Source organism: Protopterus annectens, chromosome 17.part0, assembly GCF_019279795.1.
Source record: "Protopterus annectens isolate FY-2018-M chromosome 17.part0, PAN1.0, whole genome shotgun sequence".
In the NCBI taxonomy this organism is placed as follows: Eukaryota; Metazoa; Chordata; order Ceratodontiformes; family Protopteridae; genus Protopterus; species Protopterus annectens.
The window spans coordinates 616,048,295-616,120,383 of record NC_056751.1 but is presented as its reverse complement, the minus strand read 5'-3'; positions in this window follow the sequence as shown (position 1 = coordinate 616,120,383).

Here is a 72,089-nt window from a genome sequence, read left to right as displayed (position 1 = left end):
CCAAAATGTGAAGGCATCACTGATGAGTATTAGAAGACAACTACAGACACTCATAAGATTGTCTAAGGCCATCTTTGAGAGAAGATTCCACAAGACACTGAGGATAATCACAAAGCTTTCTGTAGTTATGTTAGGAACCTGGGTGGTAATACCCAGATATGCTCAGAGGTAGTCCAAGATGTCACACGAAATACCAAACACACAGACATTGCCATCATTCTAGTGGACAGGTTCACTGTTACCTTCTCCCCCCACCACACCAAAAGGGAAAATATGTCTCCCAGCAGAGTGCTGCCCCCCCTGACATCCCAGATGCTCAGGTAAGAGCTGCCCTTTCCAAAGCAATAAACACTGCATCAGTGGGACCAGACAGTGTCCCAGGCTGTGTCCTACATGAACCCCAAGAAGAGCTACACCCAGACATAACACTACTGTTCAATCCCAGCCTCACTACACGATATGTGGCCAAACAGTGGCATACAGCAACAGTGGTCCCTCTACATTCAGGTGGTGCCTTAATGGATCCTGGACACTATTCGCCCCATACGTCTGAATAGCTTGGTCTGCAAAGCTATGGCAAGGATCATCATGAACCTCATATATATAGATATTGGGGACCTACAGACATGTCACCATACACAGTTTGGCCTTGTTAATGGCAGATCCTGCCTCTCAAACCTGTTTGATTTCTTTGAAACAGTCACCAAGGCCACTGTCAAGGGGAAGGTGGTCTACACAGCCTACCTGGACCTTGCATAAGCCTTTGATGCAATACTCCACTTGTGCATTCTAGGGAAGCTCACAAGTGTACATATTAACCCCTATGTCACTACAGATATTGCACAGTGGCTCAAGGGCAGAACACACATGGTTAGAATCGCTGTAGCCATGTCAGCCTCCAAACCAGTTACAAGTGGTGTCCCACAAGGCTCAGCCCTGAGATCTGTCATGTTCATTATATATTTATCAGAGGTACAGGCCAACATGGAAGTACTGTGGCTGAGCAAGTTGCATATGACTGCAAACCGGATGCCATAATCAACTCTCCAGCTAACACAAGCATCCTCCAAAAGGGCCTCTTGCAAACACACGACTTGTGCCACAGCCATGGGTGGCCTCAAGCTGAATGCCAAAAAGCGTATAGTCATCCCCTTTGTCAAACACAAAGTGACCACAAAGTACCACATATGTGTTAATCCATTAAGTGCAGATGAAGGAATTATGGACCTTGGGGTACACAGGCTGATACCATTCTACCATTTGACAACAACATGGACAAAGTGGTTAGGAAAACATTTTATATGGGCCACATCATCTTGATGGGATTCACATGTAGATCAGGGGAGGACATTGTGCCTCTTTACTCATCCCTCATCATGCCCATAATTGACTACAATGACCCTGTCGGCATGCACCTTACCAGACACCTGCAGCAACTGGAAAGACCACATACGTACCTCAACAAGAGGATCAAAGGGCTCAAACAGATGCCACATACTGACTGGTTAAATAAACAGCAGCTCTACTCAGTGGCATACTGCCTCTTCATAGGCAATCTGTGCCTGATATATAAAGCCATGTCAAACCCTGACTTAATGGCCATGCTGCACCTCAGAATATCCAGATCCCATCAGGATACACGCTGGAAAGACTTGAACCTCAGGAGTGATATACATAGCACATGCTGGAGGGACACATTCATAACTCAGAGGCTCCCTTCATTCTGGAATATTATTAGGCAGAGTCACTCAGTGACTATCTTCAAGAGTGATATTAATGACTGGATGTGACATTGTAGGTTTACCCTGGGTATCACTTATGTGTCACTGTTAGTCAGAGGCACAGTATACTAACCTTGGAAAAGGGCATAGCAAGATAGATTTACAATGCATGGTGAAAGCCACACACATTCTGGCTAGGTGTATAAATGCCCTAGGGCAGATATCCTTGTATGAACCTATGGGCCTATGTATCTTGTTCACCATTGGCCCTATGTGCTGTTAATCATCAATGCAATCTAAATACTATGGTAGCATGTGCAAAGGTCAGTTGTCAGCCACCTCTATGGTACAGTTGTGGAATATGTGAGTCATGTAGTAATGTCACAGCTGCCACATGTACACAGTCAACCCTATCCCCTACCCATGGATGTACAACACATGTATGAGATGGAAACACATGGCCAAACTGTGGACTAGGCACTCTGAACCCAGTACAGGCATAACCTGTCAGGTGGCATGAAATACTACAGTGACTGCAATACCAGTCTGATGTGGACCTACACTGACAGCAATACAAGCAGAGAAACACACCGGGCCATTCGTGGAGCCTAAGGATAGCATCCTGCATGACTGGCAGACACCTCTGTAGCTGGCACACAGGCATACGTTAGGCCTGCACACAGCACGCATAACACATAGCACACAAATCCTGTGTGCCAAACAAGCACAGACTGTACAGCTATACAACACTACTGCTGCGGTTGTGTTAGGTACTTTAATTGTCCAGTACAGTGAGGACATGCTCACCAGGCTGGAGAAGGTGAAGGTCACAGTGATATGCTCATGGGGCACTATGGTCCACCACATAACACAAGCATACAGGTCAGTCAGATGCATGGACACATATGACTCAGTCATTCTCCATGCCACTACAGCTGATGTGTGATGTCCCTCACTGTGATACATGATAGGGAACATGGAAGGGATCACTGAGCAAGTGACACAGGCTGGTAGAACCCTGACCTTGGTTGGCATCAGACCCTCACCAGGGATGCTGACATATTACTGAATGCTAATGAATTACTTTAGCTACAACACCCTAGCTGAACGGTTCTTAGCATGCGGTCACTGCATTGCTATGGAACAACATCTTACCACTCCCACAACAGGTGAAAACATGCAGCACCTGTTCATCAACAACATGTAGACTATATGCCCCAGACCAGGTGTGTATCTCTTACTACTAGGCTGATAGCATCTACATCTCACACTGTATATACACATCCCACATGCGGCACCTGCACAGAAGATCACAGTCATAATGTTACCCTGTGCAAATACCATGTATTTACATGTGGCAGGCATCACACATGGTAACTATTGAAGGTCACAGGTACATATGTGTATTTGGCACACACATACATCATGTGTGCATTGCCATAACTGGTTTAATCAATGTCATGCATTATTGTGAGAGACAACCCGCACACATGGGCATTCTGTGTGGGCAAAACACACGTGACAAGTCTGTAATCAAAAGCCATAAATAATTGTGATATCATTTAGAAAGGAGTATGTGCATCCTGTAGTGTGTTTTCCCAGTTGCCAAAAGGGATATTTTTTTCATACACACTTACCCCCCCCTTCACACACACTTGCCACCTGCTGGATTCAAACCCCTACCTAACTATGTTATGACACTAGAGACGGACGTATTAGCAGAGCTCGCTATTCACATTACTGGGAGATTTCCTTTCCCCTGATATACTTATAGGGTGCTGACATCATCAGAGTTTAGAAAGGGGAATGAGCATCCTGTGGTGTGTTTTCACAGTTGCCAAAAGGGATGTTCCTTTCATACACACTTACACACACACTTACCCCCCTTCACACACACTTGCTGGATTCAAACCCCTACCTAACTATGTTATGACACTAGAGACGGATGCATTAGCAAAACGCACTATTCGCATTACTGGGAGATTTCCTTTCCCCTGATATACTTATAGGGTGCTGACATCATCAGAGTTTAGAAAGTGGAATGAACATCCTGTGGTGTGTTTACACAGTTGCCAAAAGGGATGCTCCTTTCATACACACTTACACGCCTTCACACACACTTGCAGGATTCAAACCCCTACCTAACTATGTTATGACACTAGAGACGGACGCATTAGCAGAGCGCGCTATTCAGATTACTGGAAGATTCCTTTTCTCCTGATATACTTATAGGGTGCTGACATGATCAGTGTCTATAAAGGGGAATGAGCATCCTCTGGTGTGTTTTCACAGTTGCTAAGAGTAACATTTGGACTAAGTGTGTGAGCATGCCCAGTTCAGCCTTCCCATGGCATGTTGTGTGAAAGAAGTGTGTGAGCATGCCCAGTGTGAGCTTTCCATATGTTGAACTCTGTAGCCCATCACATTTGTGGATGAGTGTGACCTTCAACAAATATCTCCAGTTTATGGTTGTGTGTTCTGTGCCATGTTGTGTAGTTACTGTCCAAATGCTTTTTGTGTGAACACAACAGGGATTATACTGTGCCTGCAGGTTTTGCATGGGATACTTTGCATACAATTGTCAACATCCGTTCATACTGACCTAACACTGTAGTACTGTATAGTGTAGTGGTTCAGTACTTTCACTGTGGTGGACAGTATCCTGGGCTTTAGTCCTATCACTGCTTTACATTTCCATAGTGTGCACAACAGCCTGGTTACGGTCCAGTTGTGCACATCTGCACAAAGGTGGTGCCTCTACGGACCCTGGTAATTACCGCCCCATAAGCTTAACAAGTCTAGTCTGCAAAGCTATGGAGAGGATCATAATGGAGCTCATAAACAAAGATATAGGGGACATGCAGACATTGGACCCGTCCCAGTTTGGCTTGGTCAAGGGCAGATCATGCTTTTTGAACTTGGTTGACTTCTTCAAAACAGTCACTAAGGCCATTGCTGAGGGAAGGGCAGTCCATACAGCCTACCTTGACCTTGCAAAGGCTTTCGACACAATACCCCACTCGGGTATTATAGAAAAACCTACCAACCTAAATGTAAACCCATATGTCACAAGATGGGTTAAGGACAGGACCCACAGGGTTAGAGTTGCTGGCGCTATGTCAGACTCCAAGCTGGTCACAAGTGGTGTCCCACAGGGCTCAGTCCTTGGCCCCCTATTGTTCGTCATCTACTTCTCAGAGGTACAGGCCAACATGGGAGGACTTTGGCTGACAAGGTTTGCAGATGACTGCAAACTGGGCACCATACTGGACAGTGCATCAGACACGGATATCCTTCAGAAGGGACTCACGGACATTGATAGCTGGTGCCAGAGCCATGGCCTGACGGTAAATGCCAAAACATGTATAGTCATACCCTTCGGGAAAAGCAAGGTAACCCCAAGCTACCATATAGGTGGCAATCCTGTAAGCTCAGAGGAGGTTATCATGGACCTGGGGACCCAGGTTGGCAGTGGCCTTTCTCCTGACACTCACGTTGCTAACTTGGCTAGAAAGACCTTCTACAATGCCCACCTGATCAGGAAGGGATTCACATCCAGATCTAGTGAGGTCATTGTTCCCCTGTACTCTTCACTTATCAGACCAATAATCCAGTACAATGCCCCATTCTGGATGTATCTCACCCAACAACTGCAGCAATTGGAGAGACCCCAAAAGTCCCACACCAAAAGGATGAAGGGTCTCCAACATCTGTCATATGCTGCCAGATTGAAGACACTCCAGCTCTATTCAGTCACATACCGTCTGCTCAGAGGTGACATGTGCCTGACATGCAAGGCCATGTCCAACCAGGAAGTAATGGACATGCTCCACCTCAAATTCGCCAAATCCACCAGAACCACTAGGGCAAGTGACTTAAACCTTAGCAGGGATATAAGTAGGACATGTTGGAGGGATAAATGTACCACTCAGAGACTCCCTATGCTGTGGAATACAATCCCGGTCCATGTGAGGCAGAGCACCTCACTGGCTCTGTTCAAGGGGAATCTTTACCTGTGGATGGGAGATCATAGGTTTATCCCGGGGATCGTCTCTGTGTCACTGCTGGACAGAGGCATGACAAACTAATGGGCACAGTATTGTTTCCATATAAGGGGTGGAGTATGCCACAAAACTCTGGGCTGGGCTTATAACTGCCTTAGGGCAGATAGCCTAGTATAAACCTACGAACCTATGAACCTATCTGACCATGTTGCATTATGTTCGGATATGAACTACTTACAACAGCCTCATCCAACATCAGTAGTGTATTCCACAACATAGGTGTACATTGGCAAACACTACTGATGTGCCCTAGGCCATTTATAATGCTAGTCAGAGAGTGTGTTTGTCCTTCGACACATTGTAAGTGTAGTTTGCCATGACATATGTCTTGTTTAGTATACTGTGCCTCTGTCTACCTGTGACATAACATTGATACCCAGGGTAAACCTACCATCTCCCATCCACTCATTAAGATTCCTGTTGAGGAGAATCAATGAGTGACTCTATGGATAACCTGTACTGGTAGTTTACTCATGCGTGGGGTGGCTTCTGTGTTATGGATAATGCAGTACAGCTTGTCCTATGTATGTCAGTGCTGGGGTTCAGGTCCCTCATGTGCATAGCTCACTGCCATTCAGATTGTACAAGGTGCAGCATGTTCATTGATTCCAGCTTGGACATGGCTTTCTACATCAGGCACAGCTTGCGTCTGGGTGGCCAGCATGGAAGTGTGTGGAGTTGCACTCTGTTTAATCAGGCGACACATTACATGTGTTCCAGCTCTTTGATACTCCTGGTGAGGTACTGTTGTGGACTTTACAGTTGATGGAGGTGTCTGCTGAGGTACACCCCACAGGGGCTGTTGTGGTCATTTGTAACGCTGATGAAGGATAACTGCAGAACCACAGTGACCTCCCCTTATCTAGATGTCATAACCTTCATGATTAGGTTGGTATATGGATTGTTTCTGTTAACACTACAGCCACATGTTTGTCCTATGCAGGATATCTATCACCTTGTGTACCCAGGTCTATCATTACATGTGAAGTATGTAATGGGTTAACACCTATGTGGTAATTGGTGGTCACTTACTGTATATCCACAGAGGTTGACTATACAGTTTTCTCCATTTCACATGCTGACATGGCTATGGCACCGGTTGTCTGTTTCTATGTGGCCCTTTTGTGGGATGCTTGTGTCAGCTGGAGTGTCAGATATGTTAGGCGGTTTGTAGTCCTCTGCAAACATGTTCAGGCACAGTCCTTACATGTTGGCCTGTACCTATGGGGCATATATACCAGACAGGGAAGGTCCCAGGACCAAGCTTTGTGGGATACCTGTTATATGTGGTTTGTAGTCTGACATGGCTGCAGCATGTCTGGCCATGTCAGTTCTGTCATTGGTCTGGTTTGCAACCCCTCTAGTGACATTGGGGTGTATATATAAGCTGGTGAGCATATCTATATTGAACACGTAGGGTATTGTATGGAAGGCTTTGCAAGGTCCAGATACACTGTGTGGACCACATTGCTCTCATCAGTGACCTCAATCACTGTTTCAACTGAGTCACACATGTTTAGGGGCGGGGTCTGCATGTCATAAACCCACACTGGGTAGGGTCGGGTGTCAATAGATCCCCAATATCGTTATGTCTGCAGTACATGCTGTTCATTCCCATAGCTGTGCAGACCAAGCTTCTCATTCTGTGGTGGTTGTTTTTAGTATCCATTCAGGTGACACCTTTCTTGAGAACACCCACTGTTGTTGTACACTGCTCTTTGGGTACATATCCTGTGGTAAGGCTGACATAATGTCAGGGAGGCAGCAGTCTTTTGGGAAAGATATTTGGCATTATGGGGGGGGGGTTTGCACTGCACCTGTCAGGATGTATGTTGCAATACGTGTGTGTGTTTGGTATGTTTGTAATATTTGTGTGATCCAGAGCATATCCAGGAATTCACAACACGCTTACTACCATCAGTTGCAGCAGCCTTGGGGTTATCCTTAGTGTCCTGTACAATTTGTATCATAATAGGTTCATAGGTTCATACTAGGCTATCCACCCTAGGGCATTTGTAAGCCTAGAAACAGTGCATGTGGCTTTTGCCACCCCTTGCTATGTGACTATTAGGGCCACTTATGATTTACTTAGCTGTGCCTCTGTCTGGACATGACACAGTAAAGACCCCCAGTGTACACCTACAATTATCCATCCATTTTGCTAACTTCCTGTTGAAGAGTGTCAGTGAGGGTCTCTGCCTAACATGTAGTGGTATTCTGTTCCAGGGTGTGGAGAGACTCAGGGTTAGGTATCTGTCCCTCCAGCACATCCTATTTGATTATGTGTTAAGGTTGACATCTCTGACTCACACCCCTCTGAAGGCTTTGATTTTTCTGGGGTGGAGCATGTCCATTACTTCTGTGTTGGACATGGACTTGTACAACAGACATACAATGCCTCTGTGTTGGCAGTATGTGACTGCATTCGGCTGTGGTGTCTACAGCCAGGCAGCATATGAGATATAGTTGAGACCCTTTCTGACTCTTGCTGAGGTACCTTTGAGGTCTTTCTAACTGCTGCAGGTGCCAGGTAATGTACATCCCACATGAGGCATTGTATTACAATATGGTCTGATAGGGGAACAGTATAGGGGCACAATGACCTTTGTTGACGTAGATGTGAATCCTTTCATGATACAGTGTCCAATATAGACAGTCTTCCTAGACAAATTGGTGATGTGGTTGTCACATAACAGGTGACTGTCCACTTGTGTCACTAGGTCCCTGATTACTCCTTCCACACATAATGGTTTACCACCTATGTGGTAATTTGTGTGTACCTTGTTTTGTATTTGGTGGTACATTCATACTGTCCACTGTCTTCAGGACAGTGGGGTGGGGTTCCTGTGTGTGAGAGTGTGGTCTGTAGCATGCTACAGACTGTACAGCAGTCTTGCCTACAGTTAGTTGCACATTGGTGCACTGCAATGACATAAGCATTGTCAGTTAACTGGACGTATGGCTGTCTGTGCTGAATATGGATACTCACCCTCCTTTTATGTTTTGTTACAGGTTTTATGGCCATAACACATGATATGTGGTATTACCTGGTAGTGCTGGTGTGCTGTCACGAGGCTTGCAGCAGGTTTGTATCACTGGACAGACATCAATGTTCTCCATACTGGGGAGGGCCTCAGGAGCATGCATATTGAGGTTTACACATCTGGCATTGATCAGCATTACCCTTCTGTTTCTTTCCAGTTTTGTGTTCTATGGTGGTGAGTTGCTCTTTTCGGCCTTGACTACGGGAGAATCTCTATAGTTTGCAAAAGCCTTAGGCAATATCCAGACACTCATGGGTAACAGGTGCAAGCCATCCCTGGGACAGCAGCATGTCTCACTATGGAGTCACCTATTACAACTGTACCAGGGATGTTGTTTCTCCTTCTGTCCTGTGACTGTTTGGCACACCAGCTTTGTGTACTATGTGTTACATGTGCTATGTCTGGGGTTTGTTTTATTGGGTGTCTGCTTTGGAGGCTTGTGTTGGTGTTGTGTGTTTGTAATTAGGGCCTCTGGGAATGTTTTTGTGTTTATGTGTTTGGTTTATAGACGTTGTAGGTCTATGTGGGACTGGGTTTGTGGTGTATGTGGTTACCTTGTCCTCCTGACTACTTTTGACAGAACTGATTTGGGGGTGCTCAGGCCCCAGTTTGGCTACCTGGTTGTGTCTATCACATACATTTGTATTTATTGGGGTGAGTTGTTGTTGTGTGTGTACTTGGGACAGGTGTCACATTGCCACTGGATTCACAGATTATACTTGTTTTGCCTGGCCTTAGTGGATTGTATGTGTGGACACATTTTATTGCCATACTAGTGATCACTGATTACTTCACTTTTCATGTTTGATCTATCTTATGGTAGCTTCCTCATTCTCTTCAATGGTTTAGTAATTTATGGTGTCCAGCATGCCAGATGCCTGGGTGTATGGCATTGTGTCTTGTTGTTTGTGATTGCAGACTCAAAGCATTCTTAGCTGTGTTCATGGTATGCCTGTATAACATGTTCTGCAGTGTGTCCCATATTCTGGACCTGCACAGGGCTTTTCATGGATTCCACATTGGTTTGTAGGGGTGCAAGCTATGCTTTATACATGTGTTTCACTGTGTTAGTCTGGCCAGGGACTGGGGTCGTGATGTTTAACTACAGTGTGAGTACTCTATGGTCTGGTCTTACCAGTGAGGGATACACTTCTCATCTTGACATCCGGTACACATATTTCTGATTATCACATCCAGTATGCTTACCCCTCTTGTGGAAGTGTTACATATTGCATGTCCATTTTGTTTGATGGAATCTGGGAAATTGTCTACACTTGTGTCAGTGCTAGTATAATACAAAGAGTATAGTGACAAACACCTCATAAGCTGACTTCACACTTCTTTGGACTGAGATGGTATCCGTTAAGCCCACTGGACCAGTGGAAACCACAACACACAATGGTGACTCCTTCACAGACACTTTCTACGGACATCTCCGAGATAGCATGGACCATGCAATCACAAATAATAACATGACCCTCTCCACCAAGGGAAAGTGGCCTGTCTGGTGGACCCCAGCCATAAACAAACTGTATAACAGATGAAGGATACTAATGCAAGACACAGCTACATCTCCTAAAGGGAAGGCAGCTGTGAGCAGCACTAGTAAAAAGCTACATTCTCTCATAAAGACATCCAAGGACAACTTTGAGACATAAACACCAAAGACGATAAAGATAACCACACTGCCTTCTTCAGTTATGTCAGACACCTGGGTGGGAACCCTCAGATATGCTCTGAGTTGGTGCACAACAACATATATTTCAGTGACCTGACAGATATTGGCAACATTCTGGCAGACAGGTTCAGTGCAATTTTCCCCCTCCCTCACCCCCAACAGAAGATAGTTATCACAGATGAATGTAACCTCACTGTCATCTCAGATGTCCATGTGAGAGCCGCACTCAGCAAAGACAAGAACACAGCATCAATGGGACCTGATGGTACCCCCAGTTGCATGCTATGTGAACTCCAGAAGGAGCTAAACCCGTATATACAAATGCTATATATCCTTTGCCTTGCTACAGGATATGTACCTGAACACTGGCATACAGCAACAGTGGTCCGACTCCACAAAAGAGATGCCTCCACAGACCCTGGGAACTACCACCACACAAGCTTAACCAGCCTTGTCTGCAAAGCTATGGAAAGAGTCATTATGGAGCTCTTAAACAGAGACATTGGTGATCTACAGACCCTTGATCTCACCCAGTTCAGCTTTGCACAGGGCAGATCCTGCCTTTTGCACCTAGTTGACTATTTTGATACTGTCAGTAGGGCCATTGATGAGGGCTACGCGGTCCACACAGCCTACCTGCACTTGGCTAGGGCCTTTGACACAATACCCCATGCAGGCATCATAGACAAGCTCAACAGCTGAAATATAACATCATATGTCACAGGATAGTTTGCAAAATGGCTAAGAAACAGAACCCATAAAGTCGACATTGCAGGTGCCTTGTCAGATTCAACGCCAGTCACAAGTGGTGTCCCACAAAGATCTGCTCTGGGACCCCTCTTATTTGGCATTTACTTTTCAGATGTGAAAGCAAACATAGGAGGGTTGTGGCTGACAAAGTTTGCAGCTGACTGCAACCTAGGCACCATAAGTGAATACATCAGCCAGCACACACATCCTTCAGAATGCCGTCACAAAGACAGATAGCTGGTGCCGGAATCATAGCCTGAAATTGACTGCAACTGATGTGCAGTCATCCCCTTTGGGAGGAACAAAGTACCCACAAATCAATACATAGACAGCAACCCACTGAGCACAGAATACAAATCAGACACCTGGGGACACATGTAGATAGTGACATCTCGTTTGACACTCATGTTGCCAAAGTGGTAAGAAAGACTTTCTATCTTGCCCACCTTATCATGAAGGATTTTCCATCCAGATCACAGGAGGTCATTGTACCACTATACTTCTCCCTTATCAGGCCCATGATTGAATACAAAGCCCCATTTGGTATGTACCTCACCCAGCACTTGCAACAGCTGGAGAGACCCCAAAAGTACCTTACCAAGGAGATCAGGGGTCTACAACACATGTCATATGCTTCCAGACTAAAGGAAATCCAGCTTTATTCAGTGGCATACTGCAAACTTACAGGTGACCTATGCCTGACATACAAGACCATGTCCAATCAGGATGTGGTGGACATGCTCCACTGTAAGCAATCCAACTCCACCAGAACCATGGGAGCTGAAGATTTGAACCTCAGCACATACATGTATAGGACATGCTGGAGGGACAGAGTCATAACTCAGAGGCTTCTCACACTCTAGCAGAGTATCCCAGTTCATGTTAGACAAAGTCCCTCACTGACTCTCTTCAAGAGAAGTCTGGACAACTGGATGTGGGATTGTAGTTTTACCCCAGGGGTCCTCCCTGTGTCACTACTAGACAGAGGCACAGTCAAGGTATTCAATTATGTACGGGGGTCATAATGTGTCACTACTAAGTGAGAGGCACAATATTCGGAATCTATTCTGTACACTTATTACCACTATAAGGGGTGGCAATAGCCACATCACCATGGCTAGGCTTGTAAATGCACTAGGGCAGATAGCCTAGTAGTAAACTATGAAACTATGACACTATGGTGTATGTGTAGGTATTGTCAGTCAAGCAATATAATGTGGTGTGGGGGGCTTGATATCTTCCTGTCTTCCAACAGTTTTTTGTCTATTCCTTCTAGCATGTCAAGGGATCAGTTGCTAGTGTCCTCTACTGCTCAGCTGGTGAACCTGGGAATATTGAGGCAATGTTACAATTGACACATGTACACACACAACCCTGTCCTTCTCCCACAAAACACAAATGCATGCAAGAGATGCAACTATATAGCCAAACTGGAGGCTGAGCTCTCTCAACATAGGACTGGCAGGACCACAGAGGAGGAGAAGGTGACCACACACACTAGAGACCCAGTCTCACATAGCACTATCAAAACTTCAAATCATACACATAAACACACAAAGACATACTCGGAGCCTCTGATCACAGATCTACCATAACAGCAGAGGCCACCAAAGAAGACACCCAAACAACTGCCTCCACAGGGCACAGCACATGCAACACATAGACCACAGAGTCAGTGTGCCAAACATTCACAGCCCTTAAGGCCAAACACAATGCCAGACACACCCGTCATAGGTGACACCATCGTCAGACACACTGATGTCCCGCTCACCAGATTGAGTAAGGAGAAGGTCACAGTAAGCTGCCTATTGGGCACTGGAATCCACCACATAATGCAAGCACTCAGGTCACTCAACTGCAAGTACAAGTATGACTCAGTCATTGTCCCTGCTGGTGTGAATGACCTGAGATGTACCTCCCTGGACTACATGAACAGAGACATAGAGGAGCTCTCTGATTATGTAGCCCAGGCAGGTATGACCCTGACCTTGAGCAGTATCCTACCTTCACCAAGAATGATGCCACAATACAGAGACAAGATGACCAGCTGTAATAATTGGCTTAATCTATGGTGTCATTCAAAGGGGATCCAATGTCCATCTGCCTGGGATGACATGCTGGACAAGCCACGCTGATTCGCAGGGGACAGCTTGCACCTGTCACCCCTGGGCTTCCGGAATTTGGCTAGGGCTCTTGCCACCCCCATTGTGCCTTTTTTAGGCAAGGCTCAGATTCTAACCCAACCACCCTAGAACACAAAGAAGGAAATAAACTAAGGGTAATGCTGCTCAATGCCAGACATCTCAACCTCAAGATGCACGTACTCGAAGCCCTTCTCAGTATGGAGAACATTGATGTCTGTGCTGTGACTGTAACCTGGTTCAGGGCTCCTGACAGCACCCCGACAGTATCATGTGTTACCTCATATCATGCGTTCCGGCCCCAAAATCCAGACGACACCAGGGAAGGAGGATGGGTGTCCATATTCATCAAGGACACCCTCACCTCAAGGTTGGTGGCAGCATACGATGCATCGGAGGCCATCCAGGTGCAATTAACTGTAGGCAAGGCTGCTCGGCAGTTTGTAGCAGGTTACAGGCCACCCTCTCAAACTCAGGAACCTCACACAGCTTTCCTGAAAACACTGGAGGGGATAAATGTATCTCCAAACACCATCATACTGGGTGATTTCAACTATCCAAATATAGACTGGGATCACTACTCAAGCCCCAACACTCTAGCCCAAAGGTTCCTAGAGTTCATAACCTCATATGCCATGGAACAACTAGTCACCATCCCCACAAGAGGAGACAACATACTAGATCACATCATCACATACATGGGGTCACAATGTTCAACACCAGAAGTATACCCATCATTGGTGAGATCAGATCATAAACTAATCTCACTGGAAGTCCACATCCCGCCCCCACCCCAGATAAAAAAGACCACCGTGAAGAACTTCTCAAAAGCCGACTTCACACTTCTAAAGACTGGTGTGGTCTCTTTCAAGGCCCCCAAGCCAGCGGAAACCATTACCCAAGCCGCTGAATCACTTACAAATGCCTTCTACCAGCACCTCCAGGACTGCATGGATCAGGCAATCACACACAAAACAGAGACTCTTTGTACCAAAGGCATGCGTGCAGTCTGGTGGACCCCAGCCATAAACAAGCTCTACATCAGAAGGAAGGAGCTACTACAAGACAGAGCAAAATCCGTAGAAGGGAAGACACCCCTGCTCATTATAAGTAAAGAACCAAGATCTCCCATAAAATCATCCAGGGCACATTTTGAGAGAAAACTCACTAGGGACTCAGAAGACAATCATGAGGCCTTTTTTAGCTATGCTGGAAACCTGGGAGGTGACTCCCAGATATTCTCAGAATTAGTTCATAATGATGTAAAAATCACTGAACCTACAGACATTGCCAACATACTGGCTGACAGGTTCAGTGCAGATTTCTCCCCCCCAAAGGGAGGGATATCTATACCAGGGGATTGTAGCCCCCCAAACATCTCAAATGCTCAGGTGAGAACTGCTCTATCCAAGGCGAGAAACACAGCATCCATGGGACCAGATGGTGTCCCCGGTTGTGTGCTCCATGAACTCAATGAGGAATTAAACCCGCAGTTAGGGCAGCTGTTTAATCTTAGCCTCACCTCAGGATACATACCCAAGGAGTGGCGTATGGCAACGGTGGTCCCACTTCACAAAGGAGGTGCCTCCACCGACCCCGGACACTACAGTCCCATCAGCTTGACCAGCCTGGTCTGCAAAGCTATGGAGAGGATCATAATGGAACTCATAAATGAAGACATAGGGGACTTGCAAACTTTGGATCCAACCCAGTTTGGCTTTGTCAAGGGAGATCATGCCTTTTAAACTTGGTTGACTTTTTCAGAATGGTCACCAAGGCCATTGACAAGGGCAAGGCAGTCCACACAGCCTACCTTGACCTGGCAAAGGCTTTCGATACAATACCCCACTCGGGTATCATTGACAAACTCACCAGCTTAAATGTAGACCCATACGTCACAAGATGGGTTACAAAGTGGTAAGTGACAGAACCCACAGGGTCAAGGTTGCTGGCACCATGTCACACTCCAAGCCTCTCACAAGTGGTGTCCCACAGGGCTCAGTCCTGGGCCCACTTTTGTTCAGCATCTACTTTTCAGTAGTACAAGCAAACACAGGAGGATTATGGCTGACAAAGTTTGCAGATGACTGCTAACTGGGAACCATAGTTGAAAACCCATCTGATGCAGACATCCTTCAGACGGGTCTCATAGAAATGGATAACTGGTGCCAGAGCCATGGCCTACAGTTAAACGCCAATCAATGCATAGTCATACCCTTCGGGAAGAACAAGGTTACCCCTAGTTCCCATATAGGTGTTACTCCTCTAAGCACAGGAGAGGTTATCAGGGATCTGGGCACCCAGGTTGACAGTAACCTTTTGTTTGACACTCACGTTGCCAAAGTAGTTAGGAAGACCTTCTACATTGCCCACCTGATCATGCAGGGATTCACATCTAGATCAAGGGAGGTCATTGTTCACCTGTACTCATCACTCATCAGACCAATGATTGAGTACAATGCCCCATTCGGAATGTATCTGACCCGACACCTGCAGCAATTGGACAGGCCCCAAACATTCCTCACCAGAAGGATAAAAGGTCTCAAATGTATGTCTTATGCTGCCCAACTGAAGGAACCCCAGCTCTATTCAGTCACCTACCGTCTGCTCAGAGGTGGCCTGTGCCTGACATACTAGGCCATGTCCAACCCGGAATTAATGAACATGCTTCACCTCCAAACCTCTAAATCCATCAGAGCTACAAGGGCAAGAGACTGAAACCTCAACACGGCTATTAATTGGGCGTACTGGAGGGACAGATTCATCACCCAGAGACTCCCTATGCTGTGGAACATCATCCTGGTACATGTGAGGCTGGGCACCTCGCTGGCTTTGTTCGAGAGAAATCATGACCAATTGATGGGAGATCGCAGGTATACCCCAGGGATAACATCAGTGTCACTGCTTGACAGAGGCACAGCAAAATAATGGGCATATTATCCTTAGAACTGAAGGGGTGGCGGAAGCCACAAAACTCTGGGCTAGGCTTATATATGCCCTAGGGCAGATAGCCTAGTATGAACCTATGAACCTATGAACATAGGCCTGGTGCAGTTCCTGCTATTAGGACAGTGGTCTGCAGCAAGCTATTTAGTAGTAGGCAGTTTTAGCAATTGGTATTTGACCATGGCTAATCCATGTTCCTTCTTGTTGTGGTACCAACATGGGGGTGTGGTTATCCATGACATTTATTGCTAGTCACCCTCGTTTTGTAGCTTGTTCCATGTTTTTGCACATGTACATCCCTGTATGAGGTGTGACCTGGTAGTGTTAGGGTGCTGGTGTGGGCTTTGACCCAGTTGTCTATTACAGCACTGATATCTACATCCTCTATACTGTGTGCATTTACACTGCACGCATCTTGCTGTTTATACTTCTGGCATTGGGTAGCATTACATCTAGGTTCCTATCCCTTGTGGTACCTATGAATGTGGGTTTGTGTTTTTGTGGTTTGTGATTGGTGAGGGTGGATGTTAGTCAGGGTCCTCAGGTGTGCATATGGTACATGGTGTTACATTACTTGACACATGGCATTCATGCCTCAGGTGGTGCTGCCGGGCTGCCTCTGTCGGATGCACATACTACACTCCCTGTACATCTTTGGAAGCAGGTTGTGTCATGTTAGGCATCCCTGTTACTATATGAGTGAGTCAGAGCGGGTATCAGTCCCAGTGTTCCTACTGACCAAGTGTATGTGCTATGCGTTGCCTCTTTGCCAAGGCCAGGGCATACTGGGCACGCCTCCTTCTGCCTACTGGGGCAAGGTCAGGTTGTTCCTCCTCCGAGTCACCCTCTGCCTGTGGTGGCCTTGGCAATGGTGGGGGTATGTTTGGCCCAGCCCTATGCTGGTCCTGCTGCAGCTGTTTCTGCAGGATCATATTATGTAGCATAGCACATATCATGATCATTTGGGTACATGTAGTTGGTGTGTACTGCAAGGCTCCACCAGATGTGTCCAGACACCGGAACCGTGACTTGAGCAGCCCAAACACACGCTCTATGACATTACGTGTTTGTGCGTGTCCCTCATTATGGCGTTCCTGTTCAGGTGTGTGTGCATTTCTGATGGGTGTCATCATCCACGGCTCAAGTGCATAACCTGCATCCCCCACTAGGTGTCCGTGTGGGAAGTCCCCACTGGCAAATGATTGGTACAGCTGTGTCAGATGCCAGATGTGGGAATCATGGTAGCTCCCAGGGCAGCCAGCACACACATTCATTATTATGCCCTGGGCATCACACACAACCTGGCAGTTGATGGAGGGGAAGCCCTTGCGGTTCATGTAGGCTCTACCCCGCTCACCGGCTGGTGCTTTGATGCGTATGTGCGTGCAGTCTATTGCACCCAATACCTCAGGGTATCCCGCTATTTGCTGGAAGAGATGCATATTGCTGGCCACAACCTCACGGGCATTGGAGAAATATACATGATCACCGACATGTGCTGACATGGCATCCAGGAACTGGTGCAGTACCCTGGAGGCTGATGCCTGTGATATCCCCATCATATCACCAGTTGGTCTCTGGAAGGTACCTGTTGCTAGTATTCTTAGGCCAACACATACCTTGGTTTCCACTGGGATGGGTTCCCCTCTGTTGGTTCTGTGTGTGAGGTGTGGCCTGCACAGCTCAACAATTTGCTGCAGAAGGTCTCTGTCCACTCTGTAGCGCTCTACTATCTCCAGCTCATGTAACCCATGGTAGGTGACCCTGGGCCTGTATACTCTTCTCCTTCTCCTCATTCTGGGTTGTCTGTCAGCATCTGCATTGTCACCACCCTCAGCAATTCGCCTATGCCTGATTATAACAGCTATGGCAGCCCCTAGCATTTCTGCTCTGAGTTCATCTTTTTTCAGTTTTCAATTCTGATAGCTTACTTTCTTGCAGTATCTCTTCTGAGAAACAGCCTGCACTGCTCTTTGGAGTGTTTTAAGTGCTGGGTTGGGCTTCTAGTCTGCCTGTGTAATTGCCTGCTTCCAATTGTTTCCAGCAATTAACTCCAGCAGTATCCTCTGGCAGTTTCCCTGTATTTTGGTTGTTTCCTGTTTCCTCTCTGTTTCCTCAGGGGGAGCAATGTGCACACCAGCTTAAGCACGCTCACAGTTACTTAAACGCGCGCAGACATCCTTACACGGTGTTAAACACGTGCACACTTCCTTTCACGGTGTGAACTTGGCTGATTCATGTTAAAACACGCGCACACAGCCTTAAACACGTGCACGCCCACGCAAACCGTTGTAAATGGTTTGCAACACGCTCCCACATGTTGAACCTGCCTTACACGCGTGCACACGTGTGCATGCACGTATATCAAGAAAGTTGGAGTGTAGGGATAGTGTGCACCCTCTGTTTCTTGACTTTTCTAGTGTTCTGTTGGGACACACCTCTCTCCCTGATGTCTGTCTGTCATCTGTCACCTTACATTGCCCTCTAATCTGATACATTTATTTCTATCATTCCCCCCGTGATGTCAGCTACCTCTTACTCTGTTCCTTCCCCTTCTGTAACTCTTACACTACTCAGAAAGTGCTCATTACCTATGTGGCAGTGTGATACAGTATTGTAACCCTCATTTACATAGGATTGCCTAGTAATGCTTAGTTACATATCTTAAATGGAGCTTCCCCCCCTTGACAACCACTACACGGAGGCCATATTGTTTTTGGTCTGCTAGTCCCTCCATTGACATTCCATGCAATACATAAATCCCACAATTGTGGGCTTATAAGCTTCGGTTTTCAGTTTTAGGCAGCGCACCCCGTTTGTGCGGGTGTGCGCTGCAGTTAAACATCATAATCACACAAAAAAAAAGTTATTTAAAATATTTTTGCAACACTTTTTCATGCCAATGGCCACATATTTGGCCATTGGCATGCTAAATGAAACATATACACCCTTTATTTGGAGCTGACATGGCTCCGTTTTCAATTTTGCAGAAATGTACTCAGTTGTCAGCTGAGTACATTTCTGCAGCTAACACGTCCGTTACACGGACTGGTTTGGCTTTCTTGGATATCTCAAATACCTCATTTGCATATCTTTGAGCTGCAATGAGGTATTGAGCATTTCCACGCCAAGTCCGTGTAAGAGACATGTTAGCTGTCTCTTACACAGAGGTTTGGGCTGTTCCTGGATCGGGAGGCTTACACGGAGGCTTACACTACTCTTAAACTCCGTGTAAGCCTTCCTGAATCTGGCCCATTTTTTATTCATTTTTGAGAAAAGCAGAACACCAGGCAATAGGACCAATGATGTAAGGTAATGCTGAAACCAAAGTATGTCTGCTTCCAAATCTGTGTTACAGCACAGGTGTAGCTAGCTGCTTCTGCAAGTGCACTACTGGCTGCTCCTATTGCCCCCTCCCCCTGGCTACACCTCAGAAAACAAAAGCAATGACAGTAATAAACCAACAAACACTATGTGCTACTACAGGCAGTTACTGAGAACACTGGAACTTTTATTAATGTATCTCCAGAACAGCAAATGGCATGGTTATGTGACCAGACAGAGTTGCCTGTTGCTGGGTAACCTAACTCTAGTCTGACATTATTTTAATTAGGTACAAAGCACAACGAAAAAGTTGAGGTAAAAAACACACACCTTTATCAAACACAAAGCTTTCAGGTACAAGACCCTTTCTCAATGATAGACACAGGTACATTAAAATCAGACATTAAATACACGCCCAATACATCACGTGACCCGCAGCCATGGTCATGTGACTAATGCATTACATTACTTATAATTTTAAAACATAAACAAGTAAAATTAGATAAAATTCATACATATATTTGCTTACTTTTGTGTACTTATATTTACATGCACACATATATGCGTATATATGTGTGCATGTAAATATAAGTACACAAAAGTAAGCAAATATATGTATGTATGAATTTTATCTAATTTTACTTGTTTATGTTTTAAAATTATAAGTAATGTAATTATTTTAATGCATTAGTCACATGACCATGGCATGGTCACGGATGTATTGGGCGTGTATTTAATGTCTGATTTTAATGTACCTGTGTCTATCATTGAGAAAGGGTCTTGTACCTGAAAGCTTTGTGTTTGATAAAGGTGTGTGTTTTTTACCTCAACTTTTTCGTTCTGCTTTGTACCTTTGACTTTGCAGCATTATTTTAATTAGGACAGGAATATAGAAAGGTAGGTAGAAAGAAAGAAAGACAGCTGGATGGTCTCTAAGTTAACTCACTATTTGGCACAAGGAGGAAATAATTTTGGGGGGGTAATGAAAGCTGAATCTGTGAGCCATCGTTCATGTGGCAACCAATAATTTACTCCAGCTGTTGGAGTGGCTAATGTAATGACATCAACAAAACTTTATTGCCCCCTGGATTAACCTGAGATGACCTGTGACACACCTGATTTCCATAAGAGGTTGTACAGGCATAAGGTTTCTGTACATCTTCCCACTGTGATAGAAAAGATAGTGATTGATTGCTGCATCCTGTGATTGGAGTGTTTGTGGAGTAGGAAGGTGGGGAGATGATCCCTTAGGTCATCTGGGAGACAGGCTACAGTATAGTTTTGGTCAATCCCACCAGCAGCAGAAATCCATTCCCAAAGTTATTTTACCAGCAGTACACATGGGTGCCCTTCTTCTGTGCTGTCAGACTGGTCAGTCTGGCATTACTTTTACTTAGCTACGGATAGACAAGGCACATAGCTTGCTGGAAGACAGATTGACAAAAAGATAAACATATATACTGATTCCGGGTCTATATTAGATTACCAAACTCTTAAAAAAGCGAACAGTGATTAATAGACCCTATATAAGCAAAAGCTTACAATTTCGAACTGTTAGAACAGTGATTTTTTCGTAGGGGAAAAAAAAATTCTGTTCCAATAAAAAATAAATAAATAAATAAAACACTTTAAACATTACATTAAGTAGGGGGCTTTGCCCCCCACACCCCCCTACTTAAATATACCAACTCCGAGACCGCACTATAATGCCGAAAACGGGAAAGTAACAAAGTGGCTAAGTGAATTCTTTCCCAGGGAAAGAATTCGCTTAAAAGCCAGTTCTATATTATGCCGTTTCATTCTTTTGAGTTTGACCAAGACACATTCGAAAGAATACTTCTTTGGTCTTCTAATGGGGAACCCTGATTCCTCTGTTAGTAACATTTGTAAGTGGGGATACTGTCCAGTTATCCAGTCCTGTGACTATTTTTTTTTTTTTTTTAAGTCAGAAAGTGGTTGGAAGTTAAGGCTTGTGCCAGCTTATCTTACAGTCTTCAAAAACTGTCAGAATGTTATGGTCACAACAGACCAACTATGCTACTGTTATATCATTCTAACAACCATGCAAAAAACACTGATCTAAAATGACTAATTTGCTTGATGTGATTGGTAAGGATATAGATAACATTGGTTGTGAGAGTTGAAGGTATTAGATTAGATTAAATTACAAGGGAAACAGAAGACTATTGAATAGTTTTTTGTGTTAAGCTGTCTGTTTTCAAACAAGATATTAAAATAAAAAACCTTCCCTTAATTATGTTTAGGCCTGAAGAGTAATTTTGGAAAGGCCTGCTTCATATGAGTGCATTACTCACCTTCAGAGGTTCTTTATAAAGTTGAAACATGGACAATTAGATGTGATATACAAAGGCATGAGATGGCATTCAACTTCTGCATTCCATTTCTGACTTATTTAATAATGTCTCATCTACAGTAATGAGCAGCTCATCTGTGCTTTGGTAAAATCATGATTTTCTGAAAACTTACTTTTAAAAGTTGTGGGCATCACCCATGATCATCACAGCACTTCTAGCAAGTATATACAATTCAAAGATTAATGTTTCGCTTCTGTGCTAGTCCTTCTGATCTCTTGGCTGTATTTGACATGGTTGATTGTAATATCCCACTGGAGTATGTACTGAGTCCTGTAATTTATCCTCCACTGTCCTTAACTGGTTTGTTGCCACATTAATGTTGCACTCAATGAGTCTTCTCAGGAGTTCATTCCTCTTCATACTTCCATCTTAGGTGTGGAGTACAACAGATTTGTGCATTGGGGTTAGATATACAGGCTTGTAGTATTCCTGCTGTGCAGATGATTCCCAGCTCTACTCATCTTTCCCCACAAGTATAAGGCAGTTCTTACTTCTTTAAAAACAGTCTGGGTGCCAGATGTAATGGGAGGTGAAAAACCCAAAATTTAGAATTTGGGCATTCAGACCACTTCAAGACCCTCCACCACTCCAAATGCTACTTTCTTACATTGGGAATCAGTGGACAACTTTTCTTTCATTGATATAAATTTGTGTGATTCCCATTTCTCATACCGAACATACTGAGTACTGTTTCTTTTCTAATGCTGGATATACTAACTGCGGGATTGATGATCTTTGGAGTAAGGAACTGTGTGTACTTTTACTCCTAAAAGTAAAGCAACCTCAGACTCAATATATATAAAGTAATGGGGGTGTGTGTGGGTGCAGCTCTTATATAGAGGGAGCTGAACCCTACACTAAAATACTGTTTTTTGAAGTTTTTATTCTAGTTGATTATCATAATAGTTGGCTATGTGGTATCAGTGTTGTATGGAATGATGGAGAACCAGTTCAAGTGTCACAAATCCATATTAGCTGAGGTTTGTTTCAATGGTACACAAACTCATTGCGAGTATCTTTGCTAAGCTTACATATAACAATTAGATGTTCAATGTAGTCAGATCATGTTGCTATCATTTTAGGAGTGCTGGGCATATCAAAGAACGTTTACCATCTAAAGGCCTTCTAATTGTGGCTCATTTGTTGGTCACTTCCCAGGTGGACCATATTCTGTAAGTCAGGCTTGTCTGCTTTGAACTTCTATGGCTACTATCTGTACAGATGGTCAGCTGTCCAACATATTTCAATGTTACCACATTGTACCCACTTTAGGAAGATTCTGCTGACTTTCTACTAAATACAGGATAACCTAAAATCTTGTGGTGTTTTTTTTTTTTTTTTTTTTTTTAGATTTTTATAATCAAGCCTCCTCTGGTTTTAAAGAGTTCTTTCTTTTCTATTAACCAGCCCAGACCTTTCCCTCAGCTGCCTTGATGATGATAGTCATCCCCAAGATCACTGATCTGAGATGGCTGGGATTCATGTTTTTTTTTAATACTTAGGAGCATGCCTGTGGGATTCACTTTCTCAACTGGTCACTCTTCTTTGTTGGCTGTCACTGTCCCTAGTGCCCCTAAGCACTGTTATAATCAGATCTTGCTTTAGAGAAGGGCTTAACAAGTTTATCTTTGTCTAAGTACTGGAGGGCAATTGTGGTACTCCATAGACTGCAAATGTTTTGTACATTTCCAGAATATTCTGTGGCATGCCATTCAACCTCAATAATCAGGACAAAGCCAAAAATAATGAAGGACACAGGCCCAAAATAGAGACAGACTTTAAGTTTTGCTCTAATGTACATAGGCAATTGCTAGAAAAGGGATTTTCTATTAATATTGCATTTTCTGAAGGAGATGCTGTCTGAAACTCAAATGGTTGTCATTATTCACTGACTGCAGTCCTCAATGATTTGTATAAAACCAGACCAAAAATTATTTATTTATTTATTTTACATTTTTTAACCGGGAAATTTCGAATGGACTAGATCCATTTTCAGCTTAGGCCTGGGAGAAAAGCTCTGGCATCAAGTTATACAAATACAGTACATCCAGCATAATACACAAAACAGTTACATCATGTATGCTGAGCATAGTAATATAACAAAAAATTAATAAAACACTCCAGTTAAAAGAAGATATAGATCACAGGTAAAAAGACAATGTCAGTTAGACATTGGTGAGAGAAGAAAATATATCAAGTAAAATTCTACATTTAAAAGTACCCTTTTAGATGACCAAACCTACAGGGGATCAGAGATTCAGCATGTGATCAGAGTGGAGTTTGGGGAGTTAATAGTAGTATGAGTATGGTTATGTGATATAAGGGCATAACCAGGTACTAAGAAGATGCAATTTGAGGGAGTTTTTGAATATGGATATGGAGGGGGCAGTGAACACGGATAGGGGAAGAGAGTTCCAATTTCTGGCAACCGTGTGGGAGTAGAGTGCTTCCCCTGCATTATTGTTAGCCTTGGTGATGGAGAGGAGAGATTTTTCACTGGATCTTCGGTACCAGTTTGCAGTACAGAGAGTAAGAAGGTTGGATAATGAGTTTTTTTTTCAGGAAATTTGAGAATATTGTAGGCTGTGCCCAGCTGGTGATAGTTAAGTAGCTGTAGTAGCTCAAGCTATTTTAGTTCTGTTAGTGCAGCACAGTGATGGGTTCTATAGGTTGAGTTAGGAGCAAACTTGGCTATTTTATTGTAGCATGATTCTAATTTATCTAGGTCATATTGTCTGATTAGGGTATAGATTGGTGCTGCGTATAATACAGTTGAGAGGAGGTGGCTTTGTGCAAGAGTGACTCTTGATTTCTGTGAGAGAAAGGACTTATGGCCATATAGGGAGCCTAGTTTTTTGTGTACTAGTTTTATGGCATGTGAGATGTGAACATCAGACTGGAGATTATTGTCTGTTTCAATGTCCAGAAGGTAGGTGTGGTTTGAAGGGGAGATGGTGGTGCATCCTTAGATGTTATGGTAAAGGAGAGTTTTTTTTTTTTTTTTTTTTTTTTTTTTAATCTATTAGGGGTAAATAGTAGCAGTTATGTCTTTTTCGGATTTAGAATTAGCTGGATACCTGATATCCATTTTTCTACTGAGTTAAAGGTATCTTGAGTGAGTGTATGTAGGGTGGAGGGAAATGAGGCAGAGCAGATCAGGGTTGAGCCATACACATATTGTATGAGTGTGGCATGTTGTGTAGAGCTATTGAGGTTATTTGTGAAAATAGAGAACAATAGCGGGCCCAGTATAGAGCCCTGTGGGACTCCTGTGGTGGTTGGAAGTTGTGTAGACAGAGTTCCACTGGATTGATTGTTGCCTTTCAGATAGGTAGCTTCTGAACCAGGCTATAGTAGAGAAGGTGAAGGATAATGTTAGTGAGTCTAGTAGAATGGAGTGAGAGACCACATCAAATGTTTTTGAGAGGTCTAGAAAAATGGCTGATACATATTTGTTATAATTCCTGTGAAGGTTTATATGATTAGTGAAGGATAGAAGGGCTGTGGTAGTGCTGTGATGTGGATGGAAACAATGTTGTGTGGTAGACAGATTGTGTGTTAAGAAATGTCATCACTTGCAAGTGGATGCATTTCTCAAGAATTTTGGATAAGGGGCAAAGGATGGCAATAGGTCGGTAGTTGGAGATTTTGTAAGAATTGCCTCCTTTATGGAGAGGAATGATGTGAGATACCTTCCAGGGTTTGGGTATGTAGGATTCTAGTATGGAGAGATTGATTAGGATGAAGACAGGATATGATAGGGAGTCACTAGCCATTTTAGGTATGTTATCAGCTGCCAATATGGTTGGCTTTAGTTTTAGGAAGAGTGTTTTGATAGTTGAGGTGGGGACTGGTGATAGGCTGAAAGAGGGGTGATGTGGGATAGGTTAGAGTGTGATTGAGGTAGACTGTTTTCAGTTATTTGACTGGACAGGGTTAAGATGGATTTAGTAAAATGGTTATTAAATTGAGAAGCTATGTCTAGGGTATTGTTAGTAGAGCTGGGTACTGGAATAGTGGTTTTGCCTGGCTTTAGTAGGGAGTTAATGGCATGCCAGAATTTTTGTGGATTATTTGACAATGTCCTTTGGGCTCTAAGAAAATAGTTTTGTTTGTTTATTTTGGATTCAGCCTTGGCCTTGTTTCTAAGCTGTTGATAGTATTGCCTGGAGCTAGGAGGTTTGTCAGTTTTCCAGATTTTCCAGAGTTTATCTCTAACTTTTAGTAAGGCTCTGGTGTCCCTATTTAGCCAGGCTGCATAGTTGGCTTTAACTCTGATCTTTCTGCTGGGATATAGACTGTTAAGGATGTTAGAGAAGGTAGTATTGAAGTAGTCTACTGCTTGGTCTAACCCAAGTGTCCGTAGTGGTTTCCAGTTGCAGTGGCTTAGGACAATATTTAGGTATTGTGGGGTAAGGTTACAGTCATCTCGTACACATTTGTAGACTACTGGTTTGGGGTGATTGGAGTGTTTGTGTAGTAGGAAGGTGGGGGATGATCACTTAGGTCATCTGTGAGACAGCCTACTGTATAGTTTTGCTTGGGATAGTTGGTTAGTGTCCAGTCCAGTATGGATTCTTTCTTTGTTTTCTCATCTGTTCTAGTTGGTTCTTCAATTAGTTAAGAGAACCCATATAGACTGATATGTGTAGAGGGGCTGCTGCAGTTACAGGCTGCCCAGTCAGTGTTAAGGTCTCCTAGTAGGATTGTTTCCTGAGTTAGATAGTCATTTGTCCAGTGTAGGATGTGTTCTATTATGAGTGAGTTGTTGCCTGGAGGTATGTAGCAACATATTATATTGATCTTCTTGGTGTTTCTTATGGATAGGACAGAAAATAGGACTTCAGCATTTTGAAAAGTGGGTGGTGTGGAGTGCAGGAGCTGGAGGTTAAGGGTGTTTTTAAAGAGAATGGCTACTCCTCCTGCTTTCCTGTTTGTTCTATCAGATCTAAGTGTGGTAAAATGGGGTCATTTTTGTTAGTGAGTAATACGTAGTTGTAAGATTTATGATTGAGTGACAGATGTATAAGTGTGAGTGGGTTTGAGGGGGTGGACTTGTGTGGGTAGTGTGACAGGAGTAGTTGTGCAGTGGTAGGTCTGTTTGTAATGAAGCTAGGAAGGTTAGTGATAGTAGAGCTAGTGATAGGGATGTGAGTGTGGGTAACATGATACTACTTTGAGTGAGTAGTACAATTAGGATTCCGAGTTGGTTGTGTGTGAGGGTAGAGGTGTGTTGTCTGGAAATGTGTTGTTGGGAGTGGGATCAGTGTGGGATGTAATTGGAATGGAGGGTGGGGGGAATTAGGATGAGTGGGTTGGGCTAGTTGTTAGGAAATTAGGGGTTAGAATAAAGGTAGAAGTAGTGGAGTGGGAATTGGGGCTGGGAGGGGATTGGAGAAAGCCCGAGCTCAGCAGGCTAACACTGACTCCAAGTGTTTCTTTAGGCTTTGGCAAGTATGTAGTGTTAGCTTAAATGTTTAAATGTTAAACTGAATGTTTTAACTGTATTTTAAACTGTATGTGTGTACTAAGTTATAGACTATGTTATGGGCACAGAGTATAATTTTCTGACATTCTTAAATGGATATAGAAGTACAGCTGGGGTTAGTTACAGATGAAACAGGAGAGAAAATGAAATGCTATTTTATAGATTTGAGTATTTCTCAAAAGAAAATAGACTTTAGCTTGGGGGGGGCACTAACTGGGCAACATTATACAGCTGTTTCTTCATGGTGATGTACTCATCAGTACAAAGGATTAATTAAGGAACTATACAGCAGAAATGTACTAATACACTCACTAACATTTGTTTAAGTTAATGCAGGTATTTTACTGTCTAGACACTTGGAAGTTAAGCACCTACATTAGTGTTTTGTCTGTTTAGTAGCAGGACAAGTGTCTGTGGGTGCCCAGTGCTCAAGAGAAAAGTTTGAAATTACCACTGCTTGATATGGGGAGCCGAGACCTACTTGACCTGAAGGATGGTTTGGATTACTGAAAGAAAAATAGAAGAAAAATGTAAGCGAGCATTAGTTTAAGGCAGCACATACTGTGTGGCCAGTCAGATTGGACTTGGTTTAGCAATAGTCACTAACAAAAACATCAGGTAATGGTTATTCCAGCTTCAGCACCTGATAACATAAAATCTTTTCTTATGGCAACATACAAACATAAAATGTAAATAATATATAAAGTAGTTCTCTACTAAATTAAACAAGATATAGTTTCAATATATTTAAAAACTAGTCAATGCAGTCAGAAATAGCAGTGAAATGCAACATGTGAATAGCCCTTCTAACTCTAAACAGAACATATCTATGTGCATATGTGACAGCAGTTCATTAAGCAGAATTATCTAAAGGCATCCTGCAGTGTTAAGAAATAACAGACACAGATAGTATAAGCTGTTCTACTAAATAATTATTATTAACCACAATGTGCAGCATACCTTAAATGCAAAAACTTACAGGAGGATGATACACACCAGGGGAGACAAACAGCTGCTGTAGGATTTGAAACAAAAAAAAATGGCACCCTGGGTTTAAATTACCTCAGGCTATCCAGCACAGAACAAGAGCTGGAGGAGGGAGGGGTAAAGACTACAGGGAAGGAGAAGTCTAGCCAATGGTTAAATGAACTCTGCAGACACTCACTGTGAAGTGCAAGAGGACTATAAACCACTCAGTGTATGCTACTTTGCACCATCACTCTACTTTATACTGTAAAATCGAGGCAAGTGTAGGCATTATCTAATTAAGACACAATCAGGAATATTCTATAAAATCAGGGACGTTTGAAAAAAGCTAATAACTGGTATATTGTTGATACTAATATCAAATAATTGCTCAGCTTGTGAGACACTGTTCTGTTCTGTGAGAAAGTAAAAAGGCATGCAAAGATATTATACTGCAGATAGTAAAGCATGGTAATAGGAGATAATGCATGAAACCCTTTGCATAACAACCACAGCTGTTTAACATTCTCCACTGGTGTGTATTATTGCACTTATGCAAATGGTCTGTTGCTAAATTAAAATTTACTGTGCATTAAGTAGTCCGTATATGCCTAAAGTCAGTAAGATTGTTTAAAAATGATTGATATATATTTATAATATTTTTGTTGCTTTATGCACTTTACAGCTTCTACAGCAAATCCACAAACACCAGGTAAGTGGTTTACATCAAAATCTTAATTTTCCATCATGTTTTAGTGACTTACTGCATTTATTGCCATGTATATATTTTCTGACCCTATAACACAGGTAAGTGGTAGAGCTGCCATATCCGTTTTCCTAGAGCATTTGTTTTAAGACAGAGGTACTGAGAATCTGTCCTGGGCAATTTGTGTTTATCTAACCAAAGCTCTCAGTTTGGTTTATTATACCGTCTTGCCAGAGAAGCCAAGTGGTTCTCCTTATAACATGAGACTGATATGTTGATTCAGCACAAAGCCTGATTGTCATGTGCAGTTGTCTTTGCAGTCTCCTTCATTTCGTGACTGCTTCTGAGGGGTTCACAAATATCACTCCTGACACCTTCTATATTTCCTCTATAGTATTTGTCATATAAGTGAGTCTGTATTGTTACACAGCATCCTACACACTGATGATCTACTGCATTTTACTTCTGCATAACGTTCAAAGGTCTCACACTGGTTAAACAGCTGACTCACTATAATAAAAAATAAAACAAAAAATAAGGTTAAGTTAGTTAGTAGCAAACAATGTTTTCAAGAATATCTGAGCATTCACATGCCTATGCAGTGGGCAATAAGAAAACAAAACGTCTGTCACATTTCCAATTAATGAACATCACAAACAGCCCACAGTGGAATCAGCATTAAACAGTGATAGTATGATTTATTTTTTCATTTCGTTTGCTGTACTGGCCCAACTGACTCCTACCTTTTCTAGTAGAGACCACACTAAATATAAGAAATGTGTCAAAGGCACTAAGGAAATGTCCTTATCATTTTCTAGGAGGTCACATGATCTGACAAAGTGATTTTGTGTGGCAAAAACGACTGTATAAGCCCACAGGCTGATAACATTGTGATGTTCAGACCTGGGCATTGTGGTTGGCAGGAAGAGCTAACGCTACTCTAGAACAAATGTATAGTGTCCTAATGGCACTGCACAGAGTAAGCAGATATGCCATTAAAATGGAAACGTATGATGTGCAAGTACAGACCATGAATCTGCACAAGTACTGGAAGAGAATACTAGTGACTTGGAAATAGAAAATAGTTGGACAGAAAATGAGTGATTCTGTAGAATGAGATAATCACTGAAGAGCATAGCAATATTTCCTTATTGCAAAAGATAACAGTTTCACCACTGTGATTTAATAGGCAAACAAATGCCTTTTGGTACCCATGGACATTTTAATCAAGACACACGTAGGCAAGGAATGAATCACAGACATATTTAAGATGGTAAGTCTACTGACTTTTTAATATTCTCTAACCACTCCTCAGTGCTAACTGGGGCCATCCATGGTTTATGCTATGTGCTGTTTCACTGTGGATGACTTTGCAATCTCTGATTCCACCACACAGTCCTTTCCTTACTAGGAGAAAGTCTACCTGAGTTGCATGTTGGTCACTGTTGTATGTGACCTTGTGACTGTCCCTCTTGGTGAACCATGTGTTGGTCACCATCAAGCCATATGTCAGACAGACCTCTAGAATGGCCCCTTATTCTTAATTCCATTTGCCTCACCCGTGTAGACCTAGAAAGTCCTCATATCTGATATATACCTATATTGAGCAGTGTGTGCCTGGCATAAAGCCCAGTATTCCTAGGTCAATAAGCTGGGTTGATGGTGTCCATTTGCCTTTCCTGGATTACCTGGGATAGTCAATCTTCCTGTACAAATAAAGTAAGGACTTTAATGCTGAATATAGGGTCACTGCCAGGATGAAGCTTGAAATTGGCTGAAATGCAAGAGTTAACATTCTGATTATCCAAGAGACAAGGTAGAAGGGTAGTGCAGGAAATCCACTTGGCTTCGGATCTAAAGTGTACAGCACAGGGGAAGGACAGACTAGAAATGGTATGGGAATTGTGGTGAGGGGAAACTCTTCTGAAGATAGTAAGAGGTGTCATCAGAATTAGTGATAAACTCATGGCAATCAGACTACAGTGTAAAGATAGGGCTGTATTCATGATTTCAGCCTATGCCCCACCACAAGGCTAGATGTTTAAAAAAAAGATTATATTTCAGACAGCAGTTATGGGACCTGCTAGATAAAGCAGGGCAACAGGAGTTGGTTTTGATAATGAGAGGCTTGAATATACATCATCATTATTATTATTATTATTATTATTATTATTATTATTATTATTATTATTATTATTATTATTCAAAACATGCACACTTATTGGACAGCCCAATGTGCCTATTGTAGATCAGCCAAAGTCCAGCTGCTGAAGTATTGATGAATGACCAGGCCAGTCTTACTACCACCAACACACCTTTCAACTGTCCACAGTTTTACAGAACATCCCTGATTTTAATCTAAAAGTTCTTTAAATGCAAAATCCTTTCAAGGTTCTTTGGTCCTCGATGATCACTGAAAAAAACGTTCTTAATTCTGTGTACACCTTCTGTGGAATCCAGAAAAACTGAAGGCAATTATTTGCACATCCTCAGTGTCCTCCTTGGCCAAATATCCAGCACCTCATCATATTTTCATGAGAGTTCTCTTTAGGAAGTCTGCAGCATAGTCTTCACAAATTACATTAATATCATCATAAGCAAACAAGGGGAAATCAGATCTCGCCAACTTTGCGAAGAAATATTAAGGAACTGGAACTGGGCTATACATCATTTGCAGCTGTCAACAGTGTATCTACCAGGTTTTCAGAATCAAATAGCAGTCTCTGTAAGTGGGGTGATAATGCTATCTCATGTTTGGAAATAATCTACAGATCTTTTAAGGTATTGTACATAGGCGAGGCACTCAGAAGTCGACTTGCAACAATCAGTTCCAAATTTTTTAGGCTGTAGTTTGGAATCAAATAGAGAGGAGTAAATGCCTAAAGGTTTTGTCTGTTGTACAGCAGTTTTGTAAAATGAGGTGTCTTAGTGGCAGCTACAGTGTCTTGTTCCAGAAATGGAGAAAGAAAAATCTCTTTCTCAGGAAAATTTGCAATCTGAAAGGCTAACAGATGCAGATGTTACAGACAAAATGCTACAAATGCTGGAATAAGTTTTGTTGGAAACTAAAAGGCTTCAAGGATAATGGAAAAATAGCAAGAAAAATTGCTTTATTTTAACCTAAAGTCATAGACATTCACTCAATAGTCAGAGAATACCACCTAATACTTAAAAATCAAGACTTCCAAAGTGAAATATAAAAACAGAGATAAATGCTTTTAATGAAAAACTGGATGATCTGGCAAACAGTGGTCAAAAAGCAATGTATCTGATATAAGTGAAACAGCACTGAATAATGACTTGTACACTTTCAAAATAAACTTTTGCCACAAACGAATGCTCTACCGCCCTGAATTAAGAAATAGAATCTACAGGTAGAGCACTTTTATTACGACATCCTAAGCTGTGCAAAGTATTCCTGTAAACTGCATTTGTATATGGCTAAAGAATGTCTTCTTATTAATGCCTATTTACTTCATGGGATTAGAAAAGATGTCTCAATGTTATGGGACATCTCAAATATAGGTCTAAAACTCTTCTCCTATTACAAAATCAAAAACTCTCAGCCATAAAATACTTTAGAACTCTCTCTTTTTAGAACTCTTATACACCCAACTGATGTGCTGAATAATAATTATTACACTCTGTAATACTTAATAAATTTAACCCCAAACTCATCCCCTCTGTACTTGTTGTCCCTATCCGAGAGCAGATCTATTACACATTCTCAAACTCTGGTCTCTCTCTAAAAGTTAAAAAAAAAAAAAAAAAAAATACACCTCCACTCACCCCTTTGGGAAACAGCCATTCTTCATATTTCCTGCCTCAAATTATCTAAATTACAACTCCACATTTAATTTATTCTTTGTTCATTTAGTGCAACATGTATCCTATTGTTTGTTTAACGGAGAACCACTGTTAACTCAATTAATATTATTTTTTTTTTACTACTTGCAATAACCTGTAGAGGAATTTGTAGCACATTTTGTTGTAAATATTGTATATAATTGTTTTTATTCCTTTCCTTGTCTTATGTACCACTGCTAACTTGGATACTTACTCATAATAATAATTAATTATTCAATATTGCAATTTAATTAACTGTAATGTTTTTTTTTTTTTTCTTTTTCATTTGTTTCATATTATGGAAAATAAAAGAAATATTTGAAAAAAAAAAAAAGAAAAGAAAAGATGGATGCTTATTTATACATTTCAGGACTTCTCAAAACAGCTATTTCTATAAAGAAGTACTTACTCACCCATCCAGAATTTATTAATGAAAAGTTTCATCATTTCCTGTGTGACTTACCGTGTGACCCTTGTTTAAGATGAGCTAAGAAAGAAGTTCTTTTCTCCAGTGGAGTTCAATGAATATCTCCAAGAGTTTTGTGGTGATAGCCACAAAGAATGTAAAAAAGGGACAATTGTGCCACCAAAACAGATAACTTCTCAAACTCCTTGGCACAACAAAAAATGAACAACAAGCAGCCAAAGATGACAAGTAAAATAAAAGCTTGTATTTATTAGCATGAACGCTCCACAAGCAGTCCACATTTTTGTCCTGAATTAACAGACTTCAGATAAAATCATACCAACAAACCCTGGTTTACATTGTGGGTACGATTTTATCTGATGAAGTCTGTTAATTCAGGATGAAAACTCGACCGTTTGTGGAGTGTTTATACCAATAAAGACAAGCTTTTATTTTACTTGTCATCTTTGACTGCTTGTTGCTCATTTTTGTTGTGCCAAGGAGTTTGAGAGTTTTGTGTTGATGACAGATGTTCACCAGTGCCCTACAGTGTACTAGGAGAGAGGAGGAAGTCACTGAGGGTGTTACTGTGGATGGCAGAGGCAGAGAGATCCAGGAGGATATGAAGTGGAGTGTCAACATGAAGTGCCATTGTCAGATGGAAGGAAAGCTCATTCATCCTCTTCACAATGTAAGAAAGTGAGGCCTGAGCTGCAGGCGCATGATGATGATGTGTGAGTGCCTAATGAATTGCCTGAAGCTGCAGTTCCTTCTGGAAGGATAGACAAAACTAGGGACTCTTTTGGCCATCACTTTCTTCTAAGTGGAGATATTTGTTAAGGGAAGAATACAAAGGAGACCTGTCAAGGTAGCAGAGAAGAGAATAGCTGTTTCCATCTAAGTGGGATGACCAAATAAGTCTTGTCTCCAGAGATAAAGGTTTTGGTGATAGATGCCAAATAGGTTCTCTGGAATTAGCTCAAAAGAAGGAAACCAAGAAGACAGATGCATATGTGGGAGAGAGGTTGCAAATCTCTAATAGTAAATATGGTTTAGTCATGACACTGGGGTGGCTTCACAATTCAACTTGACTGATTTGTTTCATTAGTTTGATGGAGTTGTCAAGTAAGAATTTACATGTTTTGAATAGCATGTATTATTTTTTTCTTTGTGTGATTTTTTTTTTCACTGAACATAGACTGGGACCTTGAGATGGACATTCCAATTAGAATTTATTTTAACTGAGACTTTTTGCCAACTTGTCTGGTAGCATATATTTTTGTGTTTTCTGACAGAAAAGTGTATGTCTCTCAGCTGCTGTTTCTTAGTTAATTTGACTCTTTTCTTTGAAGAAACAAGTATGAGCCGAGTTCTTCTGTTCAGCACTCATAGTGTCAGGAATTTTGTGATAAAGAGCCAAGTAGATGAATTTATACTTTCAGAACAGGGACCGTGTTGATAATTTGTCTCGGAGCATCATTTTTGTTTATTTGTTTGTTTTGTATGTGTTGTCGTGACAGAGAACCTACTAGCCGCATTAGCATTAAGTGTAGGATGCAGTGGAGAAGAACTGCCCAGTTAACCCCAGGTGCTACACAACCCTAGAAATACCCAAATGCTGTGCTTCTGGTGCAGACTAACTCTTAGTCAAAGGACTGTTGCAGGTCTATGCTAGAAAGGGAAGGAGGTACTAAGCTGGAAAGGCAAGGGAGGTTGAGGGATTTACGGTGAGGAATGTAAGAATGTGGGAGGTGGGGGACTGGACTTTTTTGTTTATTACCTAGAATGTGGATGAAGAAGGTCATGATGAAAATACAGTGTAGGCTTCAAGGGTAACATGACAATATCATTATTTTGACAAGAGACTAAATTAAGGAAGGAGGAAACAATTAACATTAAGTGCAGTATCTGGAAGGTCAATGTCTCTAATTATGATATGGCGGTAGGAAAAGGGAGTGATCATAGGCAGAAGATTGTTACAAGTGGTGGCTGAATTTGCTTCAGAGGATGAGACAGGTGCACAGGTAATTAATGACAGCTGTGCGGCTGAGAAGAAATGGAAATTTGGATGCATCTACACTCCTAGTTCAGATGATCCTCAGCTTTTTAAAGATTTTTTGATGTGTGGTAATGAGGTTCACCACAGGTGGATAGGGACATAGAAGTAGAGGATTTTTATATGGTGATGAAGAATGATTTAAGTTGGGTACATTTAAAGGTGAGAAATATATTGTTAGTCTAAAAACAACAGAGGGATTTTCAGCCATTTGGGAGGCTCTTCATTCTGAGATGAGATAATTTATTTTCTCCAGGAAACAGACCATCAAGCCAAAAGGCTTTAAAGATTTTTGATTAGAGGAGAAGTAGGGTTGGGAGAGGATTCTTAGTTCCCAGGAAAGAGAGGAAGGTTTTGAAGAAATGGTAGAAATGGATATCTTGGCTTTGGTTATCCTTTGAGATAGAGAGCAGAGGAGCAGTGCTATCAGACAAAGTTTTGACTACTGATGAAAAAGGATTGGTGATGTGCATGTGTTTGGTATGATGCTATTTAATCAGCTGTGAAGGGTTGGATTATGGGGCGACAGAGTAGGAACATCTTTAGGAGATGGAATAAAAACATTCAAAGAGGTTTAGACAGGGAAGAGGAGTTTTAGGTGATGATGTGAGAGGACTTGAGATGATGAAAGTTAAGGTTAAGACAGCTGAACTAGAAAGAACGGAGGTGGAAGTAGGTATAGTAGATAACAAAAGTTTTGGTGGATTGGGGAAAAGACAGGCAAGTATTTGCAGTGAAAAGCAAAAAAGACAGAGGAAACTGATCTTTGAGCTAAGGAAGAATAGGTGATTCATGGCAGCATGTAAGGAGAAGGGATAAGAAAGTACTATAGTGTTTTATAGGGTCATTTGTAGATCAGGGCACACTAGCATAAGGAGCATTTTTGGATTTATCAGGAAGGATGAGAAATTTCTGGCAATGATAGTCCCACAGAAGAAAATTAGGTACATGTTAGAGGCTCATAATGGGATGGAAGAATCTTGGAGGGCTGTACAAAAAGGTGTATAATGGTAAAGCACTTATGGAAAATGGCTTTACAGGTGAATTTTGCAAAGGTTTTGTGGTAGGAAATATACCCTGGGATTCAGCATGCTCTGCACACTGTGGAGGAATAGTGCAAAAGCTGCTAGCACTATGGCTGCCGAGAGATCCTGGAACAAGCTCCCGGAACATGCATGAGCGCTCCTGCACTATTCCTGCACGGACACAGGTCCTGTATGCCAATTACCCAATTTGCAGGTAAAAACCATACAAATGAGGTGAATTAGTGATCCAAGAAGCAGGCAGTCATCCATGCAGGAATATTGTAACCTGCAGAAATGTATTTGGTTAGTAACCGAGTACATTTCTGCAAACTACAAAACGGAGCCATGACATCTCATAAAGAAGCATGTATTAAAAGGGTTAGGCATGCCAATGGCCAAATATATGACCATAGGCAAGAAAAGTAGTTTCAAAATTATAAATTTTTTTTGGCCGATTTCGGCCATTTAAGTGTAGGGTAGTGGTGCATAAATGGGATCAGCCCAAAAATAAGAAAAAAAGCAGGAAATAAGCTTTTAAACCAAAATCATAATTTTGCCATGATTGTCAATGGTATGCGTACTACAACAAGACCATGGAATAGTGGTTGCTAAAGGGGAAGGCTGATGGTTGGTTTTTTAACCATGCATTAGCAATCAATCCTATGCAAATGAGGGCAATGATACGGAATCACAGATTTCCCCTGAGTGCTAGCTTGCACCCAACTGTGTAGGTGCAGTAATACCATCGTTTAAGCCTAAGAGCTAGATGACTGCATAAGGGGTGTGTGTCATGCATATTGTAAGCTTATTGGAGCTCTGTGGCCCGTGTTTAGCTAAGCACAGTTAAGGAAGGGGGTGTGTCTGAAGTTGCCTAGCAGTATTTACATTGCCTAAATGGGTGTGCGCACCACGCACCAGGTTTTAAACGCACAAAAAAAAAAAAAGAAAAGGAAATACCAGCTACAGTCACATCTGAGCACTGGGTTTGAGTGGTGCACCTCGGGACTTAAACAGGAAGGTAATGGGAAGGGAAAATAGCAGTAGGAAGGTAATCAAGGTAAACTAGCATATCTGGCAGGTAAAATGTATCAGAACCAGCCAATTACACAAGCAGCAGCCCAGCCCTGCCCAGCACACTACTATAAACTATGCAAACACCTTTCCCTCTGTTTTTTTCCCAGAAAGTCTACACCACCGGTGTACATGAACGGGGAAATTTTACCAAACAAAAGCAACAGAATGATAGAGGCTGCTGTCGCTCTCATAAATCAATATGTTGAAGAGGCTGAGTGTGGTAGGATGAGAATGCAGAATTACAGTGGTCCTTTGCTATGTCCCCCACTGGATGCCTGCAACAACTGTAGAGTCAGCGAATGTACCGCACAAAGTAAATACCATGCCTTATACACATGCCCTGTATGGACAGATGCCATTAATGCCAGTGAATACCTGTATCATGCTGTCACTAGCCAGTTCTCACCACATGAGGACAGGAATGCTACATCAGATGATAACAGTCTATCCACACAACATGCCCCAGACACCCCAGGTACACTTCCACATGTCACAGAACATGCATGGGGGACATGTGCACATCCCAGTCACCATCCATGTTATGGAATATAGAACACATACATGGCAAGCATTGCACAGCGCTGGCCACCCACATTAGTAACCCAGATGAGTGGATGGTGAATACAATACCCCGCTGTGTGGGACAATCCAGGGACTACACCCCTGAGCCACACTGAAGACCATTGTCATGTGGACTGATGCCAAGGTATACTCTTTGCCTAGCCTTGTACAGCTGTCTGGTACAGTCAACTACTACACACCTGTGAAGCAATGTACCCATGCATCTCATTACTGGCAAATCTGTGTCTGTGTGAGTGTGGAGATTAATGATTTGGAAGCCATTCACACTCACTACACCTCCCATTGCTCTACTGTAGCATGCCTTCTGATGTCAGCCACCTTGATATACCCTTTGCCCGTATATCAGCCTGATAGCATCTGTGGTGCATGTGATACCTGCGTAATACTGTAGTGTAGTAAACTAGTTAATTAGGAATACTAATGCTGACCCTGACAACTGTAATAATGTGTGCGAGTCCATGAGAGAGTGCGGTTGTGTCTTCTTTAACACCTGCTGTTGTGGACAGGCACATGTACTACACTTACGTTATCCCTCCTTTATCACTGTTGCTGATGTCACTCATCTTCAGTGGTACCTTTGGACAGCTTTCTAACATGTAAGCTCTGTAGTGCATGCAATGACTGGATATAAATGTAATAGCAATGCATAGTCAGGCATGGGTTTGAAACCCCGTATTGGTAAGTGTGTGACACAAACATGCTTAGCTCTTACTCTCCTACCCCCTTCCTTTCTTACTTCATCTCCATCTGTCTCTCTTACTCCCATTCTGGTGGATGGGGAAAAGTACACCTGCTTTGCTTAGGAGGCAGCTTGTGTTTTGTAACTGATGCTCATGATCAGCTGATGGCCTGTGCATGAATTGCAGTCCCCCACTAGCTGATTGCATGTGGAAGAGCTGTGGTATCATTCCCATAGCCAATTGCATTGAAACACACTCCTATAACTAAGAACATCATGTGGGTGTTGGCCCTTTTCATTCACTGTGAGCAGGACTTCATGTCAGTGTTTGGCAAACAGCATCACAGAGGGTAGTGAGATATACCTCTTACAACATACACTGTGGACACAGGCCAACAAACAGGAGCGGGATGTTCCAGACATAAGGACAGAATGTAAGTCTTGCTCTTCTACATTTCAGGTAATGTTGATTTAACAGGGTTTATGTGCATATGGCTGGTCTACATGATTTAATATCTGTCATGACAGTGTTATGTGATTGAGGAAATTCTTACCTGTAGGGCTATCTGCAGACTGGCCAATGTATGGAGTCTTACATGTGTTGTGTTACTCACACATGTCCTATCTTTAGACATGCAGTAACATACTCTGAAGATTGCAGTCAGTACATGGTGACAGCCATGTGAGTTAATGACTTTATATCCCTCAGAAGACATATGTCACAACAAACCCTGTTACACCAGTAAATGTATGAGTTTATCACAGCAACATGTCAATATTGGCCCTGTGTTTGTGCCACCAGCCACAACTGTCAACCTTTGTACATATGTCATACAGTAAGAGGTGCATAAGTTCAGTACATCATTATTTACTCACATCATACCTGATAACAAGCCAGTGAGATATCAGACTGCTAGACATGTTATGTATAGTAGGGCTTATATTTGAGGACAACACCTGGACATTCTGCTGCAGTGTGTACAGTAGTGAGGTCTGTGTACTTATGTTGATTGTTGACAGAGTGTGTATTGTCAATATTTACCTTGGTCTGCATACAGACTGTGGTACATGTCATTGTTCTTGATCCTGTTCTATCTGATGTTGCATGCTGCTCCAGTGTACAGTACCCTATCAGCATACATGTCTGTAGGGCCAGACCAACACATGTCCCATACCATAGTCAGGCATCGGAATACACTGTGTATTGGCCCAGTATATGTAGGTTTAGTGTATGAGTGGCACATATGAGTATGGTGTTGATCACACAGTCCATATACTGTAATATTAAACACGCTTACCATATGTGACTGTGGCTGTGTTTAGATTGGTTGTGGGTATGCGCTTTCACACAGGTGTCTGTTACTCCATTCTGTTACATGCCTGTAGAGCCTGCTATATTTGCAGGTACATGTGCATTCCCTCATAGGAAATGTAGCCCAGTGTTGTGGCCGCCTGCCTGTAGTTTGCACAGTGCTTTGTGACATGCCTTGCAGCTCAGTGTACTTACCCATTGTGATGTTATGTCCAGATATTTGTCAGATGTACTAATGCCAGGCCACTGTAACTGTTGTGTAATTCTGACAAAGCAGTGGGATGCTGTACAGATGTATGTCACTAACTAGTGGGTAGCATGTGGGCTTGTGACCTCTGCTCCTCTGATTATTATGTGTTAGGACAGAAAGGAGTGTGTGAATACATAAACTGTGTGAGCTTATCTATTCCAGTATTTTTATGATATCCCCATTTACATGGCTGTAAACATCCACTTTGTCAGGCTTGGTCCAAACGTCTTGCACTAAGGGGTTCTGTGTATACCTCTGGACTGACCAGAGTGTGCCAGACTGTCCACATTTATTAGACATATCTCAGCTGCATTCCACAGGATCATTACTGAGATTTCTGGGTACTGCAATATGATGATCTTATGATGTCTGTCAGTAACTGATGGCGTACATGTCAATATCAGATGTGTCTTCCCACACAAAATTTCTGTAAGACAACCCCTGTTACAGTAGCAACAATCTACATTTATACCTGTAATACTTACATGATATCCCCCTTGCACTAAGAGGTTGTGACTATTGGTGCTGAGGTAGGTATGACTCCACTACATGTCATGGACATATGTTATACATGTGTGTGTGTGTGTGTGTGTGTGTGTGTGTGTGTGTGTGTGTGTGTGTGTGTGTGTGTGTGTGTGTATGTATGTATGTATATATATATATATATATATATATATATATATATATATATAATATCAGCGAACGATAAAAAAAGTGAACGCTAATTTATCGAACTTATATAAGTGAAAGCTTACAATCTCGAACTGTCAGAACAGCGATTTTTTTCCTAGGGAAAAAAATTGCCGATCCAAAACACATACACACAACATAAGCAGACCGAACAAATAGCAATCCAAACACATACACCTAAAATCTGACACCTAACCCTACACTAAACTATACACACACCACTAACTATCCACTTACCTTAACCCAAACCCTAACCCTAAGGTCCGTCACTATCGCACACTCACCTCACCCGCTCCCTAACCCGCCCTAACCCTCACGTCCACACAATTGCACACATACTTAACCTGCACCCTAACCCTAACTCACCTAATCCACCCTAAACCTCACCTCCACACAATCGCAGACTTACCTGAACCCGACCCGTAACTTTCCAGCACAGCACTTAAAATACCAAAGCAACAGAAACGGACAATCAAATTCTTTCCCTAGGAAAAAATTTGGGTTTCTGCTGCTTTGATGTTTCAAACTTTTGCTTACCTAAGTTCAATAAATCAGGAACTATATATATATATATATATATATATATATATATATATAGATATATATATATATATATATATATATATATACTTACATACACACACACACACACACACATATATATATATATATATATATATATATATATATATATATATATATATATATATATATATATATATATATATATATATATGTTTACACACACACACACATATATATATATATATATATGTGTGTGTGTGTGTACATAGATATAGCTATATATATATATATATATATATATATATATATATATATATATGCAGATAAATCTATATATGACCTTTATATAACACAATATACAGATGTGTGTGTGTATATATATATATATATATATTTATATATATATACATATATATATATATATATATATATATATATATATATATATATATATATATATAAACATATATGTGTATGTGCACGTATACAGATATCCATATATATATGTATATATATATATATATATATATATATGTATGTATGTGTATATATCTATATATATATATATATATATATATATATATATATATATATATATATATATATATATATATATATCTATATCTATATATATATATATATATATATATATATATATCCATATCATTGCAATGTGTATTTATGACTGTTGTATATACCTTCCCAGATGTATCACACCGTATTTATCTGATTTGTGCATAATTAGATATAACAACATACGTGATTCAACAATATCATTAACAAGTACTACACAATTGTAAAAGTCATAGCAGTTGTTCAGTACTATTCAGTATGTGTACTGACAGATATATTGGTAAAAACAACATCCAACTTCACAGCTGTGATGGCTTAGTGCTTAACTGCTGTGACTGTAATGTACATGGTTGAAGTCCTGCAAGGGCTGTTAATTTTGCTGCTGGGAAGAACAATGGCTGCTGGATACAGAGTGGTTCAAGCAGTTATGATCAGCTTTAAGCAGGTTTGCGTGACGGCAAGTGCTGCTAAGGTATGGTTAAACATATAGGCGCTTACTTACCAATGTGCAAATCTGCATAGCATTTAAATGTAAGCAATGCTTACCCCTCTTAGCATTGCTCAGCCCTGGTAACCAGTGCTCACATTCCAGTCTGATAAAATAGCAGGGTAATGACATCTTTAATAAGTGTATGTAATTCCATGTACATAACATGTTTCAATGTGCTGTCATTACAGTAGCAAGGGGTGTGAGTATACTGTATGGGACACCTGAGTATACATGGCTAGCGCAACAATCTTATCTTTTAGTATGTGTTAAATTCATGGGTATTATCCCAGGTTATATGCAGTCACACTTGCATATATTATATCATTATGTTACTACTTTTAACAGTGGCTTCCGAGTAAGAGTAGATTACAGATTGTAGTACTGGAACCGTACTCCCCTGCATACAAAGCTGAACTCTGAATACTGACTATCATGTTCTCGGTGTGTGAGCTGTGTATTATTAAATATTTGCTGCTGGATATTGATCTGACATGTGGATTTTAACTGTAGACTACTGTGTGTATAGGACATGTCATTGAGGGCTGCTGTCATGTAATAATGGCATACCTATCAGTGTCAGATGTGTATCTGTCAACACAGTCATCCTACTGCATAATCAGTTAGCTAGCGGATGTCTGTCTGTCCTCAGTTCAGATGTGCAGATGTCAAGACTCCATCTAGGCTGCTTACAGGCAATCTATGCTTGAGCAACACTGACATGTCTGCCCAGCTGTGTTATGAATGCCACAGCTAGGAATATACACCCTGTATGCACCGCATGCCATGGATACCTCAACTACACTACCACAGTCAACAGAACATGTTTGGGTACAGGTCTCCAAGACAGACACTGACCATGTCATGTAATACATGTTGCATACATGTCAACTGCAGCACGCCACTGGCTCTCTGCAAGAGGCGACCAGATGATTGGATGTTGCATGTAACTCTCACTCTGAGGATCATCCCTGTGGTATCTGTTGATAGATAGACTGCTGGCACATTGCAGGTGTTATGAAAACACTGTACACACATCTCCTACACTTTCCATCCCTCCATGGAAAATAACCTGGTACACACCTATGAACACCTGCACTGATGGACCCCAGTACTGAGAAATGTGTACGTGTGTGTTACTGAGGCTAACAGTGTCTGTGTGTTTGAAGACCTGTAGTTGATAATACCCTGAGGCCCTTTACACCCACCGCATCCCCATTGCCATAGTTAAATGTGGATGCTGCTGTACAAGACATTACATGTACCTTTTTACACTCTTCACCCTTTGGGCTACCTGGGGCTTACAGTACCAGCACAACACTGTTGTACAAATGGGTTGATAGGCATTGGATACCCCCTGAGTTCTGGCAAGTGTGTTTATGTGTGCACATTCCCCTAATACAATACACCTTGCCATGCAGTATTAGGGATAGTGATGTTGCTGACTGTAGGAGAGCCATGACAATGCATCACCCTGCTATCCCTGTGACATGTGCATTACATGCATATCCCTGTAGTAGCACTCTTGGGCTAGACAAGGGGTTGTATTGCAGTTCTGGTCAATGTGTGATGGTGGATGTCAGAGTATTATCATGGGTTTCAGTGTGTACAATATCCACTGTGAGGTGTGGGTGCTGGGTATACTGTTTTTACACCATGGTACCCCCAGTACATGTCCCATGTTCCACTGTATGGGGACCACTGTCACCATCAACCATACATGTAACTGATAAAACTATCCAGCCCAGTTATGCATGTGCTATGTGCAATCCATCTGTAACATAATGGACATAATGACAAGGTAGTTATCTCTGATAAGCCCAGGTCTGTCAGATGTGTTTATGACTGTTATGTTTGTCAATGTGCATATGACAATATGTCACACTATGTATTGTCCATAAACAACCAGTACATCCACCATTACCATACTGTATGGGACCTGGAGATGTTCTTCACATAACATGTAACTTGGAACACACTCCATCCTAATAGCTGTGTGGTGTGTGAAATTAAGGCCACACACAGCAGTAGCACTACATACCTAGGTAGGGGTTCTAGTCCTTCTGTTGCCAAGTAAGACTGTATGTGTATGTGAAAGAATCTACTTCCGTTTGCTGAATATACATGTCCCAGGAGGTCATCTGTCCTAGAGCTGCCTGACAAATGCCAACATTTCACGGGTATCATCCTGTGGAAATACATTCCATCACAACTAGTAGATGTGTAAATGCCCTCTTCCCCTCTGTATAGGATTACAGCGATACTGGGGTTGGTATATATAGCTGGGTGTGGCTCTTGGGGACACAGCCACCATCATTGCAGTTACTGTTGAGTGTATCCCCCTGCTTAGCTGGCTGTAATACTGTACAGTTCATGTAAAGAGGTTAAGTAGTTGTTAATCACACTATCTGAGGTTCTACAGCACCTCTCACCCTCCAAAGGGTAGGGCTGTGCCACCCACATCAGCACAACTATGCTTTTCCAAGGTGAGGATTGCACTACAGTGGGGAAGGGGACATATTCCCTGCCAGTACCATCGTCAATGACATTAAACTAGCAAATGTGTTTTTGTGCCTTTTCTGTCTTGGTGGAATTACATAGGCTAGAAATGGGTTCCTTACACAAGTACATACATCCATGTGTACAGTATTCTCTGTGTATTGCATCAACCCCAATGCCTCTCTGTGTGTTAAACACAAACATGTGGTGTGTACCACCCAGTACAGTTACCATTGTCCACTGTAGAATGGCTGCTAACATCAGCCACCATGCACTCACCGGTACACCCCCCCAAAACTATCAGACATGTGGCACATGCAGTAACTGTTATCCAGACCTGTAACATGTGTTCACTTGTACCTAGTATATGGCACAGCCAAGGTGTCACCACAGTGCCATACCCCTTGTAGGAAACAACAGCAGACCAACATCCTGCTTGACACATGGACACCTACAACACAAACGGAATACATTATGCAAACCACAATCATTCATTGTTAATAACAGCTATAAGGCATAATGGCTGGACTGCTACACTTCCTGACATGTAAGCATTAAACTTCACTGCTGACAACATGTTACACAGGATTACATTGGTACACCATAGTACAGTTATGCTGTGCATCAGAACCATATTAGCCTGTCCCTGCATCGATGGTATGTATGACAGGGATGTGACAAAATTATCATCATATGCACACGGTGTGGTGTGGGTTTGCCTGAGAACTAGGCTGAGCCATACATTTGACATTGTGTGTGTGTGTGTGTGTTAAGTGGCTTAATTATTACTTGGGCTGTTGTGATGTGGTGTGTGCAGTTATGGGGTTGCCCTAGCTGTGTTGGTTATTTGTGTGTATGTATGCACATAGTCCTGCCATGTGGCTGTCCTGTACAGGTTTTTTTTTTTTTTGACAGCTGTAGACTGTACCTGGCAGGGTGTGCAGTTCACTGTCTCTGGCCATGGACACGAGAACTGCACCTGACAGGGGCTCCATGGGCACTACCAGGAACAAGGCCAGATATGGTACTCTCCCCTGATAATGACATATGTCCGCTGGATCCAGGTCCTTCTTGTGACCGGCCAGGGTGTTATGCACATGGCCTGCTATGCTGTGGTGTGGACAGCACCATCCTGCAGTGCTGGGGCTGGTACTGCCATTATGGGAGCAACTCTGACTTACGGCACATCCACATTGACCTCCAGCTGTTGGTGTTGCTGGCCTACATCCATGTGGGGATCGTACTACTCTCACCATGTGCTTGAGCACAGATATTCCATGGTCAAGGATTACCACCATCTCACCCACATGTCTATCCATGACCTCTGCAAAATAATGGTGGGCACCTGCAAGATCACAGATATTGTCAATAACAGCTGAATGAGTAGCCCTCTGCAACCTCAGACCCTGTCTGGTATACCATTTTATGCTTGCCTGCACCACCATGATGTGCTGAAACATGCATCTGGTGGCATCAGATGTGGCACCTCTGCCAGGGGCATGATGACCAGCAGCCCTACTATGAGCACCCCTGTACATATCCCTGTGTGGTACCCCACAGGACATCCGGCTATGACTGCTGTGTCCAGACACACATGCCATAGATAGCACACTGTCCTGTTCCATGCCACCAACTGCCAACTGTCCTTCAGCTATGGCCAGTGGTGATGGGGTATGTATAGGCAATGTGACTGTGTGTGGGGATGGGGTGGATAACAGTGGGATGTCAAACAATGGCACAGATTCAGCCCATGATAACCCTGCCTGTGCCCCAAAACACCTATCATCATTATCAGTGTCTATATGGACACCGACATCCGATTGCCTGCAGGAGGGACCCTGACCCACCTCACTACCTGTGGGGGAAAACAAGAAACCCACTTTAAGACCTGTATATCATTGCTTAACAGTACACACACACACACACACACACACACACACACACACACACACACACACACACACACACACACGCACACTTACAGGGGATGTTGCACAAAGATATTACACACAGACCTCTCATTACCCATCTGTCTACATGCATGACATATGGCACTCAACAGCATGTAGTGCAGCTATAGTCAGTCCCTGTTACCAACATTGTACATCTCTGTAATGCATGGGTTGTGTTAGGTGATGCCCCTTCCCCTGGAACACACTGTACCCATGTACAAATTATTGCTGTGTACCTGTTCAACTCCCTGGCATGTACTGTGCACCATACCTCACAGGTGTACACACCATTGCTGAATGTGTATATGTGTGTCAGTTATGTTTGCTGTGCTGCTCACAGCCCCTATGTGTTTGTCTGACACATACTTGGGATGATATGTGGACAGATGTAATTTCTGAATGCCTGATGTCTAATTTACAGATCTTATCATCATCAGTGCATGTATGGCCAATAAAATACTATTACAATGACAACCTTCAAACTGTACTGTGGCTATGAGGAGTATACACACCCTTATTGACATGGCACCGCTTTCCCTGATATGCTATGGGACCACATTACTGCATCTGTTAATATTACATGAACCTGATGTGTGACATAAGATCTGTGCAATCAAATGCAGCATCAGACAAATGTGTTAGTTGTGCAGATGCTGATTGAGATGCATATGATTTGTGGGTGCACATGTGTGCACACCCTTATTATGATGGTTTGCTGCACCAACTAAGTCTACTACAGCAGTCACTATTCCTAGAAGGGGTATACTAGCATGGGCCATCTGCATTTGCCAGTATTTGGACAGTCTGCCTTACAAATATCCCCCAACTCTGCATGATTCTAAGGTCAACTCATGTGCACAGCCCTTGGAGATCACACAGTGCTGTCACTATTGCTGTGGAGTCAGGGTTATGTCTGCCACACATCATGACCTTGACTGTGTGCAGAGACAGCCATTATTAGCAAGCTTTGAATCTCTGCTTCAGTTCACTGTTGTGTTTCAGGATGACACCCCCTCCCCACCCTCATCCTTTTTGAAGATGCTTGACAACTATGACCGGCACATGTGTGTCATTATGCAGTGTCCCAAATTATGAACACCATGTGTACTGGCCTAGTCCCAGCTAATGAATGGCAAACATACAGGTGTACACTGGCACCAGGAAGGTACAGATGGGGATGGTGGGTCTGAGGTGGGGAGACGTGTTGGTTGTGCAGTGCATGTATCTTAACTGATACTGTCTGTAGGTTTCCAACCTGGTCTTGGTACACAAGAACACATTGCAACACATGCCTTTGCGAGACTTTTGATGCTATGCATACTCTACCTGTAGAGAGCCCTGGCTGATGTTTCCTGTGGAACAACCATCCCATATGAGTACCCTAACCCATGGGCCACACTTATGCAGAGTCCATGCAATTGTCGACACAAGCACTGCACAGCCTGTATTTGCTAGACATTCCTGCAACTCCCTCAGTGTTGTGGCATGTTACTAGGCAGCCTGCATGACCAGTTTGCAACATGTGATGTCATGTGTCTTGGATGGCCATCTGTTTATTTCTACATTAATCCTGTCCCATACATCCTAGCCACATACATAACTGTCTGCACTGTTTGCCATGGTATATGCAATGGTGAGGTAAGGCTACATGTACAACTCCTGCATGCTACCTGTTGGGTATGGGATCCATTCCATGGCTTGTAAGAAGTGTGCAAGCCATGGCTGCCTCTGTGACAGGTAAGTGGCTACATTTTATGGGCAAATGTCTTCGACAGCAGACCATTTCTTGGTGTGACATTGAGGACCTGTACTTGCTGGAAGGTCCATACTTATGAAGAGTGCATGCTGTCAGTACCTCAGAAGCTGCTTCCACAATATGTTATTTGGAGTGTATGTACACATATACTTCCAGTGTTTGTTAAGGTATGTATTCCCCATATTTGCTGTCCTAACATAGGATTCCATATTACACATTCATTCCTCATGTGAGGACCACATTACAGGTTGTAAGAGTTGTGGAATGCAGTATTGTGATATGCCGTTGTGTAGATCTGTGATAGTTGTCATTGTAAAAGTGATATATACACTGTTGTAGCACTGTATAAGGGTGATGTTTCAGACATGTCCCCACTGTAGGCCATTTTCCCACCATTATGTTCATCTCTGTGCACACATCTTGCAATGACAAGTTAATAGTTATATTGCAGGACTCTTACATAACTCTTCAGATATGCCACCATGGTGATGACTGTGATGCAGTGCAGTTAACAGCGACAATAAGTGAACATGTACAGCATGCATTTATGGGTAGGTGCATTAAATGTGTGCATGGAATATACCATGGCCATAACATGGCCGGTGTATTGGCAATCCTGAACAACCACCATACTCACCAGTTACAGGCTGCTGCCCCGGTGGTATACCAGAGGGACCTACATAGTTGTGAGAGAGATGTGATGTCAGTAGCCACAACTGTGGCATTGGTACAGGGTGGGAGCAGCATTACAGTACATCAACAGTACAAAACCACAATACTACAGATTATGCACATCTGTTTATTACTACAATGCAGCAAGAATTACTACAATTATTTTCAACATGGGAGAAAAGTCAGAGTACCTAGTGACAGAAAACCTTTCCTCACCATCATCTTTCTCTGATGGTGCCCCTCAAGCTTCTCTTCATAATCATTTAAACCAAACCCCTGTCCATTTCACTCAACCTGTTTACTCAGACTTCACCTTCAACTCTGTAGCTCATGGCTTGAAGAAGTTTCTCTCTTAACCCTGGTTCTGACACCATGTCAGTCGTCTGGTCAGGATAAAACGGACGAACATTCGTGGCTTCAGTTCAGTCAGCTTTGTTACACAGCAACACATTAGGAATGAGGCTTTGTTACTTAAACTTAAATAAACTTATAAACAGACTGAGTACCACACTCATACATGTTAACACTCTGGCTGTTCTCTCAAAATGGCACTGCTGCCTGCATGTACTCACTATTTATATGCATGTGCTTACATCTGGAAATGCTTCTTAAATGTACATACACATGCTCTGCTCTACACACCCATCCATATGTAACTTTTAGATATTTCATTTATTTATTTGACATTTGTTAATTAGGTTAGTCTTACTGGATGAAAAACCCTTTTTCAGTAGAAACGTGAGGGGAAAAGCTCCAAACAAAAACAATATGTAAAACGTTATACAAATGCAACTAGAAAATATAAAGCTTAGCTACAACAGGAGTTACAGTAGCCATTCAAGACTTATTAACAAAAAAATGAAATAGTTGTATTTACATAGAGAAACACTCCAATTACTATCTAGGCAAATAATCAACCAGTTAAGAAACAAAGTGAACAATTCACAATATCTGTTTGACTGAAAGAAAACAGGATTATTTATAGATGTAGACAGTTGAGTGTAGAAAATGCAACAAAGTATTAACAGAGATTCAGGAGAAAAGGAGACTGAGGAGGAATAGGTCAGTTTGGAGAAGGGCAGGGGCAGGTCCATGTATTAAGCATGTAATCTTTCAGTGTTTTTTTTTAAACTGAGACTGTTAGAGATGGCTGTAAGATCTGGGGGGAGTTTATACCAAGAACAGGCAACAATGTGACTATATAGAAGTTTACCAATTTGCATATTGGGCTTATAGACTTCCAGGAGATGCTGACCTGCACTTTGGAGACAACATTTGGGGGTATAGGGGGAGATTAGGGTAGACAGAGCAGGGCAGAGGGAGGGATTAGCTAATACTGAGTGAGTGAGGTGAAGCTGCAGAAGTAGGAGTTGGTTATGTACTTCTGGCCATAAGAGATTTTTTAAGGCAGTGCAGCGATGCGAGTGGTAAGGTAAATTAGCAGCAAACCTTGCAATTTTATTATAGGTGGATTCAAGTTTGGCTATGAGGTTAGATTGGAGATTAGTGAGTATAGGTGCAGCATAGAAAAGAGTAGGCAGTAGAAAAGCGTGTGCTAATGAACGTTTTGTGTCAGGTATTTTTTATTATTTTATAACATGCATATTTTTTGGTGTGTTTTTTTGATAGATTGAAGAATGTTTACATCAAATTTGAGCTGATCATCAATAACAATGCCAAGGAGTTTAGTATGGGTTTCTACTGAGATAGTAGTGTTATCAGAGATGTGACCAAGAAGGAGTTTTTACAATGCTGTAGAGAATTAAGGAGGAAAACATTTTTTTTTTCAGATTAAGTAAGAGCTTATTGGTGATTATCCATTTTTCCACAGACAGGAGAGAGTCCTGGGTAAAGGATACAAGGTGGAGGAGATTATTAGAGCAAGATATGATGTTGGAATTGTCTGCATACTGGATTAGAGAGGAGTGGGGCAAGAAGTGTACAGATTATTTGTGAATATATTGAATAGGAGGGGCCCGAGAATGGAACCTTGGGGTACACCAGTATGTACAGGAAGGAAGGGAGAGGAGGCTGATAGCCATCTAACAGACTGAAGTATATCAGAGAGGTAGCTGTTAAACCAGAGTAAAGCAGACTGAGAGAGATTATTGTTTTTAAATTTAGATAGAAGCAGATTATGAGAGACAGTGCTGAACGCTTTGGATAAATTGAGGAATCAGGAAGAGACCAGTTTGTTTTCATTGCAAGTGAGATACTTTGTTTAATGAGCCCACTTGGAATTACAATTGCAGAAGTATGCTGCAGGACTCTGTGAATCAAAGCAAAGTCTAACTAACGTAATATTTGGTATGATAAGGAGAGATTGTCAATGCAATGGTCCAGTTTGTAACACATTGTAATACTAACACCATAATTTACAATGACTGCCGATTAGTATTCCAAAACATGCACACCGATTGGCCAGCCCAACCAGCGTGCCCGTTGTAAATCCGACATATACTAATGGAAAAAGGTCCAGTCGCTCAGACTTTTTCCATTAGTATAAGTCTTGATATTTGCTGTTTGTGTTAGGTAGCAATGGAGAACGGAAGACCTCCGTTGCTGTAATCTCGCTATGTTATATGTTTTACATAGCGAGATATCTTTAAAAAAAATCAATGGACCTTCCTTTCTCCATTGCTTTTTTTAAAGATATCTCGCTATGTTAAAGTCATTTAACAGAGCAAGACAGCTTTAAAAAATCAACTGAGATCTTCCTTTCTCTGTTTATTCCTCTACACAGCTCTGATGTACTTCATAAGCATACGCATGCGCAGTACATCAGAAAAAGCCCCAGGATAGCAGAAAACCACGGAAGGGCACCACACAGGTATTGTACATTATTTAAGGAAAGTAAGTATTTTTTTTCTTAAATAATGTCATTGTATAATAGCAATAACCCACGTCTGGGTGTGGGCAATGCTAGATTTACCCACGGTTGTCTTTGGTCACTTGGGTTTTGCCCTCATGACCAAAGCACACTGACTGTGGGTAAATCTAGCATTACCCACACACAGATGTAGGTTATTGCTTAAATATTTAATGGTTGGAATTGTTGTGATTGGCCAAATAATCTGTTGCAATTTTTCACTTGGTGATACTCATATTACTGTTTTTTCTTTGTTTTTTTTTTTTTGTAGAACACTATGAATTTTAATGTAGTAGTATTTAGGTGGAAGGCATGACTGTAAATTACTAAAGTCATGATGAAAGTTCAAAGTCAGTGGCACAACACTTAACACATTTGCCTTTTGTGTAGAAGGCTGTGGGTTCTGTTTCTACCCCACACAGTTAGACTGCTGACACCGAAATGCAGCATAAGGGGGTGCTGCAATCCTGAGTGTGTCATCTTTCCCATGAGTTATTAAACCATGATCCCATCTGCTTCAGCTGGTGGTAACCCAGGTGGATATAAAAGATCTCACTGTAACTTTTGAAATGAGTATGGGTCCTTTATTTAACACTACATAAAAACATTTTCTTCTTATTCTTATAATATCTACATGTAATCATATTCTTATTTATAATGTTTATGTAATTTCTTCACAAACTTTTTCCAGAGTTTCACCACTCTTTAACATTTCAGAAAAATGTTCTGCTGTCTCTTCCTTCCCGTAAAATAAACACACTCTCCCAACTTTCTTTTTATATGGCATATTCTCCTTTACTGATAACTTAATTATTACCAGTCTCCACTGGAAATCCTGCAATCTGCTATTTTGGTACACCGCTTTTTACTTTCTTGTAATTGTTTTAATCACATCTTCTAGTAAATGTGTTCATTGGTTTATATAATAATGCTTTTTCATCAGATTAATATACCTTACCCTTCTATCTTTCACTATTTCCATGTTAGTATTTTTTCCTGATAATTCTTAATTTCTTCTTTCAGATACTTTTTTCTATTTTTCTAATTTTCATTATCTCCTTGAATTTTTGTACTTATATTTAAACATTCTCATTATTACATTTTCATTCTATTCCTTTACCCACTTTTATACTTTATGCAAGTTTAAAAAATGAGAATGCACAACTGGATTTATTAACCCTAATCCCCTTTTTTCTTCATTGATATACAATACGTCTTTTCACTGGGTTTAATTCTGAACACCATATGAAAGAAAATACATGTTGCACAATTTCCTTTTAATATTTTACTGGAATCATATAAACATTTGACATATATATGCTATTTTCCCCATTAATACTGAATTCACCATATAAACCTTTTTACTGAGTACTACTGCATATGTCTTCCACAGAAGACATATTTATTTCATTTCTTTTTTCAGCCCTTCCCATTGGTTCCTAACTATATGATTTTTCCAAAATTTTATTGCTAGAAAAGGCACTTCATTTATTGAAGGATAGACTCCCAATTTTCACCACATTACCTAAATCCTTAATTTTATCCTTATTCAAAGTCATTCCCATTTCTTTCAAATGTCCATTGAGATAACATTTCCCTAATCAATGTTTTGTTCTTAGCAACTACATCGTCAGCATATGTCAAGCCTACCTCTATCACCACCTCCTTTTGCATTACATACCTAGTATATTTTATTTTTTAAGCTATTTGGCTCATTATTGCATTTATCACTAATGAAAGCAATATTTAACTCATGGGATGTGTCTGTCTTATACCAGACTTCAAGCATAGGTTCATAGGTTCATAGATTAGTACTAAGCTAACTGCCCTTGCGAGCCATTTTAAGCCTAGCCAATTATCCCTTGAGATTCAAACCCTGTACCTTGCGTTTGTAAGGCAAACACCTTAACCATTAGGCCATCCCATTTCTTTAATCAGCCACCTGGTCACTAACACTCTCATCCTATTATTCTGATATGCTGACATACACACTCCTAATTCTATTACCTATTCCATACTTCTCCATTACATTCCATAAAGCAACATGTTCCACGGTATCAAATGCCTTGTTAATATCACCTACCACAATTTACACTTCCTATGGTTTACTTATAACACTATCCACAATTTCTCTCACAGCCAATAACAAAAATAATCCATTTCAGATCTAGATGTCCCCTTCTATAAGTCCATTGACTTATATTCCACACAGCTAACAGTACATCATATCACTTCCTGTATTTTTTTTACATATTCTCCTTAAATCACAGTTTAAATTCCCTTCAGTTATAATTTTCATGTTAACTACCACAAATGTTTGATATCTGTATATGCATATAATGCTATAATTCTGTAAATAGTTTTTCTGCACCTTATATCCACAACATTTAACTTTCCCATCCTTATGAAAGTTACATCTAGTATTTTTACTGCTTCTTTACACAACATAGACACTCCAGAACAACTTTCACTTCCTGGGCTCCATATTATATTTCCTGTTTACAGTGTTTCTATTGGCATTCTTTCTTCACTTACTGAAAATCTTACGTTCTCTGAGATAATATCCATATCACCATTCCAGTATCCCTGTCCTTCTTGTGATGTTAATAATACTGTTCATATTTACTGAAAGTACTCTAAAATTGTTGCTTTTCATTCTTTTAAGTTACGGAATTATTTTATTATTTTAAAGCATAATAGCCACATTATTCTGTTTAGCATATTGTGGCTTGTGACTAGATTCTATACAGAGATGATTTAGAAGGGTATTTGGTTGTCATTGTTTAAGGCTTTACCGAGGTCTAAAACAATGCTCTTACCATGTTTCCAGAGGCTGAGCTAAAACTACACTGTCACTCAAGTATAAGAAAAAAACTTATCAATGTCTGCTTACAGTTGTTTCTTAATTAGCCATGCCAAAGACATAGCAGAGACTGACATTTTGGAAATAGAATGGTAGTTATTTTGCCATATTTCTGCAGAGATAATGCAGGGTCCTCCTGTTTTCAGAGGAAAAAGCCTTCATTGATATGTCAGCTTATAATTTCAGATGAAGGTGGTGGTAGTACTGAAGCACCTATTAATAGATACTGACACACATTCTGCAGTTTGGGAACATGAAGATTTTAACTTAAACAAGTCTCTTCATTTAAAAAGGTAGAGGAAGGAATGTTGCAGTCAGTCAGGAAGGATACATTTGAGATACTGGGGACAGATTTTAAAAAGTGGCTGTGAAAGTTATCAACAATAGATGCTGCACTCAGGTTACATGAGAAGTGAGGTGAATTTTGCCTGAGTGAAGTTTATTGATAGCTCCCAAGCAGTCTTTGAAATAAGAAAATCAATCTATACGCTAAAAAGGGTCTGCTTGGTGATCCTAATGAGTAATTTGTTGCTGTTTCTCAACTAGGTATTTTGTAAGGAAGTTGTAATCCTGCTTTTAGAGTACTCTTTCAAGGTCAAATTTGTTTGTGGCACATTTTATTTCAGGGGCACATAAGAGAGATTTCAACTTTATCATGGAGAATTTTCAGGAGGCAACAAGGTCAAAAATGTTTAACAATTTTTGCATAAAAAGTAATATTACATTATCAAATGTGATGGAATTATCTGTGAAAGATACAAAGCTGTTATTGAAAAGATCCAGATAAAAGTCATTGCTAAGACAATAAATATTTTTTTTTCTGCTGCATGTATGTTGTTAATTGATTTTGGTGTGTCCCCAGGTAAGAAATATAAAATTTTTTGGAAATGGTTCACTTGGGAAGCCTACCAGAATACCCACAAATAATATTAGAAGAAGCAGAACACAGTGCCATCTGTAGTACATTTACCAAAACAATGTAGGCCATTTAACCCTGGAGTTACACAACACAACATTCCTGGCCTAATTGACATGTCTAGTCCACATTTATGTCACAAGTAGCTATGTATTCCACATTAATATGCAAGGTGAACCACAGAAGTGTGGTTGCATTTTAAGTGTGTCTCATTCCTAGAGATAAAGGGCTATGCATTTGGGAGTCATCAATGAAAGTTTACACCAATATACAAACTATTGTAGAAACTCCAGTTCAAGTAAAAAGTGATGCAAGAATAGAAAACCAAAATAAATGACTGACTACATGGAAGTAAATGATAAGAGAAGAAGCTAGATAAAATGTCAAAAGCTCTGATTTCTCAAGTGTTTGGTATAATGGTCAGAGCGAGGACCTTGACTTAGCACTGTTATTACTGGCATAGAGACACAGAATCACATATAAACAACTAAGTACAAAGCAGGCTATAAAATGGGGCTTGTAGCTACATCACAAGCTGGTTTAGTCTCACACCAAGATTAGTTAATCGTTAAATGGTGGAGACATAAACAGGGGGGTAGTAGCACAATGAGAAGCATTGCTACTTCACAGCAAGAGGTTTTCTAGTTTAATTTTCAGCTGGGGTATCTTTTGCGTGGAGTCTTTATCTTCCCCCTTTGTGGGTACTCTGGTTTCCTCACAAAGACATGCAGTAGGCAGAATTGTGAATCTAAACCATCCTTAGGTGAGCATGCATTGTGTGTGTGTGTGTGTGTGTGTGTGTGTGTGTGTGTGTGTGTGTGTGTGTGTGTGTGTGTGTGTGTGTGTGTGTGTTTGTGTGTGTTTGTTGTGATACAGAAGACAGGCCTGGCAATCTACTTCCATTCTTTACTGTCCTAGTAAATTCTATTGATAGTGGCAGCTGTTCATGGGGTTGCAATAGGAGTTATATGCAACTAATGAGCAGGGATGGACATAGGCAAGTACTTGAACTTCACATTACATAAATGTGTTGTTACCATTTTGTACAAGCTTAACACATAGTGCTTAAAAATTTAAAAGAAATTATAAAAATTCCATCTTTGCCAATAATATATCCATGTTGTGAAACATATTACAAATAACAGTTTTAATCCCTCTAGACAGTGTAATTAAGTCTTTGAGAATTCATGTATTTATAAGCCTCTGGTAAAACTAATCATTAATTATAATACATCTTTGTATTAAGTTAACACAACATTTTATCAAGAGCAAGAGAAAGATACAGTGTCAGAGAGATGAGGGGAGAGAAAGCAAATATAAATTAGTTTAAAGGGTTAGATAATGAAAAATACTTTAGATAAAGAAATGTATTTATTATCCGTTGACTGGGTTAGTCCCATTAGTCCAGTAGCCTTTTTTCAGGGGATACCTGAGGTGGTATCCATATTGACTAAGGTAAATTAGGCCAAGGTACTCAGGAACTTCCTCTAGTGTTTTCCCATAGGCAAGGCCAGAGGGCTGTTGCAGGAGGAGAAATAATTTACATTACATAAGATGCTATTTTAACTATTGTTATCACTACAGAAAGATATGTCTCATGAAACGGGAGGGGGAATATTGAAAATACTGTGGAAATTGTAACTGAAAATGTTGAAAATTAATTTAACGCCACTGTTATGAATATATATACTTTACTGACTCAGCATGAAATTAATGGCAAGTAAATGAAGGAATATGATGGAGTACTGGGACAAGGGTAGGAAACTGAAATATAAAGTTAAAACAAAAAAAGGAGGGAGGGGAGGGAAGGATAAACAAGTAGCTATTTCCTTAAATGTAAACAGCACCAAGAATGAGGTAATGTGATTGCTAGTAACAAACTAGTGTTTGAAAGAATCATCTAACATTATCTGTTTAACAGATTTTAGGTTATTAAATAACAAACAAAAATACTAAATTGGATTTGAGTGGAGTCATGGCACAGTGTGAAGTTCTGCAGAAAACCTTTGTTCAGGTCTATAGCCGTTTTGTCTAAAAATAAAGAAATTATGTTGCTAGATGTTATTACTGTTATACCAGGAAGGTGTTTTATATGTAATACTAGGTTCAGAAATAAGGTATTTCTGATAGTTACTTTATATCCTTGTGCTTATTTTAAGAAGAGAGTATTACTTTCGAAAAATTAATAATATAATATTTTTAACATGGATATTGTGGTGGTGGTGGATGATTTTAACTGTAATTTATAAAAGTAAGTAGGCAAAATTAATACTGGAGCAAAAACATGTAGGCAGATAATGAAATGTGAGCAACTAGTGTTACAAAATTATGAAAATGATACTGACAGCAGAGGTAGGTTACAGACTGAGATTGATTGTGTTACTGTCTTTAGGTGTGTTACAGGTAAGTGAGGGCATGCTAAGCATTATTTTTTCAAATCATAAAGATAAGGGAAAGATTTTTTTTAAGCAAGAAAAAAGGATTAAAGTGACATATATGTCTGGTATGTAGTATGATGGAGTTAAAAGAGAAACATCATTACCGTGGAGAGATCATACTTCTGTGCATCTCTTTGTGACTCATGGAAGCATCATAGGCACTGTACAAAGACAAATGTGGAACAGAACATTTAAGCCTTAAAACAGAGTTGTTGAAGAAGAAAAATGCATTACAATATGAAAGCAGTTTATCTACCTATGATGGTATGTTGTCAGGTGCAGAAAGAGAGTTAGGAACTCTTGAAAGAGAATTCTATAAGAGAAATGTAAAAATGATAAAATAAAATATTTGTTATATGAAGAAAGATTTGTTACATAGTAAGCACAAAGAGGTTTATCTATTTTTGGGGAAAAAAGTGGAAGGTTAATGAAAGAAAAAAAATAATTTTATGAAGAATGGGAAAGGTAAGGGGCCAGATTCCAAAATAGTTGCCCTCAGTGTAAGTCTGCCCTGATTCCAAAAGACTTCCTGTCAGTGTAAGTGATTTCCTTCAGTGTGAGTCCTACCTATAAAAAGGCTTACTATGGGGATCAGATTAGAAAAATACCTGATCTCAGTATAAGTGGTCACTTGGGAAAGTCTGTTGGAATCAAGGTCTTGGCATTTTATTTTTTTAATTTTATTATAATGTTATATACTGAAGCAAACATTTACACAATAAAACAAATAACTATTTACGCAAGCGTCTACATCAATTTTTTGCTATATTCATTAAAATTTCATTAAACAGCCAAACAGTATAAACTGATCATAGAACACAGATTAATTTTTCTCTATTAATGAGTTCAACTTTATCTGGTAATTCTGTTATGCAATAATTCTGTTTGTTTTATTCTTAATAGTAAATACTTCTCTATGATACACAACAGTGACACTATTTATAAATTATGTTAATAAAGACATAACCTTGTTTTTCCAATTCTTTGTAGTCATTTTCCTGGCTATTGTTAATTTTAATATTTGACACTGAATCACCTTTAGAGAATAAAAGCTATCTATTTATTTGTACCAGAAGCCAGTTTTCCATATATAGATCATGTTTGCCCATTAAGTAGTCTGTGTCAAGCACTATAATATCTTCTAACATGAAATTCCAAAATATGAAATTCCAATTTTTTTAAACTTAGCATATTTTGAAATTTCAGACCAGCTATACATTATGGTGTAGAATAATGTGAAACACTGCACTTTTACCACTGGGTATTTAGATACAACATTCCTAAATATCTGTATTATGTTGCTTATGTAAATGGAATCTGTTGGATTAATAGACTTTTTAAATATATATTTCTTCGACACCCACTTCATAGTATTATTAAAGATATGTATATGTTGCAAAGTAATATTTTTCCTTTATTTAACAACTAATTCCATACATTTTCCAACTGGCTAAATAATCAGCATTTAGCCATAAATCTACTGTTTTATTAACTGAAGCCATAGCATATGTTTTTGGGTAAGGAATTTCAATTATATCACTGTTCTATTCTCTTACATGATGTTCCAGAGCTATTCGTGGTTTGTTGGGGCACCATAAGAACTTCAGACAAATGTATATCATTTTTTAATGTGTTCTATAATGTAATATAGTTTTATGTGTAAAATAACCACTTAGATGAAAATTATAGTTTTAAGTGTAAAATAACCACTTAGATGAAAATTAAACCATCTAACATCAAAAAGAATAACTTATTCTATTTATTATTGCTTCAATATTGTCTAAAATCTCTATAATTTATTGTCACTATTTCTTTATAATTGTTTGTAAGACAAATTTATAAACATTAAATCTCTTAACTATCCAATTTACATTCAATATTAGTTTACATCAAATAATTTAAATCTGTTAATTAATAGGGAGTTAGCTTTACTCTGATTAAAGTTTAGACCTGACAGCAGTTCAAAATATTTTAATAAATTTTTATATTTATTAGTGAAGAATTAGTAAGGCATTTTATGATTAAGAGAGTATCATGAAAATAGTGGTGAATTATATTCAGAAAATGTATAGTACTAGAGCAAAAGAACAGAGGGTTAAATATACACATCTACAACAACCAATATCTTCATTTTTTTCTATGGTTTCAATTCTTTGTGGAGAGATAAATAATATTTGCAGAATATTCTCTAATAATGAGTTTAATTTTCTGCAGTAATTATATGTTTACTTCATATTATTAGATATTAAAAACATTTCCTAAGAATGCAGATTTATAGATTTATGAGGATGTAAGTATGAAAGAACTGTTTAATGTTTTGCAAGACATTAATGTTAGTAGTCTTCCTGGAACAGAAGAGCTTGGTTATATTTTTCATGCTGAAATTACAGAGAATCGGAAGATAGTATTGTTGAAAGTTAAGAATTAATTCTTACAGTATGAGGCAAAAAAATAAAAAAGTATGTGAAGATATTATAAGACTGATTTTCAAAAAAGGAAAGAGAAAATATTAAGAACTGGTGACCACTGATATTAAGGAACACTAATTTTAAATTGTTTAGGAAACTTTTGCAAAAGAAGATGGCAAAAGTATTGCATTATTTGCTAGATGAAGGAATATATGGTATAGACAGAAAGAAAGGGAAGTATTAATTTTGTTCATTGAAGTAATTAATCATATAATAAGAGAAAAGATTGAATATAAGATGGTGGTATGTGTTATAGAAAATGTTTATGACACTAATTTGTAAATGTATGTAAAAATATTGCAGGAATATGGTTTGGAAGACTCAACTTTTAATGTATTTTTAGGAATGTTATGGTTAATAAGTGGTTAAATGAAATTGTTACCATAAGAAGAGGGCAGCAAGAATGTTCCCTTAGTGAAGTGTTAATTGCATTGTATGTGAATTTTGCTAATGGAATGTGTAAGGTGCTTTGGGGAGTTGGACATGGTATTAGAATACCTATTTTATGGCATATGCAGATGATATAGTACTGGCGGACTAAAATAATGTATGGATAAAAGAAGTGCTTGTTGCAGTAAAAAAGGAGTTAAATAATGTGGGGTTGTTATTTCCTACGAAAAAATAAGGTTTTTTGACTTGTGTCTTGATACTATTGATTTTCCTGAGATAGACATAAGTAATACATTTGGTAAAAGGAAGAATGTGGATGGAAAGGTGAAGGATAAATTAGATGAAGTTACTAGTTGTGTTAATATGTGGAACATGTTTCCGCTGACTTAAGCCAAAAATGCATATTTGATTCAATCTTACATACTTAGGAAGTTAGAATATATTGGAGGTTCATATGTTCATAGCTAGGTACTAGGCTATCTGCCCTAGGGCATTTACAAACCTAGGCAGAATGTGTTGGCTTTCACCTCCCTTTTAAACTAGATTCCTTAGCCTCTGTCCAGCAGGTCCATAGAAGTGATCCCAGGAGTAATTTTACGATTTCCCATCCACTCATCAAGATTTCTCTTGAAGAGGGTCAGCGAGGTGCTCTGACTAACATGGACTGGGATTCTATTCCAGAGCGAGGGAAGTCTTTGAGATATGACTCTATCCCTCCAGCATGTCCTATTTATTGTTGTGCTAAGGTTTAAATCCCTGGAGCGTGTAGCTCTAATGGATTTGGTTTTCTTAAGGTGGAGCATGTCTAACAATTACGGGTTAGACATGGCCTTGTACATCAGGCAGAGATCGCCTCTGAGTAGGCGGTAAGCAACTGAGTAGAGCTGGAGTTTCTTTAGTCGAGCTGTATAGGGCATCTGTTTGAGGCCCACGATCCTCTTGGTGAGGTATTTTTGAGGTCTCCCAGCTGTTCTAGGTGTCGGGTAAGGTACATCCCAAACAGGGATTTGTACTCAATTATGGGCCTGATGATCGATGTGTAGAGAGGCACAATGACCTCTCTTGATCTAGATGTGAACCCTTTTGTGATTAGGTGAGCTATATAGAAAGTTTTTCTAACCACTTTGGCAATGTGATTGTCAAAGGAGAGGTTACTATCTACTTGGGTCCCCAGATCCCTAATTACTTCTTCAGTACTTAGTGGATTACCTCCTATGTGGTAGTTTGTGGGCACTTTGTTTTTCCCAAAGGGGATGACTATGCACTTTTTGTCATTTAGCTTGAGGCTATGGTTCTGACACCAGGTGTCGGTCTCTGTAAGGCCCTTCTGGAGGATGCTTGTATCAGCCGGCGAGTCGATTATGGCTCCCAGTTTGCAATCATCTGCGAACTTGGTAAGCCACAGTCCTCCCGTGTTAGCCTGTACCTCAGAGAAGTATATACCGAATAAGAGGGGTCCCAGGATTGAGCCCTGTGGGATGCCACTTGTAACCGGTTTAGAGTCTGACATGGCACCTGCAACTCTGACCATGTGAGTTCTATTCCTGAGCCAGTTTGCAACCCATCTTGTGACATATGGGTTAATATTTAAGCTGGTAAGCTTATTTATGATGCCAGAGTGGGGTAATGTGTCGAAGGCCTTTGCGAGGTCCAGGTAGATGGTGTGGACTACCTTTCCCTCATCTATGGCTTTGGTTACTATTTCGAAGAAGTCAACTATGTTTAAGCGGCAAGATCTGCCTTTAACAAAGCTGAATTGGGTAGGGTCCAGTGTTTGGAGGTTCCCACTGTCTTTGTTTATGAGATCCATGATGATGTGCTCCATAGCCTTGCAGACCAAGCTAGTCAGGCTTATAGGGCGGTAGTTCCTGGGATCCGTTGTGACGCCACCTTTGTGAAGTGGGATCACTGTTGCTGTACGCCATTTTTTGGGCACATAACCTGTGGTAAGGCTGAGTTGGAACAGTGAATTTATGTGAGGGTTTAGTTCATTTTGGAGCTCGTGTATGATGCAGCCTGGGATACCATCCAGTCCCATTGATGCTGTGTTTTTTACTTTGGAGAGGGCTGCTTTAACCTGTTTATCTGTGATGTCTGGGGGACTGCATTCTTCTGGGATAGGCACTGTCCCTTTTGGGGCGGGGGGGTAAAGTTTACACTGAACCTGTCCACCAGGATGTTGGCAATGTCAATGGGTTCAGTGTATTTTGTGTCATTTTGCACCGGCTCAGAGCAGATCTGAGAGTTGCCACCCAGATTCTTGACGTAGCTAAAGAATGCCTTGTGATTATCTTTAGAGATTTTTCTTTCAAAGCTAGCCTTTGATGATTTTATGAGGGAATGAAGTTTCTTGCTAGTACTGATAATAGATGCCTTCCCTTTTTGGGATTTTGCCGTATCATGTAGTAGTTTCCTCCTTCTGTTGTATAACTTATTTATGGCCGGGGTCCACCAGACTGGTCTCCTGTTTTTGGAGGAGTGAGTCTTGGTTTTACTTGGGATGGCATGATCCATACATTCCTGTAGGTGCTCATAGAGTGCATTTGTAAAGGATTCTGCAGTTTGGTTAGCATTTTCCATTAGCCTGGGGGCTTTGAAACTTCCCACCTCAGTCTTGAGAAGTGTGAAGTTTGCTTTTGAGAAATTTTTCACAGGGATTTCCTAGGCTGGGGGTGGGGTCGGAATGTGGATGTCCATTGTGATTAGTTTATGGTCTGATCGTTACCAACGAGGGGTTTACCTCTGGTGTGGAACATTGATTCCCCGTGTTGGTGATGACCAAGTCCAATATATTGTCCCATCTTGTGGGAGTGGAGACCAGTTGTTCCATGGCATTTGAGTTTATGAACTCCAGGAACCATTGGGCGAAAGAGTTGGGACTTGAGTAGTTTTCCCAGTCAATGTTTGGGTAGTTGAAGTCCCCCAATATCATGGTGTCTGGTGAGATCTTCATATTCTCCAATGTTCTCAGGAATGCCAAATGGGGGTCCTGAGAAAAGGTGGGTGATTTGTAGCAGGCTACAAACTGAAAAGCAGTTTTACCTACTGTTAGTTGCACATGGATGGTTTCCTCTGCCTCGTGCAGTGCCACTAACCTGGAGGTGTGTGTATCCTTGATGAAAATGGATACTCCCCCGCCTTTAGTATTTTGGTCCGAGTTCTGGGGCCGAAAAGAATGGTAAGAGTTGAATCCTGGTAGTTCTGGGGAGCTCTCTGGGGCCTTGAACCAGGTTTCTGTTACTGCACAGATATCAATTTTCTCCATACAGAGGAGTGCCTCGAGTGCATGCATCTTGAGGTTTAGACTTCTGGCATTGAGTAGCATTACCCTTAGGTTTTTGTTTCTGGTATTGTCTATGGAGGTGGGTTTGTCTTTTGAGCCTTGCCTAAAAAAGGCACTATGAGGGTGCAAGAGCCTTAGCCAGTATTTGAAAGCCTAAGGGTGACAGGTGCAAGCCGTCCCTGGTGAAGCAACGTGGCTTGTCGTGCATGTCATCCCAGGCTGACAGACACTGGATCCCCTTTGAATGACTCCAATAGCTTAGCCAATTGTTAAAATTGATAATTTTGTCTTTATACTGTGGCATCATTCTTGGTGAGGGCAAGATGCTACTCAGGGTCAGGGTCATACTGGCCTGGGCTACATGATCAGAGAGCTGCTCTATGTCTCTTTTCATGTAGTCCAGGGAGGTACGTCTGAGGTCATTCACACCAACATGGACAATGACGGAGTCATATTTGTACCTGCTGTGGAGTGACCTGAATGCTTGTGTTATGTGGCGGATCCTGGCACCTGACAGGCAGCTTACAGTGACCTTCTCCTTGTTCAGTCTGGTGAGTGGGACGTCAGTGTGCCTGACAATAGAGTCTCCAATTACTTAGGTTCATAGGTTCATAGGTTCATAGGTTTATACTAGGCTATCTGCCCTAAGGCATTTATAAGCCTAGCAATTATTTGTGCTTTACGCCACCCCTTATATGAAAAATAAACAATAGTGTATTAGGTGTGTTATTTAGCCTTAGGGGCTGTGACTGCGTGGCACACTGACTATTTGAAGTATGTGATATGTGAAAGTTGTTGTGGGGTAGCTGTTGCTTAGGTAGATTTTTATTTAGAGCCTCCGAGTATGTTTTTGTGAGTTTATGTGTCTTGTTTGCTTGTGCAATTGGTCTATGTGAGACTGGTTGTGTGGTGTGAGTGGTTTCTTTCTCCTCCTGATTGACTGTGCCAGTCTTGGGTTGAGAGAGCTCAGCCTCCAGTTTGGCTGTGTAGTTGCATCTCTCTCATATATTTGAGTTTGTTGGAAGGAGAAGAGGGTTGTCTGTGTACATAAGGCAATTGTAACATTGCCTCAAGATTCCCAGATTCACCAGCTGGACTGGAGATTATACTTGAAACTGTGCTTTGGCCATGCCTGGATGGTTTAAAGAACTGATTTATTGATTGTCCAGAATGGATGATTAGGGTGCCTTGTACTTCTGGATAGTATAAGGGGGTACAGTGCTAAAGTTTGTTAGTGCTTACTGAGAAGTTTGAGCAAGTGCTGGGCAGTAGAATGAAGGTTGAGTGCTTCTTTTGTGAGTTTTACTAGTTCTAAGGGAAAAATTGAAGAGCAGACTTTGTGGAGCCGGGAATAGTTTAAAACTGCTTAAACGGCGCTGCACGACATTGCATGACATTGCGCGATACGCAAAATCATGCAAAACCGCACAAATGTGGGTTTTAAGGCAGGGAACTTAAAAGAGATAGGAATTAGCCCAAAATGGCCAATAGACTACAAGTTGCTGGGCTGAGACCACTCCTGCAGGGACAGATAGGCTGCTCAAAGCTCCTCACTCTCACTGGTCAACAGAGAAGCTTCCTCCTATCCAAGAAAGGATATGGGCAACACAGGAACGTATACCACAGCCCAGGAATCAGCAAAACCTGAAATCTGGACTACTCTAGTTTAGAAAAGGTGGGAAACAAAGATTTTTTTTTTTTTTTTTTACAATACAAACAGCCTTAACTTAACAGAAAACACTGTAAATGCTTTAAACAGGCTAGCACACTTGAGTGTGTAGCCTAACAGTTAAACAACACAAAAAACGACTTAAAATGACTTTAGTAAGTGAAGAGCAGGAAAAATACACAAATAAATGCTTTTTAAATCTCTAGAACAGCTGGAAACTCGCTTTTTGGCGAGATAAGGCAGTTGCAAGAAAAATAGCAGAAAAAAAATTAAAATCTGTTGAAAGTCTCTGTTTTGTCTCTCTGCTGCTTGTAGCACTCTGCAGGACACCACGAGGATCTGTGCTGAGTTGAATACAAGCGCAAAACCATGCAAATGCGGGTTTTAAGGCAGGGAACTTAAAAGAGATAGGAATTAGCCCAAAACGGCCAATAGACTACTAGTTGCTGGGCTAAGACCACTCCTTCAGGGACAGATAGGCTGCTCAAAGCTCCCCACTCTCACTGAGGTATATATTGATTTCTGATTAGTATGGAAAATTTTTTGTTGGAAATGTTTTTTCTTTTTTTTTTTTTTTTGATCAAGGACAAGTCAGGTGTTCAAGCAAAATCTCATAAAGATAGGGGTGTTGTGATGTCATAAAATAGTATGTAATACTGTAAATAGAGATAAGTTAACTGGACAATTATGGGGGGAATGTGGAGTTTTGGAAGACAATGGAGGTAGTAAAAAGGGAAAAAATGATATCACCAAATTGAAATGTATGCTGACAAAATTTGGATGCAGAAATACATTTTAACAATATAAGTGCAAACAGAAAAAAGTATGAAGAACAACAGAGATTTTATTATGGTAATGTATAGCATGAACATGACCATATTTAATAAAAATATATAAAGAAGAGGCAAGAAAGATTTAAAATAGTCATACAATTAGAAGACTTTTTGTGGAGACTGAATTAAGGAAATTATCTGTAAAAGGTTAAATGAAATATAAGCACAAAGTGAATGCAGAATTTAGATGCGATAGCTTTCAAACATTAATAATGAAATGATAGTTCATGGTTTATATCCTGTCACAGGAGAGGAATAAGATGGTATAGTAGTAATGTGTGCTGTTTGAATTGAAGAATCATTTACTAAACTATGAGAAAGTGATGAGTAGACATATAAAATGGCAAGATGGTTATGGATAAAAGGGTCTGGATAGTAATGAATATATTTGTTTTGCACATATAAGTGTTATACTTAAGTGTAGGTAATATAATTGATATTACTGTATTGGTATAATACTTTGTTATAGTCATGAGATTTTTTTTTTTTTTTTGCTTAAAGGTTTTTATTGGTTTTAGAAAATGAATGTAATGTCATAACTTTGCAATATACAACAGTTTTTACACAAGTTAACAACTATATACAATCAACAACTATAATTCTAAACAAATGATTTACAAAAGTGTCTACTTTTAAAAGATGTTACACATTTTTACATTTAAAACTTAATTGCATTAGGTATTACAGTCATCTCGTTCCATTATTTTGTTCAGTTTCTTCCATGAGTTGAAATAAGATGTGGTTCTTTCTGTTCTCATTCTAATGGTTCTCATTTCCATTCATGATACAGTCAATGTGATGTTTCTGTATTCCTTAATAATCAGAGGTGTTTTATTAGTAAAGCCCCTACTCTTATCAATAAGTGCAGTAGAATATTTTAAATTCACTGGCACTACCATAAGCTAAGGTAGATGAGAGCTTAGTTTAACATTTAATCCAAAGGACATCATACTCAGGAGCATAGCACCCCCTGTATACTGCACTGCAGTGTCAGTAATTTTAAAATTAATCCAGGCACCTGGAGTAGGAATAGAACACAGCCTTCTAATCTTCCAGCATGAAATACCTGTTGAGACACCAACAGAGCTAATTAAGAAAAATTGCTCTCATTTTCCATCTTCTTTAGATTATTTGTTTGTGAACTGTATAAATTCTTTGGCATTTTATGGATTCCATTTCTTGATGCCTAAAATAGAAGGTCATAGAATCTAGTGTAAACACTAGATGCTAAAACAACAAGAAAAGAGACAAGTTTGAAACTGAGCTCCTTTCAACGTCCTGGAACTGGCTGCCAAAATACATGTGAAAAGCTATTGTCTGAATACATTCAAATAGCAATTAAACAGTTATATGGGAGACAAAGCACCTACATGTGGATTAACTGCTTTCAGTCTTCTCAGTCATTAAAAGTTGTAAGCTTAATCACATATTATGAATGTCTGAGTGTAGTTGAAGAGGGGGGAAAGGAGGTAGAAAAGGGAGCTGTATGATGGATGGATGGAAAAGTAATGAGTCAAGAACTGTTGACTTAAGGACCCATTGCTCTACAGAGTGGGTGCTTATGCTCTGAAAGTCACTTTTAGAAAATACATTGAAGTATAAATCAAAGGAAAAGACAAGGATAAGTATAAAAACAGGCAGCTGGGAAGGCATAGTTATAGGACAACAGCGTAGGGACTAACTGGTTGGATTCAAAAGAGCATAATGTAACTTTTTAGCAACTTCCCTGATGTTTGATCATTTGAAAAAAACTGTTAAGTCACAACTAATTAAAAGAACATTACCCCTACAACCCACATGCCATTATTAAAATAAGTACTTTTTGCAGTGGAGGATAAGCCCCATAGCTCTCCATTGTGGGGAAAAAGCCTCCACCCTGTTTTATGTATTATAATACCATGGTAACGCAACAGCAGCAACTGGAAAAACTCACCAAAAATAGCACAGTGAGGTCTCAGGTGAACAGAAATTACACAGTGCCTGAATGTCAAGCATTTGACATCTGATTCTTCTTCTTCTGGCTTTTTCCTGGTTAGGGATTGCCACAGCAGATCACCTGTCTGCTCATGATTGGGAGTGGAATTTTACGGTGTTGAGTTGCCAGCCCGGCGCCCAACCTTCCACAGAAGGCATACACATGCACACACTCATGTCTAGCGCCAATTTAGCATGTCCAGTCCACCTTCAGCATGTCTTTGGGAGGAAACCGAAGCACCCAGAGAAAACCCACACGACCACAGGGAGGACATGCAGACTCTGCACAGAAGGCACCCCAGCTGAGGATCGAACCAGCGAACCTCTTGCTGTGAGGTGACAACGCTAACTGCTGCACCACCATGGCCACCCCAAGCATTTGGCATCTGATTAAATGTTATTTAAACCAATTACAGTTAGGAAGTTAGAAACCAGTCATTTAATCAATGGTTATTGCAGGAAAGCCTATGTACACACACACACACACACACACACACACACACACACACACACACACACACACACACACACACGTGTGCAAGTGTGTGTATTTTTTTCTATATATTTGCATTGGCTCACTACACTCACTTAAAACTTTAGTTCATTGCCAGAGAGTGATGTGCTTGGAAAATTCATCAAAAGTGCTCCTTTCTTGATTGGAAAAGATGTCAAAAGAAGGAAGATTTCACATGTATAAGGTTGGCATGGATTTGGAATTTTAATGCCAAAACTTGTGGATATACTAAAAGTTTCAGCACTGGGGTGTGTGTGCTAGTGTTTGTGCGGTTAGAGTTAGAGAAAGGACTAAGAAAGGTGATAAATGTCTTGGTTTGCATATGTATTGCTGTATATGATGTGTGTCTAAGTATCTTGTGTAGTGATAGTGTTACAGAAAGGGTTTTTCTAAGATAAGGTATATGGTTAGGGTTAGGGTTAGAGTTAGGGTTAAGCTTAGCACTCATTAGTAAGGTAGTGCAGGAAGCAGCCCTGCCCATCCTTTCTAATGCACAGTAACTCTGCTCCTGCCAATAACCAGAACCCTACACCTTATCTTAGAAATGTCCTTTCTGTAACACTACCACAGTTTAGACAAAGTGTGTCAGGATTTAGTAGTAGGTTTTGGTTAACTGATCGTAAAAGGTAACTGTTTTTATTTGTCATTAGTTGCATGTTTAATATTGTGGATTTTTCTGTAAGCAAGTTTTTGAAATGCCATTTCCAACAACCTGTATTTTGATTCTTGTGCACTTCAGTGCATCAAAGTGTACTCATTTGCGTATATCTTCTGTGACTCCCTCTGTCTTTCATCACAATGCCTCTGTTTTCACAAGTGTATTAGTAAGATGATGATTTGTAGTGGTGTGCAGACAGGGTGAAACAATAGAGTAGGGAGAGGTGAAGAAAAAAGATGGTTAGTGTATTAAAATGGGAACCAGTCTGGCATATCTCATCTTCTCCAATGCATCTTTCTGTTGTATTCTCTGGTGCAGATTAATAAATTCATCCTGAGCAGAACTGAGGAACAGTTTGTAAAAAGATATAAGAATGTATCCGAGAAAGCAAAAGACCAACATTTTATTATCACTTATTTTGAACATGTATATAACAATAAATAATAGTGATACCATCAGAATAAGCTGAGTTTAATGTTCAGATATTCATTGCACAGAAGGATAAAGCCCTAAACTATAACCCAGGTGATCTGAGTTCAATTAGTAGTGTGGTAGTGGGGGATGCGGATTATGGAAGTGCAAGTGAAGTGACTGATGCTGCTATCCTACCTCTGGAGGACTGGCCATAGTTTGGTCCTTTGGGCAGATCATGATGCTCTTGGCTTGCCTAGCATTACTTAGTAATGCAGTGCATGATGTGTAAGAAGTGCAGGTGTCCATAAGTTGAAAACCATTTCCAGCTGTCATAGTCATAGAGCTACAGCTAAGCAAACATAGCATAAAATATGGACCCTACTGGAATGTGAACACTCAAAATGCTGAGTGCCAACAAGCAGGAAAAAAAATTAAAATCCAGGAGAAGAATGAGTACTGAATACTGCTTTTCTCCTAAAAACATATATTTTTGCAGGGGGCAAGCCCCCCACACCCCCAAACCTATATATACTCTGACATTAAGTCCAGATATTCAGCCATTCAGTTTCAGCATTACAGGACTCACTATAGTGCCCCCCCCGCCTGTCATTTGAAAATGTTACCATAAAATATCAATATATCCATTGAGGATGATGGTCATATTCCTGTGCTTGATCTTTACTGCCGAGGGGAATTGGGCAATATATTGTTACTTCTGAGGGAAACAAATGAGCCAATAGGTGTTTGTGAAGAGACTTGATGGACAGAATGGCTTTAGGAGCCTGATAATAAGCCAAATTAGATTTGATTGTCTAAATATTTTAGTATATCAAGAAATTTCCTAATTATTATTCCTAATTCTCTCAATAAGATGGTAATGAATTTAACTGGGTAGAAATAACAGAGAAAGAGACATGGTTAAGAAGTAATAGAAATTATTGTGAGGTGCTGACAAAGTTTAAAATATTGCTGTATAAGGAGAATCTCACAGAATAAAAAGAGGCACAAAAGCAGAGTACTAAAGAGAAAATAAGGAGTATTTGGATAACATGCATGAGTTTAGAAAGATTACTGTAAAAAAGGAAATATGTTTGATAGCAACTCCCATACACAAAACCTTTTAGCAAAATGAAGTAGGCAATAGAAATTACAACGGGTTGTTGACAAACTTAGGGAGCCTATAACAAGTAAAATAACCAGACATCTAAAGAGG